General features: G+C 39.3%; 1 protein-coding gene across 1 annotated transcript; it reads left to right on the top strand.

The window, feature by feature from the left end:
* Nucleotides 1-27168: 27168 nt before the first annotated feature.
* Tnfsf18 (TNF superfamily member 18) lies at nt 27169-36747 on the top strand. The gene is made up of 3 exons (XM_026787581.1): nt 27169-27318; nt 33851-33884; nt 36395-36747. The coding sequence occupies exons 1-3, from the start codon at nt 27169-27171 to the stop codon at nt 36745-36747; spliced, it is 537 nt and encodes a 178-aa protein (XP_026643382.1).
* Nucleotides 36748-62034: the final 25287 nt, after the last annotated feature.

The following is a 62034-nucleotide window of genomic DNA, read 5'->3' on the forward strand; positions in this document are numbered from 1 at the left end:
GCTAGATGACCACTGTAAAGTTGGGAGTGTAGCCTCCAACCCCTGGCATCCATCCCAGCCCCCAGGCCTTGGAGTTGCTTTGGTCTGGACTCCAAATCCCAGCATGCCAGGTCCTGACCTCACCACTCCCACAGAGTATTTAAATGGGCTCCCAGAGCAGAAACACATGGTTTTTGAGTCTGCATGGGCTCTCTGCTGTCCTGTCTCCCCGCCATGTGCTCGGCCACCCGAAAGCGTCATTTTTAATAAAATGATGGACATTTTGATTTGGTTTGATTTGACCTAATTGGATTTTTTGCGCCGGCGGAGCTGCTTCTTTCTTATTATTTTTTCTTAACTACCACTACCACAATTTTGTAGCCAAATTTGAAGCAAGCTTTATTAAATACTGTCCAGGATGATAGACATTGGCCAGGTCATAAACAGAAATTGCAGAAAACATTGTCGAATTATGTTACTCAGGTACTTATAAAGGCAAACCCCACAAGGTTACATACTTCCTGCCTTCATCCAGCTGGGGGCAAGCATACATCCTGACAGACTTCCTGCCTATGTACCTCCCACCTCCATGTATCAAGTACATCCTGTGCCTTTGGGACAATCCGACTCTGTTTACTGAAGTGAAATCATATAGCTTAATATCTGACATGAGCAACCTCCATCATTCCAGGAAGCTATCTATCCTTGGGGAAGTGGGGCTTCTAGGTTAGGGGCATTTTTTGTTTTGTAGGTCTCTTAAGCACAGTGGTTAAAATTTAAAACAAAACTTTAGCCCATACACTACTCTCGGGATAGGAATACTGCATCTGTAGGTAATCTTGGTTTGTGATAGTTGGGTGAAAGTTTCCGATTCTCACTCATATTCTGGGGACATGGTGAAGGGAGAAGTCGAGCTGATTATACAGCATGATTATACAGCATGCAGTCAAAGGTGTTTTGCCACATTATGTAGAAGGACTACAGAGACTATCAAGGAGGGACAGAGCATGGGTGCAGTAACAGAAGAAATCAGGCTTTATTTTTAGGAATGACTATCAGGGGAGGCAAGGAAAGGGGAAGGAGTGGGAAGCTTTGCTATTCAGGAGCAGCAAAGAATTTTTAAGATAATATGAGTTCCGGGAAGGAAGAGATGAAGGAAAAGGAAGGCCCTGAGTCAGCTCAGGTCTCATCGTTGCTCACATCAGTTGCCTTCTGTGCTCAGACGGCTGCAAGCTTGCAGTGTCTCTTGCTATCGTTCCCAGGCTGGGCCCTGTCAGCTGTGAAGGCTGCAGGTGTTAGAATCATCTAGGCCCTCAATTCCAGGTCCAGGAACCAGACTTCACTTGAGTAACAGGGAGATGGGGCCTCATGTGGCTGCTGAAGGCTTAGGAAGTTGGGAAAATTTAGGACGTGTCAACAAGTTTGAGGGGGCATCTGGAGTTCCTAAAGCCCCACAGGAGGGAATTGTCTGTCGTTGCTGAGACCGAAGCTCCTTCCTTTGCTTGGCTAAGGGAGCAAGCAGCTGTGACTCCCTTGGAATGCAGCAAGCCGGGGAAGCAGATGGTTGGTTTCGCTTTTAAAAGCCCTGTTAGTATTGGCAGGAAGCCTGTCTGAGATAAGATTCTTCTGGGGCTTCCGCTTCTCAGTGATGCAACTGGGGCTGGGAGCGACAGTGATGCAAACAACTTGGGCCAGCCCAGGAGGAATCTCTCTGGCGGGCAGAACAGTCAGAGGGGATTTTCCGACAGTTGGAACAACTGGCTTTAGTGCTCAGTAGGAGGGGCAGGGCCTGCAGACTTGGTTGTTTTTTTGAATCCACATCAGAAAGGAGTCAGCTCTAGGGAGGAAATCTCTGTTTCTGTTCACTTAGTTTAATTGATGTTTGCGGAATAAAGTGTCCCCCCCCCACCCCGGGAAGGCACTTAGTCTTGGCTACCTTAAACAAAGAATGAACTGGCTCGTTCTTGAGCAAGGAAGCAGACCCTCTAGATCTGTGCCAATACCTCACTTCTCACTGTGTACTTTGGACCCATGTAGAATATCAGGAAGCTCACAGTGGCACCTCACAGAAATCAATCCAGAATAACCAAATGCCAGCCTGTAAACCGCCTGTCCGGGGACAGAACTGCGAAGGTCCCTAGGAGAAGACCCCATCTTTGTCAATCCAGAACCGCTGACTTCGGCAAAAAGGACATTTCCAGGGGTGATGACAGAGTTGCGATGACCCGGGAGAGGCTTCTGCTTTCATTTGCATAAATCGAAAGTTACACCCTGCTCATAAAGGAAGATGTGGTGCTGTACAAAAACAACGCCAGCAACCTGGTGATGGTTGTAGTGGAAGCTCTTTAGACGGGAGAGGGAGGCATTTGGTTTGTACACCTGCCAAAAGGAGAAGTGATATTATCCTGCTCTTGCAGGTCCAAGTGGAAGAGAGAAGGCAAAGTAGCCAGGCAGAGCAAGAAAGAGGGCATAGGAAAGGAAGGAATTCACACCTACTAAATTCTGGGTTATGCTGTCATTAATCTGAGCGCTTTCTACAAATTCTTCCTTCTGGTTGCTTGAAGAGTACCGAGAGAGAGGTATTGTTGCCCTTATTTTAGAAACGATGACAAAGATTAAGAGCAATCATCTGAGGCCATAACACTTGCAGCCTTTTCCTTCTGTGCGCATTGTGGATTCAGAGGGTAGAAGGACTGGGTAGCTGGTGTGTAAGTTCTAGAGAAATGATGCCTGGCCTGAAGTTACAGCAGTCATAAAGGCCCATTAAGGGAAGACGATTTCCTCTGCTCAGGAGGGTGAAATCCCTAGTCTGAGTGGAAAATTAACATTTCAGTGGGCAGGGCCAATGGCTTGACTAAAGACTACCCCACTCAGGAAGGGGGAGCACCCCTAGAAGGTAGCTTAACCTTTAGTCATGCTAAAGAGGAAGGAATAATTTATCCTTTAATGAGGTAATATGCTTTTCCTTCCCAGAATTCCTGCCCCTTAGAGAGGTCCTATATGCTGCCATGAGGTTTGTTGTGTCTGTCTACTTTTCTGGAACTTTTCTTTGTTCTGTCTCTTTCTTTCAGACACTAGCTAGAACTCAAGTATCTTATTCTGGTAATCTGGGCTCCCTCATCCCACCTCTGAAGCCCTTCCTTCCCCCATGCGGCTGTCCTCCGTGCCAGCTTAACTCAAATGGCTTGTCTTTTCCCCCTTTCTCCTCCATTTCACTCCTCTGGGCAGCTGCCGGGGCATGCAGTTTGCCTGCCCTAGGGCATTTTTCTCCTATGCTCTAATTAAATTATCTCATGCTTTGGGTTTGAGTCTATTCTTAAATTCTTTTATCAATGAGGCAAAAAGCCTAAAGACAGAACCTGTGTTTCTCTAGTATCACTGGCTCCATCAAGAACTAGACACATGCTCCATCTTGCAAATGCCAATGAAGAGCCTTGCTTAGATAATCTATGTAGAGCAAGCATCGAATCTGGAATACTGTATTGCTCGAGCACAGCTAATTATTATTCTACAGAAGCTAGTGGCAATGAATGAGCTGTGTTCACATTTTTGTGCTCTTTTTCTATTTCCAGGTGTCTCTGGTGGTTTGAATGTAAAATGTCATCCACAGGTTCGTGTGTTTGAATATTTGGTCCCCAGCTAGTAGCTCTGCTTTGGATGATTGTTGACCTTAGGAGATAGAGGAAGTGGGTCACTGAGACCCGCTTTGAGGTTTTATAGACTGGTTCCATTTTATGGGCATGCTATGGTTGATGGTGAACTCAGTGTGGCCAGTTACTGTACACCTCTGCCACTGTGTCTTCCCCATCATGAGGGACTGTGTCTCTTTAAACCGTGAGTCGAAACAACACTTCTTCCCTTTTTTTCCTTATCACGGATTGATCACAGCCACATGACAAAGAACTAATACATCTCTTACAAATGGATTAAAATGTTGTCCTGCACTTTTAAAAACATCTGTACATCTACGGCTGCACTCTCTGGTCATTTTACTATGACAGTACATTGCAATACTCTTTCTAGCAAGAATGCAACCTTTCTTCTAGCATGCTTGATTAAAATACACTCCATTTTTTTTTTTTACCTTTAGCATCTATCAAAAAAAAGTAACAGTTATAAAATCTGGTCCAAAGTTAAAACCCTAGAAGATTCTGCCCTGAGATGAAGGTGCAGCCTTTCCTCCTGTCTGTACCTCATTCCCTGGTGGCTCGTAGCTATTGCCTAGACAACTGATCTAGATTGGACAAAATCTTTAGCTTCTAGTGTCCTATTTTCACTAGGTTAGTCTTCAGAATGTGTAGAGGCCATGCAGGCTGAGCCCCAGATATCCTCAAAGCAATATCTCATTAGATTCTTCTTGTGGGGATAGGGAAAGAAGAGGACCAACAACAAAAATATCCAGAAGTTTGATGAGGTCCACCAAGAAGAGTTTTTGTTTGGGCGTGTTGGGTGTGAGGAACATGTGTACCTACCAAAGACCCCAGGACCAATGTGGTCAGCTGGAACTCCATGCTACCCTTCCCTTGGTTGTATCCTTTCCTGGTGAAGAGTTAGCAGGTACCTAATTCTTCTGTACACTGTATAAATTCCACTGTGGATGGTTTAATAAAGAAGCTGACTGGCTAATATCTGGACAGGGTAAAGTTAGGCAGGAGAACCAGACTAAGGACACTGGGAAAAAGAAGCGCAAAGTCAGAGGAGTCGCCAGACAGACATCGAAGGAAACAGGAGGTACAAGATAAAAGAGAGGTAATGCCGCATGGCAGAATGTAGATTACTATAAATGGGTTATTTTAAGTTGTAATAGCTAGTTAGTGATAGACCTGAGCTATTGACCAAGCATTTATAACTAATATTCAGTCTCCATGACAGTTTTTTGGGAGCTGGCAGGTGGGAAAGAAAAGTCTGCCTACACCAAGTGGTTACAAACTGGCTAAATCTTTATAGACTTCTGGGCTTATGTGCTTTCAGACTTGTGGGGCCTCTTCCTTGTATCTGTCCTTCAAAGATAAAGAACAGTTGTGGAATGTACATTCCTAAAACTCCGAGTAGCCATGTAGTAGCTGTTTACAACAGAAATAGGATGGAGTAGGGGCAAGAAGGGCTATGGATAGAGCTGGATGTGTAAGTTAGGACAATATATGTGTATATATATACATATACACACACACACACACACACACACACACACACACATATATATATATATATATATATATATATATATATGTCACTGAGATTCCTTAGTATGTGGGAAGAAGCCAATGATAAAAAGAGATGGGTGGAGAAAGTGACAGAAGCAGGTCCTTGCAATGTCATTTTTCATATCAGTTGTAAATTAAGAATTATAAATTTATACTGGTCTTCCAAATCATTTTGAAAGCTCTTTGTCAAATCGGTATGATACTTGATTTTGGCTCATACCAATCTAGATTTGGGTGTGACAGATCTTTTATAAGTTAGAATGCATCTTCAGATCTTGTGACAAAGTTCTCCCATTTTTTAATGCTCCATATTGTCTTTATAAAAGGAGGTAGGGCTTCAGAGTAAACATTTTAGAAGAACATATTCATACACACAGTTCTCTTGGTTCCCAGTTGTTTTGTGTTAATCAGGGTCCTTTGATTAGTTTTGACCATTGGTGTGTGTAACGAGTTGAAGAATCAGTCTAAAATTCATGTGTTCATGACTCATCACATCCTTGAACAAAGCCAAAAACAGAGGCAAGTACCAGGCAACCTTCCATGTTTCCTTAGGTCCTTCCTGACATTTGCATGCTAAAAATTGGCAGAGAAAATAAAATTCTCTTTATTTTCTCATCTTTTTTTTCTATACTCTATTCTCAAAAAAAAAAAAAAAAGCCCACACCCACATTGCCTTAGTTACTGTAGTGATATTTCATTTGTATTTTAATAAGTAAAACTTGCCTGAAGATCAGAGAGTAAAACAGTGCCACTGGTCAGCCTTACAGACCAGGCAGTGGTGATGCACACTTTTAATCCCAGTACCCATGCTAGTTTGCCATAGAAATTGGGCGGTAGTGGTGCAGAGCCTTAATCTAGCTCTAGAGAGGAATATAAGATGGGAGGAGACAGCTCTCAGACACAGTTTCAATCTTGGATTTTTGGAAGCAGGATTGCCATTTCAGACTGAGGTAGAGGTAAGAGCCAGTGGCTGGCTGTTTTGCTTTACTGACTTTGAAGTTTATTTATTAAACCACAATATCTGCCTCTAGGTTTTAATAAATTGTGCAATGAGTTAGGGTTTCTATTGATTTGATGAAACACTATGATCAAACAGCAAATTAGAGGAGGAAAAGGTTTTTTGGCTTACACTTCTAAATCATAGTCCATCGCTGAAGGAAGTTAGAACAGAAACTCAATCAGGAAAGGGTCTTGGAGGCACGAGCTGATGCAGAGGCCATGGAGGGTTGCTGTTTACTGGTTTGCTTCCCATGGCTTGCTCAACCTGCTTTCTTATAGAACCTAGGACCATAAACCCAGGGATGGCACCATGCGCCATGAGCTGGGCCCTCTCCCATTGATAATTGAGAAAATGACTTACAGCTGGATCTCATGGAGGCATTTCCTCAACTGACGCTCCTTCCTCTGTTATGACTGTAGCTTGGTCAAGTTAACACACAAAACCAGCCAGTACACACAAATAGAAAGATTTTACAGGGCTCTTGTAAAAACTTGTGGTCAGAGGTTTTCTGGAGCTTTCTTTATGCTTTACTGCTGTACAGTATAAGAGGGGAAAAAAGGCTTAGGAAAAAGGAAGAGATCATGTCTGAACACTGAAAGCGAATTCTAAAAATAACGCATAGCTTCCTTTTGTCCTTCGGACATGATGCAAGCATTGTGATATTTAGGAATTATTGACATCCATCACATTATTTCTGGATCTTTGCTATTCTTCTTTCCCATTAATGTTTTCTCATATTGAGGTTCTGTGCACTGATTCTTGAGTGGATCTCTGCAAAGAAGTAAACACAGATGTCTCTAAGAAAACCCTAAAGTCACAAGCTCTTCTGAACCTTGAGTGTTTTGAGTGAAGAATAGAGACTATGAAAGAGGAATAAGTATTCAAATTGCTTCCTCAAGGACAGGGGAAATCAGCCAGACAGAAAGGGAAAGAGGCTGAGGGTCTTCAAGGTAGAGGAAATGGATGCACTGAAGTCCTCATGGAGGGCCTAGGTGGATGAAACATGGTCATAAGTCCTAGCACAGAGATTCCTCATATTAAGAGCCGACATGGAAATTTACTTCTGCAAGACAGTTGTGGCACTTACAAAGATGTATCAGAAGGGATATGAGGGAGAGGACACAAGAGACTATGAACAGGACACAGGTTCATGTTTAGCTGGAAGGGCGAGTACCACATTTCCATCTAACTAGGAGGAAATGAGGGAATATAATTGGGTCACTAGTTCACTCTCTAAAAAGATGGCATGTTTTCTTCTAATGCTGATTGCAAATATTTCTCTAAAAAACCAGCTCTTTATATTTCTAAGCATTATTTATAAATTATTAAGCTAATATGAGTTTGTGGTGATGGTCCACATATGTCAAAATATTTTAACACAGGTCATTTTATTATTCAGAAAAAGAAATATTATTAATGGCTCAAAATATTTTTAATTTCTTTCTCCCTCAAAGTGTTGCATAATAAATATAACAAAAGACTCAATTAGTACAGAAGAGGCTTCAACATTAATTTAGTGAGAGTTGACAAACATCAGTTTTGCCATGTGTCTTGGGAGGGGGAAATGGGGAAAGATTATGTGCTTTACTTAGGGTTTCTATTGCTGTGATGGAACACCATGACCGAAAGCAATTCACATTACAGTCCATCAGTGAAGGCAGTCGAGGCAGAAACTCAGACGGGGCAGGAGCCCAGAGGTGGGAGCTGATGTAAAGGCCATAGAGGGGTGCTGCTTACAAGTTTGCTTAGCCTGCCTTTTTTTTTTTTTTAAAGAAGCACCCAGGACCGCCAGCCCTAGGTTGGCCCCACCGATAGTATACTGAGCCCTCCCCCATCAATCACTAATTAAGAAAATGCCATATAGACTGGTGTTTCCTCTTCTCAGATGACTCCAGTCATCGCATTACATACAGCATTCCTTTCTTGGAAATTTATAATAGGTTTTATGCTGATAAAGACTCTAAAAATTACTGTCTTTTTTAAAATTGATTTTTATTGAGCTCTACATTTTTCTCTGCTCCCCTCTCTGCCTCTCCTCTCCCCCCTTCAACCCTCCCCCAAGGTCCCCATGCTCTCAATTTACTCAGGAGATTTTCTCTTTTTTTACTTACTATGTAAGTCTCTCTTAGTGTCGTCATTATTGTCTAAGTTCTCTGGGATTGTGGTTTGTAGGCTGGTTTTCTTGGCTTTATATTTAAAAACCACCTATGAGTGAGTACATGTGATAATTGTCTTTCTGTAAAAATTACTGTCTTAAGGAATAATCAGTACATCTCAAGTATCAGACCTTCTCCTAGGCACAGGGGACACAGTAACAATTTTGGCTTGATGGAACTTACTGTGCCAATGTTGCACAGAAAAAAAAATGTGATTTAATTAAATACCTTCTAACTTACCTAATAACAGAATAAAATTTTCAAGAGATCCCATCAGTACTCTGCAGAATACACTTTCTGAAATATGATCTACATTTCTCTATACCCGCTGACTAAAAGCCCCAAGACAAATGTCCTGAGTCATGCACACTATATTTTCAGTGATTGGTGACAATCAGAAGGCAATGGAAATTGGAGCTTTATCTTTGAGAAGAAGAGTAGCATGTGATTATGGGAAAATAGGAAGAAAATCATGAGACAGGCAGTACAAGAAACAAAGACAATTACAAGATGACCCAGTTTTCTAAATCTTGGCAGTTATAAACTGGTTGACAAATAACACACAATGGTATCGGGGAGGAGCAGAACAGTGTGCCATAAAGTAAGATTCTTTCTAAGAAATCTAGGTGCCAACAATTGTAAATTCTCTCTTTCAACTGTTAGAGAAGTATATGTATTTTCAGTAGAATGTTGCAAGTGATGGCAACTTTATGGGAATTCAGGCCTAAGCCTAGGTGGATCTTGATAATATCATGGCCAGGGAAATGTTCGAAATTAACAATTCTCAGAAACAATATCAAAACCAAAAGTCAAGACTTTCTAATTAAGCCCAAACCAAGGTCAGGAAACCGGAGCATAGCTCCATTTTCTACACCCTCTTGACCCTCTGCCGTGGTTGAAGAGTAGTCTCCTGTTTGATCAGCCTCCTCTCAGGCAGCATCTTATTTCTACACAGCTTTTCTGTGGCTGTTTTCCCTCCTTCCTCACTTCCCATCAGGCCATCACATGCTACTCCTTAAAGATAAAGACTAAGTCTCTCCTTGTCTTTCTTTTCTTCTTCCAGTGGAATATATAATACATCAGTGGCATTAAGAATGTTCTCAGTGCCAAGTAAATGTTTCATTCCCATGCCCACATCCATCCAGAACTTTTTCATTTGAATGTTGATATAATAGAAAGAGTACTGAAAACATCTCCTTCACCACATGGAGAATGTTGAGAACCAAGTAAAACAATGCATCATAATATTTTCCAGAAGCCCTTAAAATGTCACTAAATGTTTATATGAAGACAGTTTCTTCCCCCAGTCCCTCATCCCTGGAAGCACTCACTCTTCAGACAAGATAGCTCTGTGCATTAACTGGGTGAGATTGACAAGTGACCTCATCTTGGGATGTCACAATGATGAAGGTTCTTCCTGGAGGTTGTGTGAAGGCTTCCTGGATTATATATATTAGGTGGGTCTGGAAAGACCCATCATGGAACCAAATGAAAAAAACCTATGGTGTGGTAGAAAACTTAATAGTTGTGCCTGGAGAGATGGCGCAGTCGGTAAGAACACATGCTACTCTCTCGGAGGACTCACATTTGGTTCCCAACACCCACATGACTGCTCACAGCTGCCTCTAACTCCAGTTTGGGGGATACAGCCCTCATAGGTATAAACTATGAATAAATAGATTATTAACAGCAGAACACAGCAATCTTTAATTGTGAAGAGGTAGCTACTCTTTGTCTGACTTAAGAGTTCTGAGGATTCTTTTGAACAAAAAAATCAGAGACCATGGCAGGGAAAACAGACTCAATTTGTTCTCAAGCTTGCTAAAGCTTCCGTTTCCCTCTTCTAGCTTCTGTGTGAGAACTTTCTAAACCATGGTTGGTTATTTGCTAAATCCACTCCTGTTGCCTATGGTGGCTCTGGCTTCTTTCTCCTTTAGAAAAGTTAACAATAACAATCGGGCTAATGACAATTAAACCAGAAAGACAAAGGACCACCATTTTCACCAAGTGTGAGTTAATTTAGAACTTTCTCTGGAGCTGCAGGCCTTGAGACAACTCACAGCATTGCAATGGTCTGTAGTGTTGTTGGAAACATGTCTTTTTCTTTCTCAACAGTTTCCAGAGATCCAAACTATGGAGGGGGAGAGTTGAATTGAGTACAGCTGTCTGATCAGGGGGTCACTTGGAATGAACTCTACAGGAAATGATCAAATTACAAGGCACTCAGCAAAAGATAAACCCAGAAAACATTACTCACCAACTTTCTCCCAGCAGACAACCTGCACCAGTGTTCAGATTTAAAAGATATGGGGCCCTGGCAATAGCTGTTCTATCATTACTACCTAAGCCCACTGAAAGGGGCCCAGTGAACTGAATCCTGAAAAGATGCTCGACAAAGGAGGTCTAAGCCAAAAGTGAAATCAGGACAGCAAAGAAACTTCATTATTAATAGAATGATTCCAGCATTGATACTTCTTTCTCTTCCTCTTCATTTGCCCTTTGAAGAAGAATTCATACCCTAGAATCAAAAGATGAGGCCCAGTGAGTAGGGTTTCCCTTCTTGCTTATCTGTTGTTTCTTTCCCCTAAACTAGAGTACATCGCTACTTCACCTCAACTGGGAAAGATACTTGGTCGTGGTGCCTTTTTACAGCAATAGAAAAGTAACTAAAACTGTTATTTCATGTCAAAGGCCAGATCCTACATTATCATTAGTTAATTTATACCCTCAAATATTAGATAATAAACCAAAAGACAATACTTTTTTTTTGTTTGAGACAAGGTCTTGGTTGGCCTGGTGCTTGCTGTGTAGCCTAGGCTGGCCTCAAACTCACAACAATCATGCACTAGTCTCCAAAGAGCTATTAAAGACATGTGTTGGTGGTCAACTTGACTATATTTGTAATTAAATAAACCTCAAAATGCCTGAGTGATGTGAGAATCCACAATTTATTAAGGGGTGCAATGGAAAGACAAATTTACAGATACAGAACAAATCAGACACAGCTACTGACTGAACTGCCTCATCCAGCCTTTCTGCCCAGGGGTGAAGAGCACCAACTGCGCTGCCTCTTGGCCTCTTGCTCTCCACCAAGCCAAGAGAGAGTGCAAGAGCCATGTAAACAGACAAGACCACGCCCTAGGGCTCATAACCCCAAAAGCCTTTGGCTAAAGGGATTGAAATCCCACAACAGCTGGGCACATCTATGAGGAATTTTTGCTTAGTTACATCCTTTGAAGTAAGAAAATCCACATCTATCTGGATTTTTGAGGTAGGAAGACATACCTTTAATACAGATCTTCTGAGGTGACAAGATCCAACTCTAATCTGGGCTATACCTTCTGCTGGCAGCCTATAGAAAGACATGGAAGAAGGAAGCTTCACTTTACTCTGTGTGCTTGCTCTTACCTAGCAAGTCCATTCCTTCACTGGCATTAGAACCTATGTTTTCCAGATTCTGGCATACTTGAAGACCAGTTAAGATATCCAACCTCTTGGACCGAAGGACTACTGGACTCTTGGACCTTCTGTTCATAGGCAACTATGGTTGAATTAGCTGGACCACAGCCTGAAGGTTGTTCTAATCAGTGCCGTTTTATTTATTTTTTTTATTTTTTGTTTTTTTGGTTTTTCGAGACAGGATTTTTCTGTGGCTTTGGAGCCTGTCCTGGAACTAGCTCTGTAGACCAGACTGGTCTCGAACTCACAGAGATCCGCCTGCCTCTGCCTCCTGAGTGCTGGGATTAAAGTATAGAGAGATTCATTCTATAAGTTCTATTACGCTAGAGAATAAAGACTAATTCACCCATATTCAAAAGGGATACTTTAAAATTCCAAACTGGTGGCGGACACTTCTCTAATGAGAAACTTGTAGAATTTGTAGAGCCAGATTTGGAGGTGATGAAAATTCAGCCTGAGTACTGGAGCTTCCAAATTGTCCATCTTGTTTTAGAGTTTGCCATCATCTACTTGAACAGAAGCTAAGCCAGTGACTTAGGTCTCAGAACCATGTGGATTGAACTCTGGCAGAATTTGTAATGTTCTGGGAGCAAAAGAAATGACAAAAGATGCCTTAGTGCATGTCACATGTCTGTGTGTGTGTGTGGCAAGGCTCACTTTAGGGTACTAATGCTTACCAGCCTGTGGTGGAACATTCCCAGGAGCATCAGTATGAGTGGAAGTTGACATTCTGAAGACAAGTTTAATTTCAAGAATGAATAGGCCTGTCAACTATAGGGCGCCTCTTGAGAAATGCAGCCTGAAAGTTGGGCTTAAAAGGTTTTATTTCATGACATTAGAAAAGCAAAGAAGTAATTTTCTGAACTGTCTCTCCTCCAAGTAGATCTGTACGTGCCTTGGGTTGAGGTTCTTTTAATCTTATTGCAATGTCCAAGGGGGACGATAATTTGTTTTCTTAGCCATCCTTGTTCCTTGTGTTACTTAGTTCCCATTTGCATGCAATAAGAGAAAGCAACATTTGATAATTCTCTTTTAATGTTTTATGTCTAAGTATAAATCTCTTAATTGTTAAAGGACTTCAGAGTCATTGATTAAGTATTGTTCCATCCCTTGTTAGACTCTTTCCACCAGGCTAGATGATCATATCATTCTGTCTTCTGCATGGCTCTGTTGAATACCTATTTCCTCTTGCCTTTCTAATTTAACTTCTGTAATAGTTATATAAATAAATGTGTCCATCTGAAGAAGTACTGACAAGAGATTAATTCAGGAGGTTGTTCTGAGTAACTTTAAAACACATAAATACCTAAAGAAATACTATATTTAAATATATTTATACTTTAATATATTTGTAGATTATATAATAAAATTAGATATATATCTTTGAAATATATATACATGCACATACAGACATATAGTAGGCATATTACAATGAGCTCTTATGGGTTAAAGAATGTGGAAATGAAAGAGAGAGAGAGAGAGAGATAGAAAGACAATTCATTTATTATAGACAATAACTGCCTATGACTCAAAACAAGATAAAAACTGAGAATGAGGTGGACTTTCTTGGTCTGGATTACCTTACTCAATATGTTTTTTAGTTCCATCCATTTACCACAAAGTTCGTGATTTCATTTTTCTTTAAAGCTGAGCAGTATTCCATAGTTGATCACCTGAGTGAGGATAACTTCATTTCAAGAGAACACCATTTTCTAACCCTCCCACTTATGTTTCTAATTTCTAGCTCCCAGAACCTAATGCTCTATTCTCTTGAGTTTCTCCTCACTGCCACAATGTCATCTTCTCCCTAAATCCTGCCACTATACAAATGAGCCAATACTCACTAATGTTGTGCACCTTTATGCAGAAGTCAAGTTTTACCTTTTGGATTATGTAATCATTTTCTATGATGCCAGCCACATATTCAACAAGAGCAATCTTGCCCACTGAATGTTAATTCCCCAATCCAATCTAGCAGTTCGGGTGTTAAGCAATTGTGTGTCCCATAGCCAAAAGGTTTCAAACATATTTTTGTAAATGGAGACTATTCTTTTGTTTCTGGCCACCCAAACCCAAATAATCACACAGAAACTATATTAATTACAACACTGCTTGATCAATGTCTTAGCACATTCCTGGCTAACTCTTATATCTTAAATTAACCCATTTTTATTAATCTGTGAATCGCCTGTGTCAGAAATGGCCACCGTACTCCCTTCCCTCATTTAATAAAGGAACTCTCTGTAAAAGTAGATGCTTGGGTGTGGTTTGTGCCTAATCCAGGGTCCAGGATGGAGCACCCTGCTGTGTTTAGGACCCTTCAAAAACTCTATCCTTCTTCCTTCCCTTTTTTTACCTCTGTGTCTCTCTGTCTTCATCTCTCAGAAGGTCATGGTGACTATAGTTTATGGAAAACGAATCAGAAAAAGCAAGAGTGGACGTCATTGCTGTAGTAATTCAGGCAATGCCATTAAAACCAGAAAACAATATGACCACAAGATTTGTTCAAGATCGTGTAGGAGAAGGAGAAGCAGTGTGCAAGAAAGAAGAATAAAGAATTAACTGTCGGATGGGTAGTAGGTTGGGCATAGATCAAAATTACAAGGAAGAATTATTTTAATGGACGTTGAATGGATTCAATTTTGGACATGATGGGTCATGGGATTTCTAAATGGGGCGATAAGTGGGAAGCTGGATACATGCATCTGTTATTCACAAATTTTTAGTCTAAAGGTATAGTTCAGGTTTGTCATCTGTGCTCAATAAATACTACTTGGCTGGCAGCACAGTCCTCCCTGACCCTCAAATACTCCAAGTTCATATTCTTCTAAGAGCACAGGCAGGACATTTGTTTTCCTCTATGAAGAAAACCTGGCCCGTCTCTTGAAGAAAACTTTATAGAAAGCTTGAGGCTGAGTTTGCATAAAGATGGGAACAATTAATTTCTTGGCTTGTTGCTATCTTGCAACATGACTAAAATTAAGTGCTTTGGTGAACTCAGCTTTCCCCTCAACCTTCTATACTTCAGAGTTTGCCTGAGTAAAACTATCAGTCTCTGTGGCAGCTAGAATTGATTTATTATTTTGTTAATAAATAAAGGAAATGGGGCCATGATACAGGATGTCCTTCTGTATATGTGTTGCTTTTTATTGGTTGATGAATAAAGCTATTTGGGCCAATGACTTAGCAGAGTAAAGCTAGGTGGGAAATCCAAAGAGAGATATATAGAGAGAGTAGGCAGAGTCAAGGAGATGCCATGTAACTGTCAAAGGAGACAAATGCCATATAGCTGCCTAAGAAGCAAGAGGTAACAAACCGCAAGCCTCGTGGTAAAATATAAAATAATAGAAATGGATTAATTTAAGATGTAAGAGCTAGCTAGAAATATGCCTGAGATATCGGCCAAACAGTGTTGTAATTAGTTTAGTTTCTGTGTGATTATTCATGTCTGGGTAGCCGGGAAATGAATGAACAGTCTCTGTCTACAGGGCTATGGTATGTGTGGTAAGGGGTTGCCACCACAAAGGGTAGTTGGTGTCACAAAATTTGCTAGAGTTGATCCTAAGGACTCATAAAGGTTTGGTTTTGTGGTTCTTTGAGGAGTCTCCATTAGGACTTAAAGGCACTTGGAATTAGAGAACCCTACAAGGCTGGTCACAAGGTCACAATTCTAGAACATGGGTAGCTCATCCATCATTCAGAGAAAAAAAAACATACTTGTAAAAACTATTTCTTGTAGTTAAATACAGGAATAAAAAGGCATTAACTTCCTTTGAATAGTGTGAAATTTTTGTCTGTAAGTGCTTTGAGTACTTGGAAATTCTCTCTGCTTTTCTTCTTCCTTTTTATCTTTCAGTTGTTTTTTGATCATAGTGTGTGGCCTTGGCAGCCATACTTATATTTCTTCTAAGAGGATGTTGAGCCCAGATGGTTGCGGTCTCCAAAGGTAATAACTGTTACACAATATACCATCCAGCTTGCCTTCAAAGTATGCTCAGAAGCGCAGTCTAGGAAAAAAACAGAAGTTATTTCTAAATTGTATTAACAATAAACTCTTTTACACAACAGTGTGTTTTATGTGTCAGAAGATGAAGGAAACCTGTCCTCTTTTACATTACTCCCCACCAGTATGTAATGGGTGGTGTTAGCTTTCTGGTACTGTGACAAAATACTGGAGACAATGTGCTTCAGAAACGAGGCTAATTGGTTCAAAGTTTCAGAGTTTTCAGTTTATGGTAAGATGGCCTTGTTGGTTTTGAGCTTGAAGCAACGATCACATTATTGTGGGACCATATGACAAAACTATTCATCTCATGGCTAAGGAACAAGGCAGGGTGGGGTTTAATACCCTTTGTAAGATCCACTCCCATTGTCAGAAGACCTCTCACTAAGCTTTGCCTCTTAAAAATTTTGTTATAATGTGACATTTTAAACATTATTCATCTGCATCCACACGGGATCATTTGCTACGTTTGAACAGCATTTTAAATTCTTATGTAAAAACCGTAAGGGAAGGGACGATGAGATGCCGCCTATATGTCAGTTACAGAGGGCCACGGTTCCAAAACCTACTTTACTTTTTGTGTAGATAAATGAATGCTCTCTTTCAAATTCAAAATGAATACTTCAGTAATTATCATATTTGTTTTGCACAGCTGCCAGATAATTCCCAGCCAGATAGAGCACACAAGGACTGCAGCTCTGGTCTTCTACATGATAATACCCACTTCCTTATTGGATGGAGTTGTAGAGACTCTCATAGTAGAGGCAGCATGGTGGGTCGGGCTGTGTATGTTAGATACTTTTCTCATTACTGAGGTATACTACATGGTCGTATGTTGTATGCCAACTTGACACAAGCTAAAGTCATCTGGGAGCAGGGAACCTCAATTAAGAAAATGCTTCCAGTTGTGCGGAGGTGGCACATGCCTTTAATGCCAGCACTTGGGAGGCAGACTAATCTTTGGGTTTGAGGCCAGCTTGTTCTATAAAGTGACTTTCAGGACATCTAGGGTTATAATGAGAATCCCTCTCTTAAAAAGACGAAGAAGAGAGAGAGAGAGAGAGAGAGAGAGAGAGAGAGAGAGAGAGAGAGAGAGACATAAGTTCAGGTTGTTGGCAAGCCTGTAGAACATTTTCTTAATTAGTGATAAACAGTGCCACTACCAGTCCTGGGTTCTATAAGAAAGCAGGCTGAGCAAGCCAGAGGCAGCAAGCAGTACACATCTGTGTTGTATCTGTTCCAGCCCTGTGTGAATTCCTGGGCTGACTTCCCTCGATGACGAACAGCGATATGGAAGTGGAGACAGAATAGACCCTTGCCTCCAGACTTGCATTTTGGTTGTGACATTTCACCACAGCAATAGTAACCCTACCTAAGACATGAGGCGAAATACGTGACAAAGGCAATTTAAGAAAGAAGGGGTCTACTGTGGTTCACGGTTCCAGGGAACACAGTTCATCATGGAGGGGAAGCCACAGTGGCAAGAATGGGAGGCACCTAACCATATAGTGTCCATAGTAAGGAAGCAGAGGGAGATGAACATTGGTGTTTTACTCTCTCTGGGATTCCAGCCCATGGGATGTAGCCATTACCAGAAATTTACCTTCTAGGTGACTCTAGATCCTGACGGGTTGATAATTAGTATTAACTGTCACACCTGTGGTCTCATCTGAGCTCTGCCCCTTGGCACCTGTAAACCTAGGAAGTCCTTTCCCCTCTGTGTGCCTTATATTTCCTTTAATATAAAATGGATAGATTTAATTTTATTTCCTCAAGGTATTTGTGAATACTAAATTAAAACTAGCTTTGTGGGCACAAATAGAAACTCCAGTTTACTTTTTAAAAACAGTTATTTATGTGTGTATGTGTGTGTGCATGTGTACATGCATATATGTGTGTGGACGATGTGTGCAGGAGTTGAATGTGGGTCCCTGGTTTTGGATCTGATTGCCGTAGGAGTCAATATTATGTAAAGACATTTGTGGCAGAAAGAAAGTCCTACTAGAAGTGACTCCTCAGTCTCGGGCTTCCTAGCTTTTAGGATCATAATCCAAGTAAGCTTCCATTGTTTGTAAATTATCCAGTCTGTGATGTTCTGTTTTAATAGTGGAAAATGGAATAAGACAATCAACATAGTCTTTAACTTATTCATTTATTCCTTAACTTACTCATTTATCATGTAATTTAACAACAGACAGAGTGCAGATGGAGATAAAGCATTGTTCTGGTCTCCAAGAGACTTTCAGCTTCATCCAGAGGCATTGTTAAAGGATAGGTACAGTGCACCCCAGCAGGTGAAAAGGGGGAACAAGCAATACTACAATTATAAGCTGACAACCAACTCAAGAGTTGATTGGGAGGCATGTGAGCTGTTGAGTCCATCTTGGATCAGTGGATTATTGTCATCCCCTATGGGAAGCAGATGCTCCCTGTACTTACTTCTTTGATAGGGTTGTGGTTTTGTGGTAAAGCTTATGTTGTTGCATAGCTCAATACACATTAGGAAACAGACACACAGTAATCACTCAAGGCCTATAGTAGTAAGTTCCTGCTAACTATAAACCACGGGCAGGGTACTTCTGGGCTTCTAGTATGGGCACGACTAATATGAGTCATGCTGTTTATGTGACAGGCTTAGGCAACATGGTGAGTGCATACACTGCTTGCTTCCTTTGCTCAACTTTGTCTTTGCAGTCATTATCTCAGTGGGGAGAAAGAGAGTGAGGCATTATGGGTCAGATATGTTGATCAGCATAGGTAGTATGGGCACCATCGTAATATCTATAGATTCAAGCATGGAGGCTAAATCTGGTCTGGTTGCTGCTATATGATGACCTAGCATTATTAAAACTGTTTATCCATTCATGCAGTGTTCATTAACTATTCACTATGAGACAGTTTTACGTTGACTTTGAATATTAAGTGATTTTCAAAAAATACTTGCCTGTAAACTAAATATAAATAAGCAGGTGATTTCTACTGTGGTGTGTTAACTACCACAACATGGATAAACGTAATGGGATCTGAGGAAATACAGAAGATGGATAGAATTACGATGACAAGGTCAAACTGGTGAGATGGCTCAGCTAATAAAGTTGCTTGTCACCAAGTTTGATGACCTGAGTTTGATCTCTTGGACCCACACAGTGAAAGGAGAGAACCCACCCTCTACGAGTTGTCTTCTGACTTCCATGTGGGCTCCATGTCAGCGCCCCACTTTCCACTACAGATGCTCTAATTCAAAATTAAAACATGGCAAGATTAGAAGGTGCTCACTCTCGAAAGGATTGACTCTCAGAGTGTGGCGGTAGCTGGTCAGTGGAAGGGTAAGAAACAGACACGGAAAGACAGCTTTTTTGCTTTAATACTGGCCTCTGACATGGGGGATTCCAGGAGGCAGATTCTTGACTTCCCTTCAGCAGGAGACTCTTACTGAAGGAAGGGAAGAAATACCCGGAGAATCCTCTACACTACAAAAAAGAAGTGTAACATACAATGGCCGAATGCTTTCTGCCGCAAAGCAGTGGCATCCCTCCGCTGAAGTGGCATCGAGAGAAGAGCACCAGGTAGAGTCTGGACAGCCACTCTATACACACTTTCAGATCACATTTGCATCACTATTTTGCCCAGTTTTGAACCCAAGTAATAAGCTTGAATATAAAGCAACAGTGAGGAATAATGTTTCTAGAAGTCTGTGTCCGCTTGAACTGTGGGTTCTCTGTCACACTGCTTAGCACCAATATTTATGGTCATACCAAGCAAAATTCACCTGATCTCATCGGTTTTGCACCAGAATTTGAGAAAGGCACGTGAAAGCATTGGATGATGTATTACTCTTCATGCTCTTCAAAATTTAAAAATTCTGAAAACAGTATATTGTTGTAGTATGCATCTATTATAGAGTATATATATATATAATGAATATATATATTCATTATTAACTTGTAGATTTTTACAAAGTGCTGATAGCTATTCTAGAAAATGACAGGTATGGGACAATATAAAAATGAGGCTGTAGATTTGGATATGAAAAGTGTTTGTCCTCTTCTTAAACACCTCGTATCTTGGTGATTGGTACAGCTCACAGACATCTCACAGCTAAGGATCTATGAATGAATATTTTGTTCTAAACTTACATTTGTAAGTCATACAAATGCCTGTTCCAAGCTTTTCAAAGAGAAACAGCTTATTAAATTTCAAGAAACCTCTATTCTTTATTGATTTCGAACAGCTGGAATTAGGGGAAAGGGGCCATGGCAGAAAAGGGGAGGATCAGAACAGCTATGAAGAAAACCCTTATAATTGGGCTGCCTGGTGTGGGTTGTGAGAACACGGCTCCTTTTCACACCCCAATCCAACCTTCCGACTCTATAGGAACAAGGTCACAACACAGAGAGAGCAACAGCCATAGGGCTGTTCCTTCAAATCTTCCTTCAAAGACTTCAAAAGCCAAGCCTGTAGCAGAGGATTTCCGGAAATAACCCACTGCACATAGAGAATGCAGCAATACTTTCCCTAGGACTCCCTGATGGTTTCCTGTGGAAGATAGATGGTTTCATGTAAAGGGCAGTAGCACCACCCAAAGATGTACAAACCATAACCTCTGCGATGTGACAATCACTGTAGACAGCCAGAAGGACTTGGCAGATTTGATAACTATATGCATTCATCAATTATTACAGATTAATTAGTGGGCCCAATGAACTGCCGGGGGCCTTAAACATTGAAAACATTGTGGGTCTGGTGTCAGAGAGATTCAGAGCATGAGTGTCTACTGATGGCCCGAAGGTGGAGGAGAACAGAATCCTGCCAGCTGCCTAGAGGAGCCTAGAAGCAGCTTCTTCAGGAAAGTGGACATGGTGACTGATGCGTTTATGGCAGCTTGGTGGGGCCACCAGACGTCTAGCTTACAGAATTATAAGATGGAAATGTTTCAAACTACGGAGTTTGTGGCAATTTGTATCGCAACAAACGGTATACCTTTACCCACTTGGTACAAGAGCTGAGAATGCTTAGAGCCCTGGGAGGAGGGGTCCCAGTCCTGTAAAGAAACTTCCGACCTCCACGGGGTCCTGCACTGGTCTGAGCAGTCTCCCCTTTCCACCTTAATTCTTTACCTGCCCTTCCCGTAGCAGTGTTGAACAGGTGGCCCCAGGCAAGGTTAATATGAAGAAACAAGAAAATGGGTCGTATCCAGACTCCCTGTTTTTCAACTGTGACAGTCTTACACATAGAGGATGGGGTAAGGGTGAAGCAAGAAGAGAAAACTTTGGTAGCAGTTGGTGGACAGTAAAGTCTCTTTGTGTATATTGCTGAGTACATGGTAGAGTTTGAGACTTTAAGTCATAGTTCTATTATAATTATGAGAATATACAATTAATAAGACATGTATTCTTAGAGTGCTTATATGCAGGTTATATAATTAAACATGATCTCAATTATCCACTATACTTTTATATAACCTTAATATATTTTAAAGGATACATATGTATTGAGAGAATTCATTTTATTTCCATGAATGACATGGACCTTTTTGAGGGTGTGGCCGACTATGAAAAACATTTTCACAATAAATTTCTGGAGTATTTAGAACAACATCTTGGTCCTTGAAAATCTGATGAAAATAAATGTTTAAATATATTTTCATTAAACCTTGAATATGTTCATATTCACAAATTAGTAGAGTAGGTATTACTGCAATACTTTTCAAATACTTAATTACTTATCATAATAGTAACAGAATTTTAGAAATAATATAATAATTATATAATATATATGTATAAATAAATAGATAATATCTGCGCTTATAATCTCATTGTTGGGAAAATGGGGAAGTGAAAGCAATCCTTTTCAGTTTTTGCAGTTTATGGTGAGAAGACCTCAAAAGAACATTGGAAGAATCCTGAATCAGACAAGTGAACACAGATGCTAAACACTTAGGAAATCCAGCTACTTTATTGTTCATTTGCCATCACAGACTAGTCTGTGAACGCATGTGTGCACGTGTGTGTGTGTGTGTGTGTGTGTGTGTGTGTATTGGAAAGGGAGTCCACAAAAAAAAAGTAAGAAAGAAGTATCTAGCTGTGATACAAAAAAATGTGATAAGTAGCCTGACAAGTTCAATGTCAAGGGCAGAAAAGTATGGCAAACGTTTTGCATTATATATGGATTCACAACTTATAACACTTTTCTTTTGATAAAGAAGCTAAAATCTAAAGAGGACTTTTTTCATATTCAAGGTCACACATTGACTAGATACTATCAGATCCAGAATCTGAAATCCCTGACCTGTTGTCTGGACTCTTTCTATCTCACTGAAGTGTTAACCAGGAAGTATTCCCCGCTCCCTCTCCCTTTGAGCACAGAACCCAGAGGAACACCAGCAGCCAAGAAAGTCTGGCCTTCTCGTATTAGCTTCAAGTGACCATGTGCAACAGGTAGGCAAAGGCAGCCGGGGGTCGACACTGGGAAGAGATGGAACCACGGGTGCACTTTTCATTCTGTTAGCTCACACATTCCAGATATCCACCGTGCAGTCTTCCTGACAAACCATGTGCTTTTTCCCACTCATAATTCCTGCTTTGCAACTAAAATGGTCTTGTATATTGGTTGACTTCGAATCAGTGTGGGCAAGTGTTTCTGTTGGGGTGATCAACTCTGCTTAACTGAGAGAAGAATTTCAGTGGATGGCATTCGTTGTTACGTAATATCGCCGCTTCCAATGGAATATTCCCATCAGTCTTCGTGTGTACAGCATATTCACAACTGACCCTGGAGGTTCCTGGATTGTCTGTTGGTCCTATGGGATTACTGCCCTGTCTTCTTTCTATTTGAATTCACTTTATTTTTTTAAAATGGAACTACTGAAATTAAATCATTTATTTGTTTCTCAAAACTCTCCTTGGCTCAACATTTCTTTTAAAATTCTTACTTATTCCCTTGGCTCGGTGTTTGCCCACAAATTTTACTATTAGCATTCTCATCTGTAAATTAGCATAAAGGATAACATTTATAAAATATGATGTCATATAAATGCTATCAAGGTAATGTATAAAAATTTCACCAATGTGAAACAATAGTATTGCTTTTAAGAAAAATTTAACAGCAAAGCCGAAAGTTTGTGCCTGGAAAAAGTTATGCTATTTCTACTACATTTTGTATCTTCGTTGTAATTTAAAACTTGACATACAGTTGCTCCATTTGGAAACTGAAGTCATTTTTAGATTAAGGAGAAAAATAAGAAAGAATACAGTACTGAACACAGGGCCAAAACGTTATTCCTTTCTGAAAATTACATTTAATTAGTAAGCTTTTTTTTTCAAAAGAGATTATTAGCATATCATATTAAGAAATACTTTTCTAAGGATGTCCAACATTGCTAACTATTTCTCATTAAAAGTTCATTCCCAATTTGAGATATTCATTTATATATCCAGACATAGAGGAAAGACTAGATTTTAGAGTTAATTTATATTTGACTTTTTATCAGTCATGTGACTTGGGGTAAATTGTCCCATCTTAACCTCAGGTTTTTATGAGTCCTAATGAGACCTGCTTTGTAATAGTGCAAAGAATATCAGGTAATCAAAATAATCCATGAGTTTAAACTTTAAATATGGTGCCTGTAAGAGGACATGTCTTTAATACAAAATTCATTTTCTGTTGTCAATTTCTCATTTTCAGTCTTCCTTACTTGTTTCTGTGATTGACACTAGAAATCATTACTCAGTGGCACTGCAACCCGAGAGTCCACATCCTGACGCGGTTAGGAATGCGCAGGAGGAAGAACTGATTGGTGATTTCACGGATGAGAGACCATGGCTTCTGGGGACGTAGGAGGCAGTGTACGTGTGGGGCGGGGCAACGCCTTCACCTGCAGCCAAGGAGATTTCCCTTAGGCTCGCTTGGCAAAGAACGACTTGAAATAATTTGGATCTTATCGTTGCATAACTTTCACACGTAACTCTTCAGGGGTGTTTGCTCTTTCCTCAGTGGATGGAAACTGCCTGTTGCCTTCAGCTGGCTCCCGTTCAAACAAAGCTGCATTCCACAACCGTGCCTGTGACTCAATGTTTTTTCCACTGCACACAGGTCTGAAGTTCCCTCTTCAGAGAGGAACATGCTACTGTATGCATAGTTAATCACCAAACTGGATAGACAGATAGTTTGGCTTGAACTCTGGATGCTTTGCCAGTTAGCATCTGAAATTGAATTACTTAGTAACTCTGAGGAAGTTACATAAGGAAGAAATTTATCATTACAGGCATATTTTTAATACAAGTTTGGGATGCTTACATATAGAAGAAGACTCAGTGATAACTGAGCAACGATTCCTTAAACTTACAGATTTTTGACTTATTCCTCCATTTTCAAGTAAAATACTTAAAATCATTGTAGCGTTCTACATATTTATTAAATACATTTATGAATTATACTCTAAGCATTGTGTAGTAATCAGAAAATTCATTAGTATAAACAGTAACTGATTGGCTAACCTTCCTGACTTTGTGCTTTTGTCTCAGCCCACACATCTCTTTTCTAAAATGTCTCATTAGATAGAGTATTCAGTTCAGCTGTACAGCACTCCCTGTGTTGATCTCATATATGTGGTTCTTCTCCCAGGTGCCAAAAAGACAAAGACAATAAGAAATTTGTAGAATTGGCCTTTGTCTATTACCACTGAAACCTCTAACATTGAATTAGTACAGAGAAGGTGTTGTGGAATGTTACTTTAACTATGTGAAAGTTTGATATATTTGTTCATGCTGCATTTGTTTAATGATATAAAGATGTGCTGCTTTTGTTTATGATGCATTTGTGTAGCTAGGTAAATATTAAATATTCTTCCAAATCTCTTTGAAAGAAGGGGTATATGGGAGGGATTGAATGGATGAAAGGGAAGGGAGAAATTATATAATTATATTATAATCTCAAAAACAAAAGAAAAATAGATTTGCTAGGTGGATTTAAGCTTATTTAAATTTTTTTATTCCCACTTCCATCTATCTAAACCAAAGGAGGCCCTAAATTAAGACAACGATTGAGTTTGGTATTCATTTGCCTTTGGCAAATCCTGAAATGTCACAAAATATTCTTTCTGTCTTATGCTAACAAGGTATCAGTTATGACTCAAAGCTTGAGAATGCCAAAATCCTTCTCTGCTGTCTCCTGTGCTGACTTGAAGTTCCATCATCTCTGAATCCTGTTGAATGGAAAGATGCCCTGGAATGTGAAGTCTTCTCAGGATAACTGTGTCAATTTTCTTCAGATACTGTCACAAAGCTAAAATAAGAATACACCCAAGCCCAGCCTTATCTGAAGGTGTACGTGAATTTCACTTGGACTAGTTCCTCATGTGAACGCATCTCCACTCAAGTGAGTAAGCAGCAGATCTGTCTAACGTTTGGACAGGAGACAAGAAAGGTACAGATGGGATGAGCAGGAAGGAAAGAGCTCTACTCCTCAGTGGTGATCTCAAGGTCTCTGATCGTGTAACTCAAGTGCAAGGGGTACAGGATCAAGTGTCAGTATCGCATTCACCCCTGTGTGGTATTATCTAGTACAGAGACATTAAAATGTCTGCTGTACTAAAGAGTGATTCTGGTGTAACCATCTTCCTCAAGAGTAGCTTGTTGGTTAAGATACAAGAGGGTCCAGTTGAAATTTGACAACTCAGTAGGAACAACTGCCCAAAATAGTGCGGCACGAAGACGGATTTGACTTCGTTACAAAATGCTATGGTTTCTGGGCTAGGATTTCCACTTCATCAGCCACTAGTGGTTTGAGGAACCCCCAATCTCTAGTATTCAGCTTCCTTTTTCATAAGTGAGGAGATTAAATATGTTTCTTTCTGCTTTCAAAAACTTCTTGCTTTTCCCTCAGATCAAAAAAATACTGTCTCCAAAAAAAAACCTTTGTCTTAAATTAACTTCAGTTGAATTATTTTCTATAAAAAATAATAAGAAATAGTCACTCTTTTCTAGGATTTTATAATGGAGTTTACCACCACACTTCTAAAGAGGGCAGAGACAAACTATCCTAACCCTTATGGGATATCTTTTGTAAGCTAAACCTTGTACATTTATTTTATTCTTGCAAAACTATTATGAAGTACAAACCTAGGCTCAGAGAAATCCACTGATGTGCATACAGTAGGTTAGGGATGAGCTCTGTTGGGCAATGCCCTCAGGTGTGTCTACATTAAAAGCCCCGAAGATTTCTAGCAAATGATACTGACATTCTGTAAGACACGCAATAATTTTAACAGATGAGGAGGCTCAGGTACAGAGAACAAGGGACTTCTTCAGTTTTATGCTAAATTGGCATTCTGATGTCAGGAGGGGGAAAATCTCTGGGGTTAAGGGCAGAGTACAAGTCAAGTCAAGGAAATAACCTTTTAAAGGATAACATTATTACTATTTGATGCTAGCATTGGAATTTAGTTTCAGCAGGGTCAAGGTATGAGAAAATTGACCATTGTTTTATTCTCCAATATTTACTAAGTTCTAGCAGGTTTTTAAAAAGTTTTTAAGATTTATTTTGTGTATGTGAATGTTTTGCCCACATATATATGTATGTGTGTAATGTGAGTGTCTGGTGCCTTGGAGGTCAGAGAGGGCGTTGTGTCCCCTGAACTGGAGCAATAGATGGTTGTGCATCCCCATAGTGCTGCCGGGAGCTGAATTCAAATCCTTTGTAAAAGTAACAAGCAATCTTAATGACCGAGCCATCTCTCCGGCCCCAGTTACAGCTTTCTTCAAGACTGTTTCAGAACAAAACACATTTTGTAACCTAGAAAGTTAATTTTTTTATGACTATAGCTTTGACTTGATATGTTAAACTGTTATCAAGGTGTAACCGACAAATAAAAATGGTGTATATATAAAGTAGTACATATGTAAAGTGTGCAGTGTAGTGACTTCATGGGAACTCCATTGTTCAAACCGTGCATCCCTGCTCCCATCCAGTCATTATAGCCGCAGTATGATAAAACTTAGCTTTAAGTTTTATTTATTCTTATAAGTTTTTTTCTTCATTGGGAATAATTTTGGAGTATCTTCCAGCAGCCAAGGCTGGCTGTGCATGCAAACAGTACTTCCTCTTGCTTTAGGAAAGACTTTTTTTTTTCCTTCTGAACTTGCCTCATAGTGGCTTTTTTTTTCCCTCCCGTGTTTCTGCTGGCTCTAAGCCTCCCCATTCCTTTTGTAGTTTTGGCCCGCTGCCACGATGACTGTCAGTGCTCAGCAGTGTTCCAAAGGAAAACTCCACCTCCCACACCCACGGCCTAATTACTATAAAACATGACATCGCATCGTTCATCCATCACTTGTGCATATCTGCTTTCCAGAGCTCTCAGCCCGTCACAGAATGAGTTCTAGCCTCGTGGAGGAAATGCCTTTGAGCCCGCCAAGTCCTCGAGGGGCACAGAGGTTCAGGAAGCCATGGCTTTTATGCATGGTTCCTCTGGTGTTGCTGCTTTTCTATACCACGGGTGCACTGATCTTTACTTCACTCAAGGTAAGGTGGTAAAGGAACCTACAGGTGCTAATTATAGTATATAAAGGTTGTTTAATTGTTAGTCTGATTATTATCATTGCCATTCAGCGTTGCTGAAGATAGTGGGAAGGAAGAGATCTGAGGGTACAGTGTAAAAAATTCCAGTCTTGTAAGGACATGGCCCCTGAAACTCATCTGAATGTCTTGAGACAAAGGGCACCAGAGGACACAGAGTGCCCACTGTGGGCTTGAGCTACATGGGACTACATGTTTAAACTGGGTCTTTCAAAGGTGTCTGGGGGGGTCCTTTTCCCTCTCTGGAACTCCACTAGTCTCATATTGGTAGATGAAGAAGAGACCTAAAGCATGATGCTCTTCTTCATGCGATTCCAAACAAGCAGTGGTCTCAATGGGGGTAGGGATACAAAATGATAATGGAAGACAGAATGAAATCACAGGAAGCAAGAGCATGTGGAAGAGGGAAATGGTGCTGAGCTAGAAGAGAGAAAATCTGGATTCCAGTTATAGGTGAATCTCACTAAAACCAACTGCACGCATGTGAGAAAGTTGTTTCGTTGTTCTGATTCTACTATTTTAGGTCTACAACATGGTGTTGGGAGACTGGATCCGTTTACTTAATGCCCTGCTACCTATAATTACATTGGTCAAGAATTTACCTAGGTACTACGTGTACCTGTAGTTTAGGAAGTCTAAAGCAAGGACGATGACTTTGGACTGAAGTGACCTGGAAAGGCTTCATGGAGGAAAGGAGAGAACATGTCTGTTTGGGAAGCCCCTGATGGTTATCAGGAATTTCCCAGTGAATTACAGTCTAAATTGTGGATCTAGATGGGATCTGTACTGGGAATGTATGTATGTATGTGTATATATATATATATATATATATATATATATATATATATATATATATATATTTTAGGTTCTTTCTAGAAGTTTGCTTTCTGTTCCATGACAGCCAGGGCTACACAGAGAAACCGTGTCTTGAAAAACTACAAAAGAAAAAGAAAGTGTTTGGCCAGAAGAAATGAAATAAAACTTTATATAATTCAGGAGTTAGCCCGTTACTTTAAAAGACTATAAACCTAGGGCAGAATAAAGTGATGTATACCTGTGTAAAGAAGGGTTGGAGCTAAGCCCAGGAGCATTTGTCTAAGGAGACCAACCAGTGATGGTTTTAAAGGTGTGGTTCTACACTGGCAAGACTTTGAGGAAAGGCACAGGAGGAAGTAGTGCACTGTAGAGCCAAGGTTAGTTAGAACGCTCTGGTGAAAAGCATACATAAGAACCCATTATTCTGTACTCTGTAACTGTGTAAGTGGATGAGAGGCAGGAGAGTTCTAATCCCACCCCTACACTTCCAAAGAAGGAACCAAGAGGAGAGCTTCTAAAGCAATGAATGTTGAGCCAAAGAGAAAGGACTATCAGCCTCTCAAGTGTGGAAAGTTTTGAAAAGGAGGAAGAAGGAAAATAGCATTAATTTCACATTGCTTTTTCTTCCTGTAAACCCCCTCAAGTCTTATTAGTCAGGTGGTTCTGCAGTGCACTGTGTCTCGGTGTCAAAGAGCCCGCGGTGATGCATGGGGAGGAAGACTTTTGTTCCGAGTGACACCTTTCTCCACAAGCAAACTGTTAATTCATGGTGTTTTGAGCTTTAATTTCAGATTATCCCCTCAAGAGAACACACCCCTTTCAATGAAGGGTTCCCCCTCTAAAAATACCTGTGAGGATATTTCAAACTTAGGGAAGTAAAAAAGGTTTTGTAGTCTATTTTCCTGCCAGAATGCCAGGCAGCCTAGTTACTATGGAAAAACCACTGGGCTTTAGTATTAGCTTGAGAATTACACTTTCCTTATTAGCTACAAAAAAAGAAATTGTTGAGCAGAGAAATCTGCGTGGATGGCAGATGATAGTAACTTCCACCTTTGCATAGGTAGGAACTCAGAAAGGTTTTATATTTTTCTCCACTCCAATTTTCTCATGCAAATCTCCATTTATAAAATATCCCTTCAGATAGTAATCTTTTTTAGCTTGGTTCCTTTCAGATCAGCAGAAATTTTCTTTGGATAATTTTTTTTCTCTCTCTCTTATAGAAGACATTAGTTAATAGACTATGCTCTGAGCTCAAGAAGTTTGGCCAAGTCCTCTGTGAAAGCAGTTCAGAGTAGTTCCCTCTGAAGAATCCAGTGATTCAGGAAAGTCCCTTTCTTCGGTGAAATGAAGGATGGATAGGCTTCCAGAAGGGAAACTGGAATTTGGACAACTGTACTTGCAAACAAATAGAGTAGGGTTTTTTTTCCAGACAGAGGAGGTTAGGATTAGTCTGAAGTCTATTTTGGCCAGTTTGAGACAAACCAAGTAATCTAGGATTTAAACCAAAGTGAGGTTAGAAGACCAACTGACTCTGCTAAATGAAAGCAAGCAAAACTAAAAGTAAACCAAAAGGCTTGTGTGTAACTCTTTATAATATCACCAGAATTATAAATAGAAACGGCCTCTATGAGTGGTAGGCTGAGTGTTTTGAATGAGACAGTTCGGTTCTGGATCCCAACCTCTTATCAGCCATGTGACCTTGGGCTGGTTACTTCACCACCAAGTCCTCATTTCCTCCTCTGCAAAAGGAACGAGCTAATTCTTCTAGAGCTGCCTCAAGGAATAATGAGGCAGGGAAGTGCCTGACGTGCCTGACTCACAGTAGACTCTAGATAGGTTGTAGCGATTAATATTCATATCTTTGTTAGTTATAAGGTCACAATGAATACAGACTCGCAACGCCAGTTAAAGCGTGCATGGTTTGTCTGACCTTATCCCTTCCTCAGTCAGAAGACCACAGTTTTCAACCAAACTGATGATTTTCCACTTCGATTTTCACTTATGGCAATAGCTAAAGATGAGCCGAGTGGTGTTTTGTAACTCTAAATAGATATTAAAGAAGTTTGCAATTGACTTTCTGGATGTTTGTCGGTCAGTTCATTTGTCTATGAATTTGAGTTTTCTGTGTATTCTTACACATGGTAACAGCTGGGACACAATCCACAACATTTATATTTAGGTGCCTGTTTAATTGCATCATATAAGCAATAGTGTCTCTCTAGTTAGATTACAAACATCTTGAGAGGCAGCAATTATACATTAAATTTGTCTCTCTTACAACATTAGTATAATGTTGGGAATATAGGTACTTAAGCTGTTTGTTTAATTCTTCATTATAACCAGTATCATGATCAAAATAACTGATATTTACTGAGTATATTCAGATAGAATGTCTGGAGAAGCCCTTCCCAAGAGTCAGCACAGTTATGTAGAACAACAGTTCAGTGAACTCTGCTATTATCCCTGGTTATTGGATGAGGAAATGAGTTTTTGGAGTCCCTGCTGTAAGTCTATCAGTCGTTCTAAATTGAATTTGGACATCTCGTCTAAGAAAAACCAAAATAGGATGAAATAATTGCAAGAGTAAAACTGATCTCAGGAAATCCAATTACTTACGGTTTTTAGATTTATGGTTTCCATAGTTTTCTATTGTATCTCCTTATCAATAAAATATTTTTATTATAATTTTCAGCAGATGTGTGCCAAATAGTATCTCATATCTGAGTACTTACCATGAACACAAAACAGATACACAAGATGGAAAGTCACTGTTCTAAAGGCTTAGCACAGATTTTCCAGTCTAAATCTACCTGTTTTAGCTAAGATGTTAAGTTTTCTATAATATATTCACACATGATACAGATATAAAAAAATAATTGAGATACTGTTTTTTGTGATTATGGGGTTCAAACTCAGTATTTCTACCTCCTAGTCACATTCAAAGCCCCAGTAATTTGATATTTTCTTAATTTTAGTTTTACATTTTATAATATAGGAACTCAAGGTTTTATTTCAATTTAACTTGATTTGTGACTTTGACTATAACAATTGAAAATTACCTCACAAGGAAACATAGATAAAAATTTACCAGAGCATCTTTGTATATTCTTAATTGCCAAGACACTTAATTATCACTATCATTGGATGGGGCTGCTCTTTAGAATTAAAATAATATTTCATTTCATTCACATCTTTTCTTTTTCTCATTACACAACTAAGCTCCAAAGTCTTTAATTACATCTTGTTCCTTACACAAATTCGCTCACTTGCTTCTTTCTCTCATCACTACAATCCCATGTCAAAACCTGGCTATCAAAGGACTCCAGCGATAACTAAACCCAGCAGTACTGGGTCTCCGAGAAAAACACAAGGCCTTTTGAACATTCTTTCTTTATATGCTCATGGCCACCAGCTTTAAGTGGGGTTTCCTTGTTGCCACGGAAATGGTGTGTACTTCCCCAGTCCATTCTTTCTCCTTCATAGACTACCTTGCACCCTTGGCTCCTCTCTGAACTTTCAGGAACCATTTCCCACCCTCTGTCTGTAGGAGAGAGGAAAGACTATGTCTGCCAGTTGCCTGCATTTGTGTCCATACATTCTGTGTTTCCTTCATCTGCATGGATGCATTATCCATGTCCCTGCAAGAGCCAGAACTCGTTCTCTCATATCTCACCTGCTCAGAGCATCGCTGAAGTTCTCGCCTGCTTCATTCGATTGGGATAGTCCCATCGAATGGTGACAAGCAAACTTGTCATCTCCTTCATATCAAACAAGCAAAGACAGAACCCAAAACAACGGAACAACAACAACAACAACAACAAAAGCCTCTTTGACTTCTCACCCTTATCCAGGGCCCACTCACTTTTGCTAGCCTCCCATCTAGCAAATTTCCCAATTTCTCATCTCATCTTAAATTTATCCTGGTGAGACGTGCTCTTATCACATCATACAAACTATTACACAACTATTCTGTCAGGAATTCTTGTAGAAACCATGTTTTTCACTCCACCAGTCAAGTCTCTGCCCTCTTCTTTTTTGATCTATCAGTGACCTTTGACACTGACTGCTTAGTCTCCTCTCTAGAAGACTTTCTTCTCTTGGTTCACAAACATTACACACATCCATTCTTTTCAGACTCACTGATTTTCCTAGAGAGTTCCTCCTCATTGTCTGACCTTTGAATACTAAAGGGTTCCAGTACTCACCTCTGTTACACTCATGGACTTGATGTTCACATATAACGTCAGGTCTGAAAGCAGAGTCTCAGCATTGCATATCTAACCGCCTACTTGATATCTCAGAAGCACCACAAATCAACACATCCCAAAACTCATGATTGGGCCTCTCTTACTTTATTTCTCTTAGTCATACCCATCTTGCCAATTAACTTACTTTTTCCAATGACTGCAGTCCCAAATCTTGGCATTACCTTTGTTTCTTCCTATTGCCTCACACCAGTATTCCTGTCAAGAACACCAGCTACTTCTTGCTTTCTTTAAAATATAGCCTAGCTTGACCTAAAAACCCATGGTCCTCCTGTTTTAGTCTCCTAAGTGCTGTTATATCTGGCATGGATCACTATACCAGACCAGCTGGCGCGTTCCCTCTTTGCCAGCACCTTGGTCAGAGGCAATGCGTTCCTGTTTTCATGAGCTTCGGTCCGTGCTTAATTGTTTTCAGTGCTTTTGCCTTTCATCCTCTTTAGTTTTTTTTTCCTAGCACAATAGCTGGATAGATTCTTCAAAAGGAACATATGTCTCTTTCCATATGTAAAAAGAAGTCTTTTGAGCACTTTTCTCCAAGGAAACGTATGAATTTTGAGTACCAAAAACTTTCATAGTTATGCCTTATTTTACTCTCAAGCATTTGACAACATTTAAGTGATTGCATTTGTAAACTAGTCATAACTAATGTCATCTCTCAGCGTGTATGCTGTGGCGTGTGGTAGACATTTGAAACAGTTGTTTCTGATTCTCAGTCATTGCATATGGCATGTGGATTTCTAAACATTAATATTTCTAAAGTCAATTTATTGTTATTTTAAGTAAAGAGAAACATAAACAGAGGTTTCATTATCTTCTTCCCATATGTACCAGATAATCTTGGGAAACCATAGGGATATAGAGACTGCTGTTTGTAGTACACTAGCGGGAAAGAACACAGCTCCAATACTTGCCTTGTGGGTCAAAGTTAGATGAACAGCATGAAACGCCAAATGAATGACCCCAAAGTGAATGAAAGATCCCCAAAGAGATCGGCTATCTTTCTTCTCATTGTCAAATCTATCATTCAATGATATCATTTTAAAAACTAAAATAATATTGCCCAGCACGCTATTCATGTGGTTTTGTCTCCTTATACAGCTGAATTTCAGTGTGTCTATTTACACCTCTTCCCTTGTATCCCCAAGCTTCTTGTTCACTTGCTTCTTCCTGTCTCTTCTAAACACTAATGTCAAAGCTACTCTAAGTCAAATGTAGAGGACAGAACCAGTCATCTGTAGAAGAAGCAAAGAAATGTGACAAGTCTCTATGTGTGCTGGGTTTTTAATTTTTTTGCTTTGGATAGTAGTTTGCTGCAGAATCTTTAAGCGCTAAATAATTCATCCAAGCAAGTAGCAACTGTGCCATTATCCTGACCAGTTCTTCTTTTCCTTCTACAGGCAATTGCCAAAGAGCCCTGTATGGTTAAGTTCGGTGAGTAACCCGCCTTTCATTTTTCTTAGTTTCTGATGCAAGAAGGCATCTGTCAGTGCCTTCGAAAAACCTGTACAACTTTTTGTTCACTTTCCTTTATTTTTTTAAATTATAATCACTCATTCTATACTAGGCCGTCAGCCTAGTGAGAGCTGAGGCTTCCAGAGCTGAGCTAGATTTGACAAGCCCACATTTGGTGACATGTGGATATGCATACAGTAGTCAGCTTTTGGTTTGGTAGTCAGTTAAAGATTCCTACCACCTTCCCTCAAAGTCCTTCTCATATTTCACAGATTTTTCATTTCTAATAGGGTGTATGGGAAACATTACTGCTGTGAGTAAGTGCACAGAAGAGGAACAAGCACTTCCTCTTTGCTTCTGAGTCACTTTCCTTAACAGTCACCTGATAGCCGCTCAGAAAATGTATGAAAAACAGTGTTGCTGAGTGTTTTACTTTCATTTCTGTTGCCCCGATAAAGTACCGCAACAAAAAGCAAGCGTCGGAGAAAAAGGATTTGTCTTAGCTCATAAGTGCAGACTATAGTCCACCATGGCTGGGGAATGGTGGCAGCAGGAGCTTAGAGCATCCCGTCACACTCACAGGCAAGCAGGGAGAAACGAAATGTATGCTTGCCTGCCCGCTTGCTTTCTTATGCTCAGTTCCATTTCTCTACCTTCTTAGAGTTCCGAACATCTTGCCTAGGGGATGGTGCCAACTGTAGCAGGCTGAATTTTCTCACATCTTTCAATTTAATTAAGACAGTCCCTTATAGACCAACTCAGTGTGAACAGGTTTCACTTAGATTCTCTTCCTGGGTGTCCCTAGGCTGTGTCAAGCTGACAGAAAAGCTAGCATCGCCTTGAGGCTCAGGATATTCCTTAGGATATACTCAAAACATCAAGTGTATACATTTTTGGATTGTCCGTATGGCCAAAGAAACACATTTACATTTGAGAGTAGATGATTTCTATAATTCAGTTTTTCACTCTTCTATCTTTTGCTCCAGTTTTCCAAAATACCTTGGCTTTCAGAGCTTGGGGCATTCTTTGAATGTGTCCACAATTCTGTGTTTTGTTTTGCCAGTGAAAGGAATAGAATAATGTTAGAAATTTCTCCTTGTTGTGATAAAAATGATGCTAAGGTGCTCTTTAAAAAAATTCCATAATTGAATTAAATAGGAAAAAAAGCTTGTTCTGAGAAATCTGCCTCTTGCGTGCCAGTGAGGAGAAATACAGAGTTCGCTGGGGATGCTGCGAGTCTTTGCTTTTTTCTCTCGTCATCAGCCCTTCATCCTCCTCCAGCATCTACCTCCGAGTCTTCTACTAGCTATTTCTGTATGAAAGGGAATTTAAGCCAGTGTTACTTCTTCTAGGGCTTTGCCCTCTATATCTAAAGTTATTGAGTATTAGAGAAAAGAACTTTGAACCAGTAAAAGCATCTCTTGGGGCCTTGAAGTTACATAGTTGTACATTCCCTAAGATTAGGGAAATATGTAAGTGTAGTACATAGGAAAAGGAAAGACTAAATTTGGACACATTATCCTGTGTGGCAGTATTAGGCTAGGGGTAGTTATATTTAATTAGATGAATTTATTTCTAGTTACAAAGTCATCAATGTACCAGTAGATATTTGGAAGTGAGCTAGATAATGATATGTGGAATTGAAAGTGATATGAAGAAATATATTTCAGACACAAAGCATCAAATTCAGAAACAGATCTGTCAACCAGTTTAGAGATATTTACGGTTGTTGAGGGGGGAGGACCACTTGAACTCATCAATTTGAGCCCAGATAGGCAATATATCAGGACTCCCATATCAAACAAACAAACAAACAAACAAACAAACAAACAACAACAACATAAAACCTGAACTCATCCATTTGAGCCCAGATTGGGCAATACAGCAGGACTCCCATGTCAAAATAAAAAAGTTTTTAGAGTTCACATTATTCTAGAAACTCAGGGTGATAGGAATATAGTAATTGGAAAAATAGAGAATGCTTATTATCAAAGAAGTCGTATTTAAGTGGATGTAAGACAATAGAAAATGGTCAAATTAATTTATAATAAGCTTCCTCCTAATACTTTCTATGAAGAAAATTAAAGCAGTATAGAACAAGGGAGTCATAGGAGAACAATGTTGCATGTAGACTGACTAGGGAATGTGTCATTGGCAAACCACCACTGAGTAAATACTGTTCATATAAGAAAGACATGGAGATGCATGAATTATGAGCAGTCCTTATTCTAGTCTTGCTGTGTGGTTCCTCTCTCCTCTCCCTCCCTTGTTCATTCCTATTACCTGGGAAGAGGTACAGATCCATGAGGATCTGCAACTTCTCTGAAACAGAGAAATGGTTGATTCTCACAATCTATTTAAAATACGGTCTGAAAAAACTAGCACAGACCAGGTAAATTAGTATGTAGGTAGTAAAGAAAATACTGCGACCAGGTAGAGGATGAAGTAATAATGATTTCTTTTTTCCCTTCATTTTCAATTTCTTACAGAACTATCATCTTCAAAGTGGCAAATGACATCTCCTGAACCTCTTTGTGTCAATATGACATCTGACGGGAAGCTGGGGATACTTCAGGATGGCGAGTATTTAATCTATGGACAAGTGACTCCTTTTGCTAAGAAAGACATAAAAAACTCTGCTGAATTTATAGTAGAGATAATTAAAGACGGAAATGTCTTACAGTCTGCAACAAATGACTTTCAAATTCTAACTATAGGAGGGATTTATGAACTGCATGCCGGAGATAGCATATACTTGCGGTTCAACTCTGATGACCATGTTCAGAAAGATAATACATCCTGGGGGGTTGTTTTAATGCCAGATCTCTCATTCAGCTCCTAGAGATTTAGCTTGGTCTCATCACCTTCCTCAGTGTGCCCAGAGAGGCTGTTCAGTGGATTGGAGGGGGTGCCTGTTTGAATGCACACAGTTTGCGACACCTTACAAATCAACACAAACATAACCTCTTGGCATCATAAGACTTTAACCCTCATATCTGTCTGAGGAAGATTCAGTGAGTGGGCCAAATCCCTGATGTTAGATCTGGAAATAGAGTTTCATAATCCATGATAAAATGAGTATTCCAAAGTATATCTCTCTAACTCTTGAATCTCTGGGTGCAAAACGAGGTGCTATTTCCTTGGGAATCTTACTTGGTTTTCACAAAGGGTGTTTTGTAGCAGCCTGGCCTTCTTCTCATCATAATTTCCTTGAGCTGTTTACCTTAATCCCTTCATACTCTCACCTTCTGAGAGCCTCCTAATGAAAAGCTTGGCCACGATATGCCAAGAGCACCCTCTTTACACGTGATATTTTTAGAGGACAGAGAACACTTTGAAAGCTATTGGGACAGAAGTGGCGATGGCATGGAATGAAATTGATTGGGGGAATTTTTCTTGATTTCGTCATCCTCAGGATGCAGGTTCATCCTGAACTTTCACGTAAGCTTTTATTGCTTTTGTGTGTATGTGTGTACACACACTGCAAATAGGAAAATGAGTTTGCACTAGCAGTCATTATGTTTAGCCCAAGAAATTGGTATTTCTCTAGTGTATTGTGTAATGATTCCAAATTTTTAGTTGGTGTTCCCTAATTGGCAAATACATTGGTTTTCCTATACTACACAACTCTATGATGTTAATGGAGAAGATATTTTTTAGAAAAAAATTGAACAATGTTAACATGGACAGATGGATCATAAGACTCTCACCTCAACTCAGAACTCACAATGAATTGAGTGGGGTCTTGCCATTCACATGGTCCCCGATTTGAAACTGGTATTTTCTACTGTCTCATTATACATCTCTAAAATGGAATAAATTCAGCTTTCACATGGATGCATCGCCTTTACCCCAAGGTGGCCAGAATGAAGCGATGAGAGCCTTTCTTTACCGGCAGACATTTTCCTCCTCTTGCCTGGAGGAAGAAAAGCCAGGACCCTGTTGGAAGAGCATGCTGAGGTCTCAAAGTAACAAAGAACACTCATTTTCAAATTTTGGATTCTGCTAAATTTAACCAGCTTGTGAGTTCTTGTTGAAAAGTATTTTAAACCAATGTATAATATTTATGGGTATTTGTGGAAAACTGTATTATAATTATGTTTTATATAGGGCTAATTTAAAAATAATCTTTATTGTATGTAACAAGAATACTTATTGTAGGCTAAGCTATTTCTTATTTTTTTATGAATACTTGCTGAGCTGAATTGCTATAGAGTACAAAGACACTTGTGTCTGCATATCTTCTCAGGAAACTAAAATTATGTCATATGTATTTATAGAAACCTGTTAGTGTTGATATTTGATGTGTTGCAAGCAGCCCTGTGCTGGCATGGGCTGACACTACTTCATAAAAACTGATTGTTTAATTCCTTTGAATTGTGCAGTTTGGGAACTTTTATGCATGGAGGTTGACAAACACTACAAATGGAAGCATTTCTTTTGGAAAACTGGTTTACTAGGACACCATTCTTTCTAAAAAGGTGTGCATGTGTGTTGTGTGTGTGTTTGTGTATGTGTGTTGTATGTGATTGTGTAGGTGTATGCGTGTATGTGTTGTGGGAGAGCCTGTTCATATGAGTATGTACTTGTGGGTGGCATACTGAATGTCTTCCTTAGCTGCTCTCCACCTTAGTCTTTGAGACAAGGTCTCTCACTGAACCTGGAGCTCATTTATTTGGCTTGGCTGGACCACCATTTGGCTCTAGGGATCTGCCTATTGCTGCTTTACCTCACCACCCACAGGTCTTCCGTTACAGATGTGTACCACCATGTCTGACTAGCACATGTGGATTGGGGATCTGAACTCCAATCCTTATGCTTACATAGCAGGCGTGTTATCAATGGAGCTATTTCTTTGAAACTTAATAATGTCATTCTGCCCCAGCCTCATTCTTAGGGCAATCAAGGCAGACAAAATGACACAATGATATTGTCACACTCCCAGCAAAGGTCCAAAAGCATTGTGATTCTTTTAGAAACCAGAAGAGGTTTCCATACTTCAGACAGAGGGATAGCTACCAACACACAGCATCTGAATTTCTCCCAATGTTAGCATTTCAGCCTTTGCTTCCAATGTATACTCAGTTCCTTTTCTGTATTTTAAGGCTATAATAAAGTGTGTATTTTTAACTGTACTGCAATTGATTTGTCCTTTGGTTATTGGCAAGTTAGTGATTTAAAGAACACAAAATTATATCAGAGAAATCCTTGCTCATACAGACACATCTTGGCAAGAAGTGTCAGGACTTGCAGGAGTGAGAGTTGGGTGCAGTTAGTGTTGGCCTCGACTGCCTCTATTCCTGATGAGTCAGGCAGTTCCACTTTCTGACTTCTACCTTTCTCAACTACTCCACCCTGCCAAGGATCACCCATTTGAGACTCAGCTCACACTAATAGCCCTTTGCCTTCCACTTTCCCTCATCCAGGCTGTAGGTAGTGTTACAAGACTGCAGATGAGCATCTGGTTCTACGATAGCAGTTAGTACAAAAGTGATGCAAGCCCACAATCTATTCTAACAAAGCAAATCCCTTAGATGAGGTGTATCTGTAGATCTTGGAGAGGAAATGTTTGCCTTTTTGTTCTATCCCTATGAGACAGTTTCACTGAGGGGAGAATTTTTTGCTTATTAGTTAGGAGAAGCAGAAATATGACTGGTAAGTCATCAGTTTGAAGATTCGCTTCAAGTAGGAACAGGCACACTCCTTGACCTGAAAGGATGCAGATACATATTACAGCATTACCCTCAATCTCATTGGTTGTAACTCTCTTGTGAGCCTCATGTTTGTTCATAGTACACAGGCTTTGCCCCAGGAAGCAGAGAGTGTGCAGTTTCACCTCAGTGCAAAAAGATCTTCTCTTCTAACTAGCGCTTGGTCTTTGTCTTCCTAACAGGTTTCCTGGGTGGGGTTAAATTATAGCCCATAGTCACCACGGTTACCTTTCTTTGGTGGGGGAAGGCACTTTTTTTTTGCATATCACAATTTCAAGAAATTCATTTCAAAGCTTTCTAGGAAGTACCCTAAGTCTTCTTACTAGGCTTGTATTCAGAAAGTTCTGTTGCTCCCTTTCCTTTCTGTAAAAGTAGTGAGCAGTGTCTTGTAGTATAACATAGATAGCTGGGATGCTGCCACTGATCTCTGGACAGGCACTGGGAGAGTTTCTTTGTAATTCCTGTATGTTGGAGAAGGAAGGGATTCTCTTGATGTCTTTCTAGCATTTCGGTACCAGGCCATGTTGTATCAGTAAAAGTTAATTAACTTCCTAAGTCCTACTTTAGTGTTTGGCTTTACTCTTCTGTGTTTAAAGGTCATATAGGGGACTCAGAATAAGAGATTCTCAAAGCTCTAAACTATCATCATGGAATCAATCAAACAAAAGCTAAATTAAAGGTCAGAGAGAAATTCAAAGTATCGATCAATAAAGTTAGATGCAATAGAACGCTATTAAAAACAAACAAAAAACATCACCTTTAATTTCTTGACAGTTAAAGAAAATTAGAGAAGCATTCCCATCTGTGTTTTAAATATATTGTTTTACTAGCAGAAATTATTTTCTTTCTAGAGTTGACATTGAGCACATGGTACCACATCTACACTGAATGTCCTAGGTATCAAGATACAGAGGTCCTTCATTCATCCCATTTAAACCTATTGGTTTCTGACACCACCCAGCAACTATATGGAGTTCAAAACGGTTGAGTCCAAAACCCAGAAATATTGAGGAGCCTTGTTCTGTCTATAAAAATACACCAGAAAGTTTTGTCATATGCCCCTAAAAACCGAAAACTGATAATTTGGTGGACAAGAAATGTAAGGTTAAAGCAATTTCCTCATGTTTTGGGTACCACATCAGTACAGAAATCTTCAGCTTCAGGGTTCAGGATGATTGCTCCCATTTTGCCTTTTTACAGGGGACACTGTAGAGATAGTATGTCTGTCTGTCTGTCTGTCTGTCTGTCTGTCTGTCTCTCTCTCTCTCTCTCTCTCTCTCTCTCTCTCTGGGCCTGAAGAACCATTTCCATTCAGATGCATCAGTTCCAGAGAACTGGGCTGGCTTAGTTTCCTGGGAGCAAAAGACAGAGAGTTTTGCAATCTTCTCTCATTATCTTTGTGTTGCGCTTCTTGGCTGACTGGCTGCTCTTTGAAAGGAAGCTGATAATCAAGTCCAGGATTTAGCAGAGCCTGTCTCAGAGTCCTTATTATCTGTGTAGTGAACCAGTAAGTGGCTTATAATTCTGACTCCTAGTGCTAAAACAGCATTTCTGTGCACCCTGGACAATTGAGGCCCTCAGCCCCCTTTCCTCACCATCTCCCATCCCATCCCTATTATTCTCAAATAGTCTCCTCTCTTGTCAATGAAAATTGGCCTAAGGAACACAGTTAATGCAGTTAAGGACAGGAAACTTGTAGGCTCTCTTGTACTAAAGGGAAGTGAACATCCAAAATAACAAAATCAGAAATGAAAAGGGGGATGTAACAACAGACACTGAGGAAATCCAGAGAATCATTAGGTGATACTACAAAAACCTGTACTCCACAAAATTGGAAAATGTAAAAGATATGGACAATTTTCTGGATAGCTACCACATACCAAAATTAAATCAAAATTAGAAGAACAATTTAAATAGACCTATAATTTGCAAGGAAATAGAAGCAGTCATCAAAACCCTCTCAACCAAAAATCCCAGAGCTAGATGGTTTCAGTGCAAATTTCTACCAAAACTTCAAAGAAGAGCTAACATCTATATTCCTCAAAATATTCCACATAATAGAAACAGAAGAAACATTGCCAAACTCTATTTATGAGGCTACAGTTACCCTGATATTGAAACCACACAAAGACACAACTAAGAAAGAGAATTACAGACCAATCTTACTCATGAACATAAATGCAAAAATACTCAATAAAATACTGGCAAACTGAATCCAAGAACACATAAAAAAATTATCCACCATGATCAAGTTGGCTTTATCCCAGAGATGCAGGGATGGTTCAACATACGGAGATCTGTCAATGTAATTCACCAAATAAATAAACTAAAAGAAAAAACCATATGATCATATTATTAGATGCTAAAAAAGCACTTGACAAAATCCAATGCCTCTTCATGATAAAGGTCTTGGAGAGATCAGGGATACAAGGAACATATCTAAACATAATAAAAGCAATAAACAGCAGGCTGACAGCCAACATCAAATTAAATGGAGAGAAACTCAAAGTGATTCCACTAAAATCAGGAATAAGACAAGGCTGTCCACTCTTACCATATCTATTCAATATAGTTCTTGAAGTTCTGGAGGGAGCAATAACACAGCAAAAGGAAATCAAGGGGATCCAAATTCAAAAGGAAGAAGTTAAACTTTCACTATTTGCAGATGATATGATAGTAAATGACCCAAAAGACTATACTAGGGAACTCCAACAGTTGATAAATACCTTCAGTAATGTGGCAGGATACAAGATCAACTAAAAAAAACCAGTAGCCTTCTTAACATAAATCATAAAGAAGCTGAGAAAGAAATCAGAGAAACATCATCCTTCTTAATAGCCACAAATATCATAAAATATCTTGGGATAACACTATCCAAAGAAGTGAAATACCTGATCCACAAGAACTTTGAGTCTTTGATAAAAGAAATTGAAGAAGATACCAGAAAATGGAAAGATCTCCCATGCTCTTGGATAGATAGGTTCAACATAATAAAAATGGAAATCCTACCAAAAGCAATCTATAGATTCAATGCAATCCCTATCAAAATCCCAACACAATTTTTCACAGAACTTGAAAGATCAATACTCAATTTCAAATAGAAAAACAAAAACCGTAGGATAGCCAAAACAATCCTGTACAATAAAGGAACTTCCAGAGGCATCACAATCTCTGGCATCAAGCTCTATTATAGAGCTACAATAATGAAAACAGCTTGGTATTGGCATAAAAACAGACAGGTTGATTAATGGAATCGAATCAAAGACCCAGATATTAATTCACACACCTATGAACACCTGAATTTTGACAAAGAAGCTAACATTATACAATGGAAAAAAGAAAGCATCTTCAACAAAAAGTGCTGGAATAACTGGATGTCAACACATACAAGAATGCAGATAGATCCATATCTATCTATCACCATATACAAAACTCAAGGCCAAATGGATTAAGGATCTCAATATAAATCCAACCACACTGAACCTGATAGAGGAGAAAGTGGGAAGTAGCCTTCAATGCATGGTCACAGGAGGCCACTTCCCAAATATAACACCAGTAGCACAGACACTGAGAGAAACAATTAATAAATGGGACCTCCTAAAACTGAGAAGCTTCTGTAAAGCAAAGGACACAGTCAATAAGACAAAAAGGCAGCCTACTGAATGGGAAAAGATCTTCACCAGCCCCACATCAGACAGAGGACTGCTTTCCAAAATATGTAAAGAATTCAAGAAACTAGACAACAAAATACCAAATAATCCAATTAAAAAATGGGGTGCACAAATAAACAGAAAATTCTCAACAGAAGAATCTCAAAAGACTGAAAGACAATTAAACAAAAGTTCAACATCCTTAGCCATCAGAGAAATGCAAATCAAAACGACTCTGAGATACCATCTTACACCAGTCAGAATGGCTAAGATCAAAAGCACCAATGATAGCTTCTGCTGGAGAGGATGTGGAATAAGGAGAACACTCCTCCATTGCTGGTGGGAATGCAAACTTGTATAACCACTCTGGAAATCAGTATGGAGAATTTTCAGAAAATTGGGGATAATCCTACCTCAAGATCCAGCAATACCACTCTTGGGCATGTACCCAAAAGATGCTCAATCATATTACAAGGACATTTGTTCAGCTATGTTCATAGCAGCATTATTTATAATAGCCAGAATCTGGAAACAACCTAGATGCCCCTCAACTGAAGAATGGATAAAAAAAATGTGGTCCATTTACACAATGGAGTACTATTCAGCCATAAGAAAACAATGACATCTTGAAATTTGCATGCAAATGAATGGAACTAAAAAAAAAAACCATCCTGAGTGAGGTAACCCAGACCCAGCAAGATGAATATGGTATGTACTTACTCATAAGTGGATACTAGCTGTAAAGCAATGGATAAAGAGCCTATGGTTCATGATCCTAGAGGAGCCAAGTAACAAGGTGAACCCTAAGAACAAACAAACAGAGAGCCATCTGAAAGTGGAAATAGATAAGATCGCCTGATAAACTTGGGGGCATGGAGGTCAGGGGAGAAGGGGGGGCAGACGAGGGAAGAGGGGGAGGTGGGAGGAGAACTTGAAGGAAAGGGATAGATGAGATGGAGGAAGGACAGAGATGAGAGCAAGGAAAGAGATACTTTGATTGAGGGAGCCATTATGGGGCTAGCAAGAAACCTGGCACTAGAGAAATTTCCAGGAATCCACAAGGATGACCCCAGCTAAGACCCTATGCAATTGAGAAAAGGGTGCCTGAACTGGCCTTGCTCTGTAGTCAGATTGATAAATATTTTAAATGTCACCATAGAACCTTCATCCAACAACTGATAGAAACAGAGGCAGAGATCCACAGTGGAGCACTGAACTAAACCCCCAAAGTCCAGTTGAAGAATGAAAGGAATGAGAATAAGAGCAAAGAGGCCAAGACCAGAATGAGTACACCCACAGTCTGCCTGAGCTAATGGGAGTTCACCAACTCCAGCTGGACAGGGAAAACACCAGCATAGGACCAAACTAGACCCTCTGACTGTGGGTGACAGTTGTATGGCTGGGGCAGACTGTGAGGCCACTGGCAGTGACACCAGGATTTATCCTTACTGCATGTACTGGCTTTTGGGGAACCTATTCTCTTCGAATGGATACCTTGTTCAGGCTAGATATAGTAGGGAGGGCCTTGGACCTTCCCCAAAGCAGTGTGCCTTACCCTCTCTGAGGAGAGGATGGGGGGTGGGACGGGAGGATAGGTGGAGGTATGGTGAGCCAAGGGAGTAGAAACTGGGATTCATATGTAAAATGAAAAAAGATAGTTGGTTTTCTTTTTAAAATAAAATTAGATAAAATAAATTATAAAAAGGATAATTAATCTAAAATCTCTCACTTAAAATACAGAAACTGACACACAGTGATGTTAAATGCAATGCAAGAATAGGAATCTGGATCACCAAATCCTAACCCCATTCTTCTACCGGATCATCAAAAACAATGTGTTATAGAAATTAAAGGACTATACCAAGGACATATCAAATTTTAGGTAATTGGTAAAAGTAGATGTTTGAATTTTATGTAATAAAAAGCAAGAGTTGGTCTCCAGGCAGAGCGTGAGAGAAGGGCATGTGTGGAGATACCAGGCAAAAACCGACACTAGCCGGCAAGGAGGGCAAATCCCAGGAACGATTCTTGCTTTGCTTTTGAGAAACTTAGTTCTAGATTCTTAAAGCCTGATTTTGCCTGTTTTATGCAGAAGGTAGGTGGGACAGGCAGAGCACGGCGACTCAAGAGGCCACCAAGATTTTCTCGGTGAAGAATGGTCTTCAGTGTCAGGAGCAATGGAGAGGTGGGCAGCTCTGCTTCAGACACAGCAGACACCAAACCAAACCAAACCAAACCAAACCAAACCAAACCAAACCAAACCAAACCAAACCAAACCAAACCGTGGACCTCAAGCAATAAGCAATGTCAAGATGATGCTCTGATTTATCACAAAATGGTTTCATTTTGGATAGTGTTGTTTTGATGATAAATGAATAGAATCATTTTAATTAAAATAATTCTTGAAGTCGTGACAATTCTGATAGCATAAGAAGTTGTTTCCTAAAATTATTATAATGTTAAAAAAGAGCACAATTCAAAGTCAGTTCAGATATCTTTCCCCAGGGATCCCTTTGCCTTCCATAATCACTTAATCAGATTTAGTGAATCTGTTTTTATGTGACTATAATGCTGAATATTTATTCATATTTTACTAAAGAGTTGTAAAGACATCCATTTTTCTTAATCTGTTATAATATCTGTTAGTATTCTGGCATCTGTACTGGCCAGCAATTGGGGTCCTGACAGGATTTATCCTCAGCTGTAGCCGCTAAGGGTACCTCCTGTGCACATTCGCTGGGTTCTCTTTTAAAAGGTGGGCTTTGCCCACCTCCCATCTATTTCTCTCTTTTCCTCTCTCACTTTTCCCTTCTTTCTCCCTTTCTCATTCCCTTCCACCACTCTTATACCCAGGGACCCATCTCTGCTCCCCTTTCTGCCCTCTTCTCTGTCCTTTCTCTCTCCTTTTCCGATAAACCTCCTGTGTGAGCCTTGTTGAATGGCATGATTTCTCTTTGCAGTGTTTTTAAATAAATCACAACAATATTCTCTAGAATATATACATACTTTGACTCTACACTCCAGAGAGTATAGTTCCCATATGTGCATAGCACCAAAGCGTCTGCTGTACACATTTCCCATTTTACAGGGATTCCAGTTACTGATTATATTTGCTTGTGCTATACTGACAAAATTCCTCTCTTGTGGTGATAAAACTTGTGCTCCAACAGAAAATGTGTGTGGTGTCTGGCATGACTTGCTATTAATGAGCTTGTTCTGGTCTCAATATATTCCCACTTCCTATTACACGTCAAGTTTCTTTCAAGCACTCTGTTTTGAAATCTTGTTGTGTCTGAGACCAATTATTTTTGTTTGTAGTACAAATGATTATAAAATGGATCATATTTTGAAAGATTACCATATACTAGCTATTCTGCATTTTTATGCACAATCTTTTGTATTAACTACCTTTCCTGTAGTTTGGACAAAATACTGACTAATGTAACTTAAGGAAGGATGATTGGGGTGATAGTCCCAGGTTCAGGTTCCTGGGACAGCCAAGCAGTGGGGAGTGAGTGCAGCGTTACCCTGCCCTGTTCCCTGCTTCAGTTGGGAAACAGATAGCCAAACTGTGGTGAAATAGCCCACAGTCAAGTATCTATTGAAATGCAGGTGCACCTCCCACCAGGTGTCTGTGAAAACCTGTAAGCTAGTGAGACTGCAGCTTGAATTTTACAGGGGATCTTGAGCCCCTAGGTGAGATTAAAACATAACTTTAAAAAATATAGGTGAGCACCTGGAAGCCCCTTTAGGTCCAAGTCTCTTCCCAACCCTAAGATGGCTCCCTTAATTAAGATATGTGCTTCCCTGCTCCCCTATCCAACTGAGGATAGGGAACCTGAAATGATCCTGTCCTATAGCCATACTGATGAATATTTTGCATATCACCATAGAACCTTCATCTGGCGATGGATGGAGATAGAGACAGAGACCCACACTGGAACACTGGACTGAGCTCCCAAAGTACCAATGAGGAACAGAAGGAGGGAGAAGATGAGCAAGGAAGTCAGGACCAAGAGGGGTGCACCCACCCACGGAGACAGTGGGGCTGATCTATTGGGAGCTCACCAAGGCCAGCTGGATTGTGACTGAAAAAGCAGGGGAAAAACCCGGACTCTCTGAATATGGTGGACAATGAGGGTTGCTGAGAAGCCAAGGACAATGGCACTGGGTTTTGATCCTACTTCTTGTTCTGGCTTTGTGGGGGCCTAGCCAGTTTGGATGTTCACCTTCCTGGACCAGGATGGAGGGGGGAGGACTTTGGACTTTCCACAGGGCAGGGAACCCTGACTGCTCTTCAGACTCGAGAGGGAGGGGGAGAGGAGTGGGGGGAGGGTGGGAGGAGTGGGAGGCTGGGAGGAGGCGGAAATTTTTTTTTCTCAATAAAAAAAAAAGAATAAAAAAAATCACATTTGAAAAATAAAAGAATCTGATACGCAAAAAAAAATATAGGTGAGTTATACCCTCAGTCTATATTGGAAAGGACCCCACCCTGTGTTTGTATGGGATTAAGGGTATGTTTGTGCTTTTTTTTCCCCACAGGAATACTGCCTATAAAACTGAGGCGTGCCAGCCCCGATGACGTCACAGCTGCTGGTGTTCCCACAGAACAGTTAGAGTGAGGTTTCTGAATCCATGTTCCTCACTTTCTTATGCCATCTTGCTGCAGTCTAAGAAAGGAAGGAAGATTGGGGTGATCCCCAGTTTCTTGGTGGACCCTAGTGCACCAATTTCTAGACCCCAGTGTGTTTTGTTTACTTTGGAGCTGACCCATGATCGCTGACTGAATGTTAGGCAGTTTATCTGTACTATATCTTGGAACACAGTATGCTGTTCAAATCTGCTGTTGAAATAAAGGACCTGAGAACTGAGACCTCAGAAAATTTTCCCTCTGGGGGAAAGAGCCTTGTTAAAGGAATGAAACACTATTATGGAGGCAAAGAATGACTGAATCCCCTTTTCAGAGATGAGGAGAAATGGCATAAAAGTTTTTGCTGTTACTCAAAGACTGGGACAGTTTGAACTTATTTTTGAAACTTCAGAGCAGCAAAACAATTGAACTCTAGGAGAGAAAAAAGAGTCATAGCTCACCCATCACAGAAACCTCTTCTTGTCTTTTGATTAGGCAAGATTTAAGAGAATTGTGATTTGACAAATTGTGTGTCTATTGTTAATTTCTACACTAGAATTATAGTATTGACCTGTTAATGTTTGTAACTGCTTTAGTTCACTATGGAGATGTTACCAATTAGAAAAAGATTAGAACTTGTCTGAGAGAATTTTGACATTGCCAATGAGTCCTTCGATTTGATATGTTTAAAAGGACACATTTGGATTTTGATGTAGCTAAAAACTGTTAAAGACATCCTAGACCAATTCAAAAAGGCAATCCCACCTCTAGCCATTCTCCACTCCTTTATCATGAAATACTGTAGCCATAGGAGTATATGTATCACAAAACATTGTTTGCATATAATTATCTAGTTGGTGAATTCTCTTAACAGAAAGTTGCCTCAGAGGTGCACAGTGCCTAGAGATGCCTTCTCTCTTAACCCTTTCTTTACAGAGACTGATAGTCAATGATGGGTAAGATCCCGCCCCCAGGCAATCTAAAACAGAATGTACATGACAGAATATATGTATTGAAGATGGGTAAGTTTGGAAAAATGGGAAAAGGCCCTCCCCTCCAAAGGCAAGTCATGTGGTCCTGTAGCAGAAGCACAGACTTTATTAAATAAAATAAAGAGGGAGGAATATGTGGGGGCCCACAGATGTGAGTCCTGTTCCACCTTGACTAAAGTTCAGAGAGTTTGAGCTTCTTTTTGCTCTTTCAAAGTTGTTGACAACAGGCGTAGCTACACACAAGAGATTCTGACCTAGGGTGTGATTAATTAGTACTTTGAATATAGAGGTGAATGTGCTTCACCTGAACCAAAGGTTGGAGAATTCAAGTCTATTCCTTATATCATGTCAATGAAGCCTGTTGCTTCCCCCTCTCCTTTTGGAGTGAAGTATATAAACATGTGGAAAATAAATGCGGCTGGCTCAGTAGTCACTGAATTTCCCTCCTGATGCTATTCTGTGTTTCTTCCTTCTTTCTCACATATCTCTCTTCTTTTTGTTTAATAATTTTTATTCTTACGCTCCTACCCTGAAACGTGCTAATTTCATTGAGGCTGGACCCTGACAGACATTGCCTCAAGGTGTGGCCCATGCCACTTGATCCCCTCGGTCCCTCCCCCAGTTGTACTTGACAGCATTCCTTCTAACTTTCTTATAAAGTCTGCCTTCTACATAACACAGGCATTGTGACTAGTGACTCTTTTCTGAAGTTACTTTTGTGATAACCATATTGCTTTCCAAATCTACAGGCAACACATGGAAGAACTTAAAGTAAAAGGAATTAATGAAGTCCCTAAGATAGGATGTCTTTGAACAGATAGGAAATTGTTTACAGATCAGTCTTATCTGAGATAAAAAACACACACATTGAACTAATGTTGCACAATGTGTGCTTGTAAGTTCTATGTAAGGTGCAGGGCTCCAGGACCTCCACTGCCTAAGGTGAACCTTAGTACTACCTGCATTAGTACGGGTGTAGTAATATTAGTTCCATTAGGTCATTCTAAACTTGAAGCCATCTAAAGCATTCAGATCTTTTTCTCCAATCCTCTTTATTTTACTTATATGTATTGATGGTATTTATTCTAGATACAGGGACTTAAAACAGGTAGTATGTAGCCAAAGAAGGATTAGAAGTAGCATTTCCAACTTCTAGTTCAGATCTTTTTCTTGACATTCTCTGCTGTTGGGATTGCAGAGAGAAGCCAAATGCTAGCATGGTATTTTTTTTTTTTGTTTTTTCATACAGGGTTTCTTTGTGGCTTTGGAGCCTGTCCTGGCACTAGCTCTTGTAGACCAGGCTGGCCTCGAACTCACAGAGATCCGCCTGCCTCTGCCTCCCGAGTGCTGGGATTAAAGGCGTGCGCCACCATCGCTCGGCTAGCATGGTATTTTGAAGGATCAGAACGAGCTTAAAGTGTGTGGGAGAGATGGTACTACCATATGCAGACATCCTGGGGAAACACTGGCTTTCATCCTTTCTTTCATCTTTTCTTAATGGAGCAACAACGGTTGGTATGTGCCAGGAAAGGTTTGCTCCTGCAATCTCAAAGCTTTAGGCAAATGAGACTATTGGTATTTCTTTTCCCAGGGTCATTGTTAACATGTCTTCTCTCTCATTTTTCCACTTCTGTTTTCATAAGGAAAATAGTGAAGTGTATCTAAAAGATGAGAAGAAAGGAAAAACCTTTGCACAAATTCGTATTCTTTTGAGCTTCTAGGAAAATCAAAGCTCTATTAGGACATGCGATTTCCTCTTTTATTCCTATTGATTTGTGCTTTATAGCCTTGTGGTGGTTTGAAAGAAAATGGTCACCAAAGGGAATGGCACTAAGAGCAGGTGTGGCCTTATTGGAGTAGGTGTGGTCTTTGTGGAGGAAGTGTGTCACTCTGGAGTTGGACTTTGAGGTCTCATATATGCTCAAGCCATGGCCAATGAGAAAGACCACTTCCTGTTGCCTGCCATATGTAAGACTCTCCAGCTACTTCTCCAGCACCATGTCTGCCTGTATGCTGCCATGTAGCATCATGATGATAATGGACTAAGCCTCTCAACTGAAAGTCAGTGACCCTAACTAGATGTTTTTCCTTTATAAGAATTGCTGTGGTAAGAGTGTATCTTCACAGCAATAGAAACCATAAGACAAGCCTCCTTCTACTCTACATACTTCAGTGATGCTCATTTGGCTTTTGATAAATCCAGTTCTCCCATCACTGGTTATTTATCTCTTTTGAGTAACCCTTTCTCATCAATAGCCTTTCCATGTGTGATGGGTGGTAATAGTCACTCAGCCTTTTCTCTCTACCATTGTAAAGCATCATATCTGTTATACAGTAGAAACCACAGAAGAGAGGCCCAGAAGTCAATGATCTCTATTAACCATGCTCAGTTAATGCCTCTCAGTACTGGCATTGATCTCTAGAAAAAGAATATTATAGTATGCTTTCCAGTGAATGATAATAAATTTCTCACAGTTCTAGAAGTGGACAGGTTTAGATCAAGACACTATTTGATTCAGTGTCCTGTGAAGATGTACTTCATAGATGGTCATTTTTGCTGGACACCTTGTGTGGTAAAAGTGGCAAGGCACTCTTTGGGGCCTCTTCTTTAAAAAATATCATTTTGAAATTAAAATATAACCATATAACCTTCGTCTTTTCCTTTCCTTCCTCCAACACCATACTTGTATTAAACCTTGCTCTTTCTCCCAAATTCATGGCCTATTTTTCTTTAGTTGTTGATTTGTATAAATAAATACATATATACATACATATGTACATATGTACCTATACACATTTTCTTAATATAGAAATACAGCCTGCTTAGTCCATATGTTACTTGCATGTATATGGTTTTAGGACTGACCACTGGTATTGGATAACTAATTGGAAGGCTCTTTCCTAGAGAAGACTGTTTCTCCTCTTCTCAGTATCCCTTGGTTGCCTGTAATTCTCTGTGGCTGAAATTTTGGGCCTTTTTGTAACATCATTGATTCTATTCACAATTTCTCACTTTTGTAATAGAGAAACGTGTTCTAGTTTCATTTCTGTTGTTACAATGAAACACCCTGACCAAAAGCAGTTTAGGGGAGGGAAAGGCTTATTTTGTTACAGTCCTTTATTTGGGGGCAGTCATTCAAGCGGCTAGACACATGACTCTAGTGTACTTAAGTACAGACAGCCTTCTCCAGTCTTTAGTCTTACACAGTCTTAGACACCATGCCTGTGGAGTGAGGCCAGCAATAGTGGGCTGGGTGAGTTAACAATCAAGACAGTCCCCCATAGACATGCATGTAGTCTAATCGGATCTAAGCAACCTCCAGTTGAGACTCCCTTCTCAGGTTGTGTCAGTTGACAGCTAAAACTAACCAGAATACTTCCCAAAAGGCTTCAACTTTCTCACAGCATTGTGTTAGGATGAGAATTTTAAGAGAGATTTTGGGAAAACACAAACATAAGACTATAGCAATAGTTTTGCAATATAGGAAAAGTGCCAACATGCATATTCTAGTAAAGTTCTCTTGGCTGCTTCCAGATGAGGGATGATGACTAAGCCTGTTACAAATGTCCACATACATATCGTTGTATGTGAATGTGAGATTTCAGGTTAGCTGAGTAAATCAATCTCTCTCTCTCTCTCTCTCTCTCTCTCTCTCTCTCTCTCTCTCTCCTCTCATAGTGTTTACATCCTATGATGATTATATGGATCAAAATCAGTATCCACGTGTATGTCTAAGGTGTGAGTTTCAAGTTAGCTCAGGAACTGTTACGTGTTCTCTGACATAGTATTTATATCATAAGATACCTATGGGAACCACAATCAGTGTCTGAAAGTATGTCTAAGATGTGTAGACTACAATTGTATGAAAACGTTATTAGAATCACCTGTTCCTGCTCACAACCCAGCTGTTCTACTGAAGCTGAAACAAAACACTCCAGAGTAGGCTTCATTTGTAAAGATCAAGGGAGAACATTTGCTCCTCATCAAAGCACTGTTCTCCCTTGGTGCCTAGAAAGGCATTAATTGTTAGGAGCCATGCTAGCTCATCAGCTAAAGCATTGTCTTCCTGACTGTTCTTTGGGTTGTCTTTATTTTATTCACACAGAATCATGTTATTCAACCCAAATGCTGTAGGGATTGTCTTTAGGCTAGTTTCACATTGCTTGTTTTTACTCATTGCTGGAATATGCTGAGGACTTGGAATCGGTCTTCTAGCAGAGTTTTCTGAAGCATTTGTAGATGTACTAATTTACTTTCACCCTTCACTTATGTACTTTTCCATTGCAGCACTGGAAGACTTTATAGTATGCCAGTCCCTGACAATCTTTAGGATGGAGTCTTTCAGGGTGTCTGATCTCCATAATTACTTGAAGGGCCTAAGGAAAGCCCAGCGACTAACTTCTCTTTTAATATGGAAAGTGAAGGTAGCCCACATGCCACGGCACACATGTAAAGGCCAGGGAACAACTTTGTGGAGTCAGGAACTGAACTCAGGTTACTAGGCTTGAGTGGTAAATTCCTTTACCCATAGACCACACTGCCCCCAATTAGTAGATTTTGTTGTTAGTGTTTAGTTGGTTGAATGGACAGGAACAAAGTGGTTTACTTCCCTTGCCAGTTCTTATGAGAGTTCTTGCCTTTTGGATGGAGAATTGATAATCTTTAGAACTTTTTATTTTGTTTACTACAGTGATGAAAATGTCTGATTCATGAGTTTTCAGGTTATGAAGATTTTTCCACCCCCATTTACTGCACATGAGAACTTCCTCTTTTCGTAGGAATGAAGAACGTTTATATTCATCAGAATTTATTTTCTATGCGGTTGTCAAAGTCTTTCGGCACTTTTGTAGTACAATGGCACAGACCATAGATAATTTGTAGAAAATAGAATTTTATTTCTCACAGTCTGGGGTTTGGGAAGTATAAAAGTAAAGAGGCAGTGTCTTATTGGGCCTTACTTCACCCACATCTAGCAGATGATGGGAGTGTGGCAGGAGAGATCAACTCTACCGCCTACCAAGTCCTGTTTATTGTAGCCTCAATTCATTAGCATTGGTGGGGACTTAGAGTCTCCATGCTCTCCCAAATCTTCAGCTTCCAACACACTGGAGACTAAATGTCTAGCACATGAATCGTGGAGGGAACTTTTAGATCACAGTAAGTTTTTTATTGTATCTCAAGAATATACAACTCAGCGGTCCACCTATCCCTGTCCCACCTTCTGAAATAGCGACTAACTATAGGAAATGTAAGCCATATCTCCAATTTTGGACAGCAAATTTTAACTTTACATCACATAGACAATATGGCTTGATTAGACATCACCATGACAATCACATTGTCAAATTAAAAACTCACTCCCCCAAAAGAAGAGAGAGTTATGATGGCTGTAAGTTGATATAGATATCTTACCACGGTTGAGTTTTTTTTTCCCTTTTAAAAGTGTTTATCATGGAAATAGCTGTAGCCCTAAACATTGCATTTATTGATAAGTTGATAAACGTAGGGACTAAAAGTCCTAATATGGATGCCATTGGAACTATCCTACTAGAAATTGATAAAGCAAAAAAAAAAAAAAAACCTTTTAAAGAATGTTGCCAAAGATAAAATAGCTAAAGGATACTCATAGGATAACTTTAGCACTTAGGCTTTGAAAATAGAGACACAGACTATCTTAGGTGACTTCCTGCTTCCCTGAGCATTTGTCCAACTTATCCCATATATCTCATTTGGTCAATCTTTTATGGATTTGCATTATCTTAAATTTCCACTATTACAACTATACTTTCCCTTTCACCATTCAAGCACTGCTAGAGTTTTCGATCTTAGAAAACTTTATTTGGGCCCACAATAAACATGTTGGACTTTTCAACTCACTTCATCAGACCCTTTGTTTTGACATTCTTTTATTGTTTTTGTTTTTAGTTTTCTCATCTTTTAATTACATGTGGAATTCATGCTTAACTTCTATCATTAAACTGAAAAAAGTCGAGCTTACCTCTGACATTGTGAATGGTCTACTGCCACTTCTTCAGGGCAGGCTAGGAGAGCAGAAGCGGCTCCTGTGTGACCTGGTGTAAGCAAATAGCAAGAATAAGAGAGAAAGTGGGCCATATCCCTAAGAGAAAGGAAATTTAAAAACTCTAGAAATTCACAAATGGGTCTGCAGTGATAGGACAGCTGGCAAAGGCCCACAAGCCTGAAACCCCAAGTTTGATCCCTGAACCCATGTAACAAGCCTGTGAGGTGTCTACACACTTATAACCTCAGTACTGGAGTGGGACACAGGAGGATCCCTGGGGTTTGCTGCTCAGCAGGTTTAGTCTGATTATTGAGCTAAAATCCAATGAGAGAGCTGCTTCAGAGGAGTTGGATAATGCCCGAGAATCAGCAGAGGTTGTCCTCTGGCCTCTATACATACTCACACACACACGTGCACGTACATACACAAGAACATACATGCACACAAGCACACTGATATACACACATATATTTTTTTTTAAAAAGAAATCCACAAAGGGGTCTGAAATGTGTGGAGAAAAAGAAGTAAACCAAGTGGACACAGCCCTGTAGTGGGAAGGGAGCAGATGCCTCATCCAAAAACTGTAAGAACAGTTCCTTTTTTTCTCTTCTGAGTGGTTTTGGTGATTGAGTTCTCAACATTAGGATGACCAAGAAGATCCCTAAATAAAATTAGTGGACTTATCTCAACCAATAGATGTACACACTGCAACACAGTAAAACAAGCAATGTGGAAAACCAAGGCAACATGAGTTCTCCCAAAGATCACATGACCTCAACTACAGAATAAAAAGATGTTAAAATTCTGAAGATTTTAAAAGTTTACTTGTAAAAATTATAGATGACCTAAAAGACTATAAAAATTAGTTAGACAAATTCACTTTAGGACCTAGTCATGAAAGTCAGCAACATTAGAAAAACCAATCAGCAGATGGATGAGACAATAAGGAATATTGATAAAAAAATTAGCAACATAGAAGAAAAAAACAGTAAGGACATAAAAAATTTTGAAAAAGAATTTTGGGAATGAAAAACTCATGAATAAAATAGCAAACACAGTAGAAAGTACCACCAACAGAACAACCAAATGAAGAAAAATATAACCACAATAGAGGACAAAGTCAACAAATACTACATCCAAACATGAATAAAAAAAGAAAAAAGGCCCATGACCATACATCTAACCACTAGAACAAAACCAGACCAAACCTGAGATTCCATGGTATAGGAGGTGAATTAAGAAAAATAAATAAAGAGGATCAGTGTAGGATCTCTTCAATGAAGTGATAATAGAAAATCCCTCAAATACAGAAAAAGAAACGGACAGATATTAAAGGCCTTTAGAAACTCCAAATAGTCATGACCAGCAAAGAACCTCTCATGACAAATGGTAGTCAAGATATAAAATATGTAAAATTGAGAGCAAAAGAAAAATCTATTAGGAAAAGATGACAACACATATATGAAGGAAAAGACATTAAAATAATATCAGATCTCTCATCAGCAATTTTAAAAGCCTGGAAAAGAGTGGAACAATATATTTCAAGCCTTAGGAACAAATAACTATCCTCCAACATTGACTTATCTAGTAAAACTAAACTGGCAGAGAAATAATGACATTTCCAGACAGGCGCAAACTAAGATAGTTCATGACCACTAAGTCAAGACTGTGGAAGATTCTCAAAGGAATTCTGCACATAGAGGGGAAAGAAAAACAGTTTCCATCATGTGAACACAGGAAACAATGAAGTTCATAAGTGGATAGGTAAAGAAAAGAGAGCTAGGAAGGATTTTATCATACTCAAAACAATAAACAAGCAATCCCTGATACCAATAGAGGAAATAAATAATAATCCATCTAGCCAGAAAAACAACAATGAAGTTATAAGAATTACTAAATATCTCCCAACAATAATTTTAAATGTAAGTGTAAATTAAATGTAAATGACAAGCTGGCTGATTAGACTGAAAAACTAGTTCTATTAATATCATCTCAAATTTTGTTAAATTTTAATTTTTTTATAGGATTAACATTGTTGACCATATCTCTAAAACTCTCCCTGGCTCTTGGTCTTTGAAATAAGTAAAAGGAGAAATTAAAAGAAAGATGTTGAAAATATATCTTGAGACAACTTTAAAATGTGAACATGACATGAAAAAAAATTAAAGGATGAAGAAAAAATATTTCTAAAAAGCAAGTTTTGAATAATAACTTCGAAGTCATTAGGAAAGAAGAAAAATCTCAAGTCAGCAACCCAAAGTTATAATCAAGGAGCCAGAAAACAAACAAAGCAAATATATACTTTGAAAGAGAAAATAATAAAAACCAGAGCAGAAACAAAGAACTAGAAAATCCTGAATATTTTAGTAAATAAAGTTATTCTTTTGAAAGGACAAAATAAACTTTTAGATACACAAAGTAAACAGAGAGTGGACTCAGAATCAGCAGTGCAGATATTACCAGGGAAATAGAAAGGCTTACAAGAGACTGCTATGAAAACTTACAAGTCAAACTGCAAAATTTAAAAGAAATGAAGAAATTCCTAGGAATACACATGAAGAAACAGAATATGTGAACAGAAAAATCATATGTACAGATACTAAACCAATGATAAAAATCTTTTATCACTGATTGATAAAAATCAGTTAAGTACTGGATTTCATTACTTCATTGGTGAATTGGAGCATTTAAATAACTGATACTAATTATTGTCAAATTCCCAAAAACAGTAGAGAAGAAACACTCATGAACTAATTTTATGAGGTGGAAATACTCATAAACTAATTTTATGAGGTCTTTACTATCTGATACAAGACCCAGGAAATGACTCTATAGAAGAAAATAAAGATATTGTCACCAACAAACAAAGATAGAAAAATCTTCAACAAAATGCTATCAAATTGAATTTAACATTATATTAAAAGGATCATTCGCTATTCCTTAGTGGATTTGTCTTTAAGATACAGTGACATGAAAAATTCACAAATTTTCAATAAATTAAAAAAAAAGCATTCCACAGAATTAAACAGCTCTTCATATTATATTAAAAAATTAAGGTAGAAAGGAATGCACTTCAATGCAATAAAGCCTTGTGTGACTGAGTCGTGGCAGCATCATACTCAATGGTGAGAGGCCAAAGCTCTGCCTTCAAGGTTAGGAATAAGAAAAGGGCAGGATGCTTATCCTTGCCATTTGTGTTGAATAGAGTGTTGGAAATCCTTGTCAACAGAGAAAGCAGAGATAGACAATAAAGGAAGAACTGAAACGGTCTGTTGCCAAATAACACCATCTTCTACAAAGGGAATCTCAGAAGCTTCCTGAATTCAGTGAAATTACCCCATATAGAGCTGGTGTTTAAAATTAACAGCTTTTCTGTTCTCTCAACTATCTAAAAGAGAAATCATGGGACCAATCCCTTTTAAACTAACAACTTAGGGATAAATTTAACCAATGAGGTGAAAGAGTCACACACTGAAAACAATAAAATATTCATGGAAGAAATGGATGTTAAATAGGACGACAGTCCATGTTCACGGACTGGAAGAATTAACAATGCTAAACTGTAGATATTATCCAAAGCAATCTACATCTTTGATGCAAACTCCATTAAATTCACAATAGTGTTTTAAAATAAAATTAGAAAAATAATTCTAAAATTCATATGGAACCAAAAAAGACTCAGAATATTGAAGGAATCTTGGTGAGCTGAAGAGACAGCTTGGCCATTAAAGGCTGGGCTCACAACCAAAACTACAAGAATATTGAAAGGGTCTTTGCAGCCTGAGGCATCATACTACCTGACTTCAAATTACATCACCAGGCTCGAATAATCTAAGCAGCATAGAACTAGTAAGCTGGCAGACATATAGACCAACGGAACAAGAGATTCTCAAAATAAATTCATATTTACAATTACATTATTTTACAAGAACATAGAATGGAGAAGGCTAGGTTGCATTAACAAATGATGTTGAGAAAACTGAATAAACACACATAGAAACATTAAAGAAGATCTTTATTTTATGCTTCATTAAAACAAACTCAAAATAGCTTAAAAACTTAAGGAAAAAACTATAAAATTGTTACAAGTAAACACAGGAAGATAATTCCGTGAAATTGTTTGAGAAGTTTTATTTTTGCCAACTCAGCACAAGTGCCAGGCAACAAAAGCAAACATAGCCAAATGGAATCCTTTCAAAGTTGAAGTTTCTGAGAGCAAAGGGACAGAGTTCCTCCTCATCAATCAGAAGATATTGCACAAGTCTGTTGTCACCCTGCACAAGGGACACGGTTACACAGACCAATGCTGTGGGTCTAGTAAAGACATGTCTATCTCAACTCTTGGCACACATTTGTAGAAATATAAAGTTTTACATACACCCAGCATGGGGGGAGTTCCTTAAGGAATGAAATCAGAAGCAAGATATGATCCAGGAAGCCCACCAAGGAGCATATATCTCCAAGAAATTAATTCAGTACGTTGATAAATTATTCTCAGTCCATATTCACTGCAGCATTCTCCTTGGTGGAGAATACATGAAATCAACCTAAGTTGATGGATAAAATAATAGGTGAATGGATAAAATAATGTGAAATATATGCGATGGAAAATTATTCCACCTGAAAATGAAGGAAATGCTATTATTTCTAGCAGTGGGTATTATCAGACACAATGGAAATTTTGTTGTGTGACATAAGCCAGATACTGAAAGATATTGCATGATCTCTATTTGTGGCAGCTTCTGAAATCGAGCGTCTCTGAAGCAGTGGTTAGAATGACGGCTGCGGGTGATAACGGGCGGAGAGAATGGAAACTTATTCTTTTAGGAGAAGTAAGTTCAAGAGACCCATTGTACAAGTGACTGTAGTGGCCATTCACTGTATTCTGCTGACAGTAAATTTTAGATGTCCTCCATACAAATAAATCATACGCTTTTTTTTTTAAAAAATGCATTGAACAGCCATCACTTACAAATTTTCTGCTGTCAAATAACGGTGATCAAGTCACAGGGACTCTGCCCTTAAGACACATTCCATGTACATAGAACATGTCAATGTTTTATGGTGTGGCATTTTGAGTAACAGAACAAAAAGAGAAAGGTTGTGTATACTTTGAAGTCATTTAAACAAGTTGTTTCATTGACTTTATAACAGTAAGTATAAGGCCTGGGCCATTAGCCTGGAGCAGTTTGTAATGGGAAGGTAGAGCATGGAGGTAGTTCCAGCTGTGAAAATCTGCTGTCCATGTGTCAATACTAACCAGGAAAGAGGATTCCCACACAATATGAACCTCAAGCTCTCCCCATGGGATTAACACTAGATGTTTTGGAAAACATCCGTTTTCTATTTCATCTGAAGCTTCTTGTACATTTTTTGTCCTTTTGGATATCAATGACACATTCTTTCCATGACACAGGAGCTCTTCCCAGGAAGGCCAACGAAGTCTGCTGATTAATTAGGGCCATTGTTGCATGTGTGTTTTCACTTTTTCTGCTGTGTATTAGGGACATTGGTCAAAAATCTCTTCTTTCTTTTTCCTTAAGGATTCTAGAAGATGTTATGTTTGAAAAGATTTCACTTTGTAAAGAAATGTAAAATGGAACTTCAGGACGGGATACCTGAACCCATCAATCATCACCTGCCAGGTTAGATCAACCTTAACACAGAGACAATGTCCCCAAACACTTGCTATATAAACAAGTTCTGATTCTCAGGAACTTTTCAGTTAAGACAGACAACGCACCTATAAAAATAAAAAAGTGGGCATTTCTGCCTACAAATATTTATAGAGGGGAGCATACTTAAAGCCAGGAAATATTTAATCAAGAACTAGTCCTTCTGAGAGGGAAGTAGAGATTACATATTTGAACACAGTGTGTGAGTGCTCGTGTGTAGTGGCTAGTAAAGTGTTAAGCAGCAGGAAGCGTGGTTTTCTGCTGTGTTCTGAAAGCTTAAGGAGATGCCCATAGTCACTGGCTTTATGAATTTCTTTGCTCTTGACTTCACTATCCTATATCTCTGTTTATTTCTGGACAATTAATTAACTAAGTGTGATGTTGGTAGGTGCTACATCCTTCTAAATATTTGTATAGAATTAGATAAGATTATAGTTAGCTCTTGAGTTGGTAATAAAAAATGCTAAGGTCTATGTAAACAAGCAAACAAATACAGTTGTAGCCTCGTTGGAGAAAGATGCAAGTAGCTGGGAATGTTCTCTGCCACAAAGCCACCCATTTGGCAACTTTACTCTGGCTACTTTTCATGGGGGTTTTTCCTTAAAAAAAGTGTACAGGATCTTGACAGCTTTTCTGGTTGACACATATTTTTGTTATAATCCTCCAGTTCCCCATATGGTTTGAGAATGCCATTGCTCTTTGTTTCTCATGGAAACTAAGTTGCTTCTGTTGGTTTGGGCATTTTGTGTTTGGGGACAGGAAGGTGTGGTGAACTCTTATCTAAATTATATCTTTATCAGCTCTGGGGTGAGTGGAGAAGAGCTAAGGCATTGGTTCTCAACTTATGGATCATGACCCATTTAGGGGTTGAATGATTCTTTCATAGGGATCACGTAAGACCATCAGAAAACACAGACATTTATATTACAATTCATAACAGTAGCAAAATTTCAGTTACCAAGTAACAACTAAATAACTATGGTTTGAGGTCATCAAAGCTTGAGCAAGGGTGAGAACCACTGATCCAATGTGTCTTTTGAGTCTTCCAGCTTCTTCCTTAGCCTGCTCCACCCTTCATAGGCACAGAACCTTTCCTTTTGGGTATCACCATCTACTTTTTTCAAGAAATTTCGCCAACTCTTAGCAAAACTGCCTTCTGTGACCAAAGGAGCTAAAGGCTACTTTAAGAAACACCTATTTAATCAAGACAAACAATTCTTTTCATTCTAAAGCAATCTTCAGTTTAGAGTGTAACCCTGACCAGTGGAGGAGTTCTTCCTATGCTTCTTTCATGTTTCTCCATGATGTGCTTGTCCGGGAGTAACTGAAGGACGAAGGCTAGAAGTTCTTCTCTTCTTTTTTTTTTTTCTTTGATGGTCATCTAACTACTTCTTTTTATTTATTTATTTACTTATTTTTTATTTTTTTTTCAGATTTATTTACTTATT

This window comes from Microtus ochrogaster (assembly GCF_000317375.1).
Source record: "Microtus ochrogaster isolate Prairie Vole_2 chromosome 6 unlocalized genomic scaffold, MicOch1.0 chr6_random_2, whole genome shotgun sequence".
NCBI lineage: Eukaryota > Metazoa > Chordata > Mammalia > Rodentia > Cricetidae > Microtus > Microtus ochrogaster.

Bases quoted from the DNA above. Each gene is read 5' to 3' on its own strand.
- Tnfsf18 (XM_026787581.1), top strand. From the start codon at position 27,169: ATGAGTTCTAGCCTCGTGGAGGAAATGCCTTTGAGCCCGCCAAGTCCT. The intron at 27,319-33,850 runs GTAAGGTGGTAA...TTCCTTCTACAG, and splicing joins TGATCTTTACTTCACTCAAG to GCAATTGCCAAAGAGCCCTG. The intron at 33,885-36,394 runs GTGAGTAACCCG...AATTTCTTACAG, and splicing joins GCCCTGTATGGTTAAGTTCG to AACTATCATCTTCAAAGTGG.